This window comes from Mytilus californianus, unplaced genomic scaffold, assembly GCF_021869535.1.
Source record: "Mytilus californianus isolate M0D057914Y unplaced genomic scaffold, xbMytCali1.0.p SCAF_4, whole genome shotgun sequence".
NCBI classification, from domain to species: Eukaryota; Metazoa; Mollusca; class Bivalvia; order Mytilida; family Mytilidae; genus Mytilus; species Mytilus californianus.
Window position 1 is genome coordinate 31,204,456 of NW_026262690.1, and position 72,089 is coordinate 31,276,544.

The window sequence follows — 72,089 nt, forward strand, 5'->3', positions numbered from 1 at the left end:
ATAAAGTTACATTTCTATTGACGGATGAAAATATGTACTTTTATACTGTCAAAATCTGCAATTTTATTGAAAAGAAGATGTATTTTATATTGCTAATTTTAGTGTAAATAATATAATATATGCATTTTAGACAGTCTCTGATGCATGATTTTTTATTATTAATTGTTTTTGGCTTTTAACTAGCTTTCAGTAACTGCGAGTACTCTCAAATCGTACTTTCGTGTTAATTTGACCTGTTGGTACAATTTGTAATGCATTTTTGTTATTTAATGTTTACTAATTCAGTGTTATATCTAGTCTCACTATTTTTAATATATACCACCTTTGTTAAGTGTTTAGTATGACGATAAATTTTCACTTTTGTTCTCGTACTAGGAACAACAAAATTATTTATTTTGTAAAAATTATTTCCGTACTCAATGTATACCTTACAACAAAATTATTTTTATTTACCTGTGTACGTTATATTATTTGACTGCATTTTGTCCAAAGTTATGGTTGTCTTTATGATATTGTTAAACATCTAACCCCCTTGTTTTATTAATTTTGTATTTACATTGTGTCATAGATCAAATTTATTCGTTCAGTGTATGTTCACTTGTTTTTGTTAATATGTCTTTTGATTGAGTTAAGCTATTTCAATTGATATTTTATAGTGTGTCTTTCTATGTTGTGATGTTACACAATTGTTTCAGGTAGGGTGAAGGTTGGCGCCTATCAAAACGTTTAAACCCGCTGCATACACCTTATCGCTATTTGTCCGCCATTACTGGACTTCACAAAAGTTCCCGTAAAATTTTGACGTCATAATAGAAAATATCTGACGCCACAATGGAAAAGTGATTGTTGTATGACGTCAAAAGTTCAAGCGGGACAGATTCTCGGGTCAAGCGGGAATAGCGATAAAGTGTATTTGTTTGCACCTGTCCTAAGTCAGGAACCTGATGTTCAGTGGTTGTCGTTTGTTGATGTTGTTCATAAGTGTTTCTCGTTTCTCGTTTTTTTTTTTATATAGATTAGACCGTTGGATTTCCTGTTTGATTGGTTTTACACTAGTCATTTTTGGGGCCCTTTACAGTGGGAAAGCCACACGTCAGTTCTGCGCCACCTTCCATATGACGTAACGGACAAAAATTCTAGGACGACAATCGCGATTTTTACATAGACGGCGACAGTATTGCACCATCTCGGTAATTTGTTTACATCGTGTACGTTTGATTTTTCAAGAAATTTTTTATTAAAGACAATTAAACTTGCACCATTTCATTATCAATTAGTTATATAGGTAAGTTTAACAGGTGACCATGCTATTTTTTCTTCTTAGGAGATTTTATTTTACAAGAAACAAACTTCTGAAAATGGTATGTGGCGTTGTTGTTTTGGAAGATAAAAATATGGCGGGTGTTTTCCCCTTCTGAAAATAACTGACACATTTGGATCCTAATTGATATTTAAATATAAAATGACCAAAAATAGTATCAATGATGATGGGAGTCCCTAAATATTTGCATAACTACCCATCACTCCGTGTCAAATTGCAACTGAGGCTGCGAAAAGGAAGCGCATAAATCGACGCCATTTTTCAACAGATCCACATTAATAGTAGGTTTCTGAGCTCACAAAATCCTATTTTTATTACTTTTTAATGGTTATTTCAATTGTAGAACGATCTGAACAATATCCATTACATAATTTTAATTGATCAGATCGGTATATAGTTATTTATTGGTCCCTTTTGAGGCTGAAATCCAGTATTCCACAGACCACATGTAAATAACGCCCCTTTCCCAGCGTGAGACTTCAATTTAAAACAAAACTTTAACTTTGGCCTGTCAATGTTAGCATCTATATTTTGATTTAATTATTACGGTTGTGTATTTTAATATATATATAGGCCCCACCCCTTTCGTGGAAAAAATTTGGTTGATTATATAGGGTATCACTGAAACATGACAGTAGCTGGACCCCTCTTATGGCAGTCAGTGGGCCCCCTTATAAAAAGTTCTGGATCCGCCACTGCTTTTCTTATTAGACAAATTATTAATCGACACCCAAAGTCTATTTTTTATTTTTATTGAAGCTTAATAAAAAATATATACATACTTTTGATTAAAATAAGAATAATTTCAATTTAAAAAAAAATGATAACAAATATCATAAAATAATCTTAAGTATATACATTGTGGGATTTTCTCATGGTTGAAGACTCGGACTTCTCTTGAACTGAATTTTAATGTGCGTATTGTTATGCGTTTACTTTTCTACATTGGCTAGAGGTATAGGGGGAGGGTTGAGATCTCATAAACATGTTTAACCCCGCCGCATTTTTGCGCCTGTCCCAAGTCAGGAGCCTCTAGCCTTTGTTAGTCTTGTATTATTTTTAATTTTAGTTTCTTGTGTACAATTTGGAGTTTAGTATGGCGTTCATTATCACTGAACTAGTATATATATTTGTTTAGGGGCCAGCTGAAGGACGCCTGCGGGTGCGGGAATTTCTCGCTGCATTGAAGACCTGAGGTGACCTTCTGCTGTTGTCTGTCCTATGGTCGGGTTGTTGTCTCTTTGACACATTCCCCATTTCCATTCTCAATTTTATTTAAGGTTGCCTAAAATTGCTTATATCCACTTCATTTGAATTTTTGTGGATAGTTGTCTCATTGGCAATTATACCACATCTGATTAGTTTTAAATTAGTGAAATTTATAGAAACATTCAAATTAAAATGTGAACCTTCTCATTCTTGGACAACATAAGAATCAGTAGACAATTAAAATATAACTATAACTTTATAACTACAACTCTTTGAATGAATCGTTGGAAATTATTTTCATTTACTAATATCATAACATAAATTATTTATTTACAGATAACAATAGGAATAAGGAATAAAGAAGAGCAGGAAACATTTCCGTTTTGAGGATTTATGGAACAGAGAACTATTTGACTTTTGTTTTACATGGACTTTTTAACAATAATGCTTCTTAAATTTTAAACTTTATTATCATGCAGTTTTTTTTTTAATTACTTCCAAAGTATTAAGTCGTTTTGTTTATTTTATTGAAGCTTATTCAATTATAATTATTTAAAATTTGAACCCACAAAATACAGATGATCTCAGGTGCTCTGGAAGAGTAAGCATTAAGAATGAGATGCCCAGGTGCCCTTTTCCTATATGTAATCACATGATTTTGCAAATTATTGTGTTCTTTTATTATTGCAAATTTGAAGAATGGAAAAAAACGTGTGAAAAAGTATTGCTTTTGCAGAAAAATCAGCACACAGATATAGGAATGGTATAAATCTGATTAAAATGTAGATCATGTGTCATGTGTGTCCAAGCTTTGTTTTCTTGTAATTAAAGCTTGGTCACAGGATTTGCATTTTCATCAGTTTAAAGGTATTATAATACAATTTATTATTTACATTTGTAGATACTCACCCATTCACATTATTGCATTAATAAAAATCTTGCTATCCTTTCTGAATTTACAGTACCTAAAATCATGATAGACCTGGACAAAGATTAGTGTGAAATAAAAGTTGTGGGTCGAACATTAATATCAATGCAATAAAACAGGATCACCGAAATCAGAGTGAGACATTCATATGCCATCTTCAAAATAGACCTTAGAAGCGATATAGCTTTTTTTGTAATGCTCTTATAGCTCTAACGTGTATTAAGACTTGTATGTACTAGGCATTGAGCATTCCTGGATGCATTCAATTTGAAAAGTTTTTTTTTTTTATCTTCAACGAAGGAATAGACAATGATAGAGTAAATAATGAATGCTAAAAATACCATTGTTAATGTTAGTTTCTTCAGCAGCAGCATATCTGGGTTGAACTATTTTTTTCAACTTTAGTTTTCCTTGGGAAAAGTTGTTTTAAAAGAAATCCATATTGACAATTGAAAGAGGATAATTACAGGTTACTGTTTCAGCATTCAACAATTAGCAAACCAATATGTCAAGTATAAAGGACCTGGTAAAGCAGCATGTGATAAAAATTCTAAATCCAGAACTATAAATGGTAAAATAATTACAACTATTGAAGAAAAACAAATTTGATGAATGGCCACAAGAGTTTAACATGCCCCAGGGCCCAGACACACTTAAAAATGAATGGTTTAATAGTGTACAACAGGCAGGCACATTCACATGATTGAGTGTTTGCTTTCTACTAGCTTATAGCTTAGTACAGTGTTGTTTATACAACAAGAACAAAGACTAAAAATCAAGTGAAAATAATTGACTCATCAGATTTTCAGGTCACAGTGGCAGGCAGGCAATATTTGTTAATTGATACTTTTAATATTTTTAATTTGACAAGTTGACACATTTCAGGTAAATATTTACAGAAACAAAGAATGACTGTGATTATGTGGCTAAAAATGGCTTTAAACAGAGATAAGCTGAGTGTTTACACTTTGCATTTGTGCAAGACTTTCATTCAGACAATATTTTATTGCCCAACGGAAGTTTTTTGAAAGTGGGAAAAAGGGGGGACACTTCCAGTCAACTGAAGTCATTTTTATGAACAAATTCATTCATAGACTAAACAAGTTTCAATGTACTACATAAATCTGTTATACATGTACACTGCAGTATAATAATTATATAACTGCAGAAAATTATTGATACGAGGAGTGTGAGCAACAAATGACGGAGTAAAGCCTTCAATCTGTCAACATTTTTATATAAAATATATTTAAAATCCAGAAAACATCGCCACACTTCATTGTCTGAATTAATTTCGTGGTTAAAAACTGGAAAATTTGTCATCATATGCTCCATTTTTTGCAATGAAATAAGGGAGCTACCATTTGATTTTTATGGGAGGGCTAGGATGAAAAATTTTGTCCTTCCTTTTTATTTTTCCCTCTATTCGGTCCTGCCTTTTTATTTTTCACTCTATTCGGTCCTGCCTTTTTTTCAGTGTATCCTGACTTTTTTTTTTACATAAAATGTCATCCTGCCTTTTTTTTTGGCAAATAATCTCATCCTGCCTTTTTTTTTTTACTCAAAACTCCTGTCCTGCCTATTTTTTTTCAAATTTCATCCTAGCCCCCCCCCCCCCCCTCTAAAAATCAAATGGTAGCTCCCTAACTCCAAAAACGACAAAAAATGTTGAATTTTGACCTCCGGTTGAAGTGTTTATTATGTAAACGAGACAAGGAGTCAGTGACGGGAAATTTTTAACATACTAGTCATGTGCCCATATGTTTCTGGGTCACATTTATTTATATTTCAACCAATGAAAAGCTTTAGGATGCAATTGTGTCAGTTATTTTGAGACGGGGGTATTACCCGCGGTTTTTTGGAAGTCAACGGAGATCGTCTTTTGATTTATCATATTTCAAAAACTAAGCAATTATTTTAATATATTTTTGGCAGTCGTGTGACAAAATCTATTCTTATGAAAATTAAACCTCAAATACTGTTGAATAATAAAGTGTTTTGATAGATTTATCGTCTCAAGCACAAGCTACGTTAACTTTTTGTTTACACGCTGATTGCAGCGCCACCACGAAATTTTTCGCCCGGATTAAGTCCCCTTTCCCGCGTGACCGATGAAAGAAACTCTTCAATGTCACTGGCTTTCCCACTGTTATAGCTTGCTGTTCGGTGTGAGCCAAGGCTCCGTGTTGAAGGCCGTACTTTCAGTTTGACCTATAATGGTTTACTTTTACAAATTGTGACTTTGATGGAGAGTTGTCTCATTGGCACTCATACCACATTTTCTTATATCTTTCCGTCATAACTCATTTTAGAGTGGCTCTTGTATGTTTTATGATATTGTTTTATTAACTATTTGCATATTTTATAAAATGAAGAGGTGAGACTTAAATAAAAATATTGTCTTGACTTGTCTTGTCTTGTCTGTATTTGTAACTTGATTGATATGCTTGTAATGAGTCCTATGATTAGGCGCTATATCTTTGTGATTTGGTTTGTGAGAATAAAGATATATATAGATACAGTAGCATGACACTATTATACAATAATTTGCCACCCGCCATTTTATCTGATAGACACTCGGACTATGACAGCCCGAAGTAGTACCAACTCTCCATGTGCCAAATCAATTTATAGATTCCCAATTGACATACAGTGTTTTTATAAGCCTACGCAGAAAAACCCGAGAGTAAAATTTCCAAAAAATCTTTCTACTTTCGTTTTTATAATGAACTGTAATTGACAACAGGTACGTCAACGATTGTGATAAAGGAAAATCATATTTGATTATGATAGTTATTTTAACATATTGGATCGTGTTAAATCGTTGTAGGTGATTGTTTACTTTTAAATTTGAAAAACTTTCCTCACGACAGTTTTATTAAGACTGGATGACTGTCTATACCATGTTCTATGACAATCCGGAGGCAAAAGACAGAGAAATGTCAACACATCTATAGGTATGTTTATTATCTATAAATATATAACAAATAAAAAACAGAAACACATATATCGTACATATTGGTCAGTTACTTATAACTGACAGAAAGGGTGGGGAATGACCCTTCCCCTTTTCATCTCAGTCTTGAAAAAATCTGTCGAATCCCCATAAATAATGTGTTTGCATAGTGAAATAGTTTGAAACACGGCGTGGGAGGATCCAAAAATATGTTTTAGGATATTTTTCCGATTTTTTTTTTACTTCCGTTTTCCCTTATTATTCTATCAACCCTACCCACACCACATTTAAAAGATGCAGATAGGACTGTTCTGCTAAAATAAAAATATCAATACATAAAAAATGTTTAAAACAAAATTACCAAACTCCAAGATAAATTCAAAAGGGGGAAGTCAAACCAAGGACTCAGTAATTAAGATGTGAACAATAACTGGTCACTGAACGACCATAAACAGCTTGATGAACATTACCCATATTATACAGTATAGTAAGCTTTAAAAGGACCCGGAATGTAAAACTACAAAAAGAGAAAACAAAATTCCTGATTTATGCTGAAACAAGAATAAGAAACAATTTCGACAGAAAGCGACCAGCCTGACTTAAGCTAGCCCCCACTATCCACTTGGGTTTGTAAGTAATGCAAGTAACGCAATTGGAATGTGTGGCTGACTTTAGTCAGACTGGAAAGCAACCACATACAATCACTTAATTTCAAGTTTCTGGTTTGAGACAGACACAAAAGATGTGGAGGCATTAAACGTGTAAAAATCGGATACGAGTTGGCAAAGGTTCGAGTTGATATGGATTCAAACTTATTTCCTGCGTTATCAATCGGCATAACTCTGGAAAGACAGAAGTTAAATTTTTGAAGTTCGGAAAACAAATCTGAATTAATTGGCCAGTTAACATATTTCCAAATTTCAATTGATTTGATAGAGGCTTACTAATTAAATGATACCGCGCGAAAATCAACAATCTGGTTAGTTTATTTCCCGCCTTATCAAGGGCATAACTCCGAAAAGACAAAAAATGAAATCGGTCAAATTTAAATTGGACCAGTGTTTATTTTGTCCGTAACAACATTTGAATTTTTCAAAGGAATTTGGTAGGGGCTAACGCTCACTTTTTAAGGCTTGGAAATTGACCAGTTTTATTTCTAGTTTAAAAGGTCAGGATCACTACATTTCCTGACGTTAGTATATATTTGTATAGTAATTTCCCAAAATAGAAGGTAAAAATGGCCTTGAAAAAAACTAACCAATGAACTACAATGCATTGTGGGCTACTACGAGTTTACTACCACTTAAAACACTTGGAATTAGTGGGATAACTTTCAACTTATATAGTGTCTGGGACTCTCATAATAAATATTTTTGTTCAGCCAATGTATTAAATGTAAAATATATAACATAATCTTTAATTTGCATGCTCAGATTAAAAAAAAAATTATTTACTGGCTACACGATTCGACTTTCTTTGTATACGACCGCAAATTTATTTGCGCCCGTACTATGTTATGGTGTTGTCTGCGTCTGCGTCTGAAAACATTTTGGTTCGCAGACAATAACTTGAGTATAATTTCTTGCATCTCTATGAAATTTTATCATAAGGTTCCATACCACTAAAAGATGGTTTGGAATGTTTTTTGGGGCTATTGTCCTAGCGGTTTTGTAATAAGGGCCAAAAAAGGTCAGTTTTACTGGTTCACAGAAAATAACTTGGTTCGCAGACAATAAATTTGGTATAAGTGTATGGATGTGTTAGAAATTTTAGCACAAGGTTCCATACCACAATAGGAGGGTTTGGATTGATTTTGGGGGTTATTGTTATAACTGTTTTGTAATTAAGGGCCAGAAAGTGTATATATCTCTGTTAAATTTTAGTACGAGGTTCCGTACCACAATAGGAAGGTTGGGATTTATTTTGGGGGTTATTGTCGTAGCTGTATAGTAATTAGGGGCCAAAAACAAGCATTTTTCATGTTTCAGGACAATAATTTGTGTAAAAGAGTATAGATTTCCATGACATTTTACCACAAGGTTCCATACGTCAAAAAGAAAGTTTTCACTGAATTTTTGGGGGTCATGGCCCAAACCGTTTAATAATTAGGGGTAGAAAAGGGGCCAAAAAACAACTATTTGTCTGGTTTGCAGGCAATAACTTGAGTATAAGTGTATGGATCTCTATTAAATTTTAGGACAAGGTTCCTTATCACAATAGAAAAGTTGGGATTTATTTAGGGGGTTATTATACTGTAGCTGTTTAGGAATAAGGGGCCAAAAAGGGCCTAGCAAAAACAATTATTTGTCTCGTTCACAGACAATAACTTTAGTATAAGTGAATGGATCTCCATTAAATTTTAGCACAAGGTTCCTTACCTCAATAGGAAGGTTGGGATTAATTTTGAGGGTTATTGTCTTAGCTGTTTAGTAATTAGGGGCCAAAAAACAATTATTTGTCTGGTTCACAGACAATAACTTTAGTATAAATGAATGGATCTCTATTAAATTTTAGCAAAAGATTCCTTACCACAATAGGAAAGTTGGGATTTATTTTGGGGGTTATTGTCGTAGCTGTTTAGTAATTAGGGGCAAAGAACGGGCCAAAGACAAGCATTTTTCATGTTTCAGGACAATAATTTGTGTATAAGAGTAAGGATATCTATGAAATTTTACTACAAGGTTTCATACTTCAAAGGAAAGTTGGGATTGATTTTGGTGGTCATGGTCCAAACCCTTTAGGGGCCGAAAAGGGGCAAAAACTAGGATTTTCTGGTTTCTGGTCAATAACTTAATTATAAGTCCATTTATTGCTATTTAATTGTACCACAAGGTGTTATATCACAAAATAAAGTTTGGAATTGATTTTAGGGGTTATGACCGTAATGGTTTAGTTAAAAGGGATCAAAAATAATTCTTTTGTAATACTTTGTATAAATTGCTTATTTCTTTAGCAATTTCAATGGGATTTAATTCAAAGTCTTGAATTCTTGCATTAGGGTTCTTTAATATGCTGAATCTAATTGGGTGTTTATTATTTGGATTTTCGGTCTGTTTTTGAATTGATCCATATAAAGGTTCAAAGGGTCCAAAATTAAACTTTATTTGATTTGGAAATAAAAATGAATGGTTGGGGATCTTTAATATACTATATCTAAACGTGCATTTAGATTTTTGATTTTGGGCACAGTATTCAAGTTGGTCCAAATTTGGGTCAAAAATTGAACTTTGTTTGATTTCATCAAAATTTGAATTATTGGTGTTATTTGATATGCCCAATGCAACAGTGTTTGTTAAATTTTTGATTTTGGGCTAGGTTTTAAAAGTTGGTCCAAATTGGGGTCCAAAATTAAACTTTGTTTGATTTCATCAAAATTAGATTATAATTGGTGTTCTCTAATGTGTGCAATCTAACAGTATTTTTAATTTTTTATGTTTGGCCCGTTTTACAAATTGGTCCACATTAAGGTCCAAAGTAACCAGAATTAAACTTAGTTTGTTTTTTACAAAAATAAGTCTTGCCAATGGGATTCTGTGATATGCTGAATCTAAGCATATAATTAAATGTTTGATTTTGGGCACAGTTTTTAAGTTGGTCCAAATCGGGGTCCAAAATTAAACTTTGTTTGATTTTACCAATATTGAATATATGGGGTTGTTTGATATGCTGAATTTAAGTGTGTATTTAGATTTTGGATTTTGAGTCCTGTTTTCAAATTGGATCACATTGAGGTCCAAAGTATCCCAAATTAAACTTTGTTGGATTTCTTCAAAAATTGAATTCTTGGAGTTCTTTGATATGCTGATTCCAAACATATATTTAGATTTTGGATATTGGACCATAATTGGTCATGTTGGTAAATGTATAATTGTAAATTATTTTAAGTACTTAGACCACATTCATTCTGTGTCAGAAACTATGCTATATCAAATACTTAATCAGAATCTAAATTTAGAAATGTATTGCGCAATTAATTTAAATTTTAAGTTAAGTCATAGTTGAAAATAGATACAGCATCATATCTAATTTTAGAGAAGAAATTATCTATAGATATAGTTTGAAATTTATTGTTCATTATTTGATATTTTGAATAATATTTATCATCTTAATAACCTAATCATAGAAGTTAAATATAAAAAAGAATGAAGGAAAGTGTATAATCTAATTCCCCTATTGAAAATTTAATTTTTCTTCCTATAAAACTACACACATTTTGTATAATAGATTTTTACAATTAACTAAATATTCACATTTGTACATATGGATTAGTACAATGTATTTAATACTAATAATTTATTCATGTTATAATTTTCATCTATTATCAAGATAACAAAACATGTGGTAATTATCAATAATAAAATTATAATTGGAATGACAGATTTATTTGAAAATTTTGTGTTTCCTAAGTGTTGTTGATGATAAGCTCTGTCGGAAAATAAATATAGTTTGAAATTTACTGTTCATTATTAAATATTTTGAAGATAATTACAGATAAGTTTTATGTATTTTTAAAGACATTGTATTAATGATAAATTATATTTTGGAAATAGTTTTTGTCCCCCGCGCAACACGTTGGAGAGGGGGGGGGATAGAAATACCGTTCGTCCATCCGTTCGTCCGTTCATCCGTGCGTCCTTCATTCTGGTCTTGTTAGCACTCTCACGTGTACAATTCTTGCCAGATTTTTGTGAAACTTATATCATAGGTTTTATATATGAGCAATGTCATGGACGAGTTTGAAAATCAGTGCTGATCAATTATTTGTAAAAGAGTTATGTCCCTTTGAAACATTAATTTTATGGAAAATTGCATCGTTAGCGCTCTCATTTGTTGAATTCTTGCCAGAATTTTATGAAACATATATCATAGGTTTATATTAGCAATGTCTTGGACGAGTTCAACAATTAGTGCCGATCAATTATTTTTAAAAGAGTTATGCCCCTTGGAACATTAATTATTTTCAATATTTAAGCTTGATACAGGTCTGAATTTGGGTTGTAATTCAATATTTGACATATTATAGGTTTCTAAATAAATGTAGTCAAAGAACTTGAAATTGGTTATATGATTTAAATTTATATTCAATTAAAGATTTCTTGCTGTTGTGCAATACACTGTGCTGTTGCGCAATACTTAGTAAATCTGTTGTCAGACTATAGACAAATAAAGTTCAATTTCTTCTCAATGTCATATTTGAAATTTATGAAAATCAATAGGGAGATTACATCAATAGCTATAAATAATTCACCAAAGTTTCATGAGAACTGCTGAAAGCATTTTTTAGTTATTATCCGAAAACTGGAAAATCCCCCTTTTTATGCCCCCGCCGTATCGGAGGGGACATTAATTTTTACCCTTGTCCGTCTTTTCGAACGTACGTCCGTCCGTACGTCCCAAAATTGATTTCCATTCTCTAACTTGAGTTTGCTTCAACCAAATGTTATGAAACTTGTACACAATGCTTATTACCACAAAACACAGATCAAGTTTGAATTTTGGTGGTGTCACTTTAACCGTTCTAGAGTAATCCCCCTTTATGAATGGAAAAATTGCAAAATTTTTAGTTTCCGTTCTCTAACGTACGTTTGCCTCAACCAAATGTTATGAAACTTATACACAATACTTATTACCACAAAATACAGATCAAGTTTGAATTTTGGTGGTGTCACTTTTACCGTTCTAGAGTTATGCCCCTTTATGAATGGAAAAATTGAAAAATTTTTAGTTTCCGTTCTCTAACGTACGTTTGCCTCAACCAAATGTTATGAAACTTATACACAATACTTATTACCACAAAATACAGATCAAGTTTGAATTTTGGTGGGGTCACTTTAACCATTCACGAGTTATGCCTCTTTATAAATGGAAAACAATGCAACATTTTTAGTTTCTGTTCTCTAACTTGAGTTGCCTCAACCAAATGTTATGAAACTTATACACAATGCTTTTTACCACAAAAACAGATCAAGTTGAATTTTGGTGGCGACACTTTAATCATAATCGAGTTATGCCCCTTTAAAAATCGACAAACTGCAAAATTTTTAGTTTCCGTTCTGCGACTTAAGTTTGTCCCGACCAAACATTATGAGACCTATACACAAAACTTATTACCACAAAACTCAGATCAAGTACAAATTTGGGTAGCGTCACTTTTATCGTCCTTGAGTTTTGTCCCTTTATAATGTTGTATGCAAGCGGGGGCATCATCTGTGTCCATGGGGACACATTCTCCATTTATTTTATGAATAAAACCCTGTAACTCGGAAACGTTAAATCTAAAATTTATATAAAAGTCCAAAAGGAAGCTCATGTCAATAGATATAAACAATTCACCAAATTTTTTTGCAAGTTGGTGAAAGCATTCTTGAGTTATTGTCGGAAAACTGGAAAATACCCCCTTTTTTAATGAATAAAACCCCAAAACTCGGAAACGGTAAAAACGGTAAATCTGAAATTTATAAAAAACGAAAGGGAGCTCACGTCAATAGATATAAACAATTCACCAAAGTTTCATGCATATTGGTTACAGTTTTTTTTGAGTTAAATGTCCGACATGTTGACGACGAACAGACGGACAGACGGACAGACAGACGGACGGACAGACGGTCAACGGTATACCATAATACGTCCCGTAAACGGGCGTATAAAAAGGGGGGATTTTCCACTTTTCTAACAATAACTCAAGAATGCTTTCACCAACTTGCAAGGAGTTTTGGTGAATTGTTTATATCTATTGACATGAGCTCCCTTTCGATTTTTATAAATTTTAGATTTTACGTTTCCGAGTTACAGGGTTTTATTCATAAAAAAGGGTGATTTTCCAGTTTTCGGACACTAACTAAAAAATGCTTTCAGCAGTTCTCATGAAACTTTGGTGAATTGTTTATATCTGTTGATGTAAGCTCCCTTTAGAATTTTATAAATTTTAGATTTTACATTTCCGAGTTATGGGGTTTTATTCATTAAAAAAGGGGGGATTTTCCAGTTTTTGGACAATAACTCAAAAATGCTTTCAGCAGTTCTCATGAAAATTTGGTGAATTATTTATAGCTATTGATGTAATCTCCCTATTGATTTTCATAAATTTCAAATATGACATTGAGAAGAAATTGATCTTTATTTGTTTATAGTCTGACAACAGAATTACTAAGTATTGCACAACAGCAAGAAATCTTTAATTGAATATAAATTCAATTCATATTACCAATTTCAAGTTCTTTGACTACATTTATTCAGAAACCTATAATATGTCAAATATTTAATTACAATCCAAATTCAGACCTGTATCAAGCTTGAATATTGTGTCCATTTTTGACCCAACTGTTCAGGGTTGGACCTCTGCGGGCGTATCCAGCTGTGCTCAGCGAAACAGTTTATTTAGTTATTGCCTTTTGTACCTAGGATAGATAAAATATGTGCAACGCGGGGAACATTGGAACTCTGTTCTATTATTTTTTTATTTTTGTTTTGGTAAATTGTTTGAAGAATTGTGTGGTAGGTTTGTTTGTTATTCTGTATAAACTAATTTTCTGAATGCTATATATAAATATATTTTTTTTTATGAAGCGAATTCCTTTAAAAACTAAGCTTATATTGTGTATTATAATAAACATGTATTTAGATTTTTGATTTTGGGCCCAGTTTTCAAGTTGGTCAAAATCGGGGTCCAAAATTAAACTTTGTTTGATTTCAACAAAAGTTGAACATATAGGGTTCTTTGAAATGCTGAATCTAACCGTGTTATTAGATTTTAGGTTTTGGGCTCCGTTATTAAATTGGTCCACCATGATGTCCAAAGGTCCCTAAAATAAACTTTGTTTGATTTCATCAAAACTTTTCATTACTTTGACCACATTCATTTTGTGTCACAAACCTATGCTGTGTCAAATATTCAATCACAATCCAAATTCAGAGCTGTTTTAACCTTAAATGTTGTGTCCAGGCAATGTTCGAGTCTTTGGTTTTGCACGTCCGAGGATCGAACCAACGACCCCCCCCCCCCCCCCCCCCCCCCCTTTCCCCCGGACTAGGGGCGTAGGAGCTACCACGAGACCACCGAGGCAGTTGCGACAGTAGAGAGATTTAGCGAAAGACTTAATAAATCTTCTTCAATCTTATACTTTAAAAAAGCAATGGAGCAATTAAAATTAAAAGTATGATAATTGTTTTATGAAGATGTATATAACGTATGTATTACAGTTTCAGACTAGAAACCGAAGTTGGCTACAGAATAGAAGAAGTAATATGGCTGAAGCCGCAAGGTATTTTAGCCAGATGTTTATATTTAATACACTTTTGAAAGAAAATACTAGCTTTGAAATCCTGCTGCTCTCTTTATTCTTTTCTGAGGACACTCTTTCTAGTATGATTTTTATAAATGTTTATCATATTATATTTATATAGTTGCATTTAAGGTGTACCGTCATAGTACAATAACATAGGTATTGCATAAACTTACACAAAACACAGTCGATTAATATGTACATATGTTTTAATCTCTGGTTAGTTAATTCATAAAAATATTGGTTGTCATGTTCGATTCTGGTAAAAAGACGGGTATTATCCCATCCATTTATAAAACTTATATTCAGAGAAACTCCAAGATAGGTGCTTAGTTTGTATTAGAATGTAGACTTTAAGCACACAATTAAGACACTTTTTTTTTTTAGATATTCACCATTTCGGTCTATCTATACAAATTAATTTTTATAAATTAATAGTTATATTTACATACCCAATGAATTTATGCTTTATCACCACTGCATGTATGGTATCCTGTTTTGGTTCAAGAAAGTCTCTGGATTTTTTTGGATCTTTGTTTACATTGAATTGATTACAAATAATGTGTCGAGCATTTATAACTTTATCATATCTTCTTTTAAATATTTCAAATTGAACTGAATTATCATAATCTTTAATGACCTTTCCAAGTGTTTAAAATATCCTGGCTTTTCCTATACTTTCTTGCATGTTGTTTCACCACAATACTGGATGAATAATAATTGTCGGAATTTTGGAGATTTCGTTGACTCTATGACAGAAAGTGAAAGTGAATTGAGATACTTTAATAAAAGTTAATAAGATGATGTATCAATTTACACATAGTATCGATTGAACTATCTATCAATTATTGTGAAGGTAATAGGGTTATCCCGACCTTGACCTCATTTTCAGGTTGATTAATCAGTATCAAGTTTCATGATACATGTAGTACAACCTTTTCTAATATCTGCAATCTTCAGGGGACCCAACACAGTTTCAAGGGAGTTTAAAACGGGATATCGAATCCTTATTTTTACGGTGATGTAGTTTATAAAGCCCGTAAATGTAGGCACGATCCATGTTAACTTATTGGTCCTTTGTATACATTTATTCTTAAAGGTTATCAATTTAATATAGTAGTAATATTGTTTTTTATCGGTACCACACATTGATTTTGATTTTGAAAAATTAAAACATAACTAAATATGTATTGCCGCAGTATATATGTACAGTTATGCGAACTCGTGATCCTACATCTTGTCGGTACTGTTTACTTATATTTTGACATTGCACAAGATCATGCCTTTCTCAGACTGTTAATGACGTCTTTAACTAAATCCGTTGGATGTTTACTGATTGATACTTAAGTCTGGGAGACTATGATTTATTTGTTAACGGTTTTGATTGGCTTTGAAGAAGCAGTAACTGCGAGAACTCTTGTTTCGGTGCTTTTTTCTATTGTTTTATGTTATCGGTTTTTGTGATCTTTTGAGTTACAAACATGTTTAACCCCGCCACATTCTTTAAGGTACCGTCCTAAGTCTTAAGTTAGCAAGTAAAATTAGTAAATGTAAAAAAAAAAAGAACGAATGATACAATAAATGCAGGAAGACAGGAAAAGAATATAAAAACACTAGTACAAGCCTATAATAGTGCTATAAATATTCTCTACGCCTTCTATAAAAGGAATGATAATGTATAGTTAGATAAAAAAAGAGAATTTGAATTTGTATTTCCCTCTTCAAGAAAATATAAATATAGTGCTTATAATTATTATCGTGAAAAAACCCAAACCAAAGCGGAATAGTTTGTAAGACAATAATTCATTAATCTTGTTTGAATGATCTTTGTTCGTTTTAACTACTGATAAATGTATTAACACATTTACTTCTCGTGTTGTTTCTTATTTTCTTTAAAAAATATCAATGCTAATTCTAGAATAGTACAGTTTGTAGTTTAGAATAATCATGAAACGACAAGGTAAGTTGGAAAGTACAAGCAGAAATGTGAATCCATAACCTTGCAAGGAAAATTGGCGGGAGACGTCGAAATTGTCAACCAGCGACTTCGTGCATTTTCGCGCTTACGTCGAGGTTTCCAAGTGGGACCTTTTTTTTTTAAATTACTGCAACTATTTCTGAATCCAGCACGGTGACAAATATGTTTTATTTGCTTTTTTTGAGAAAGCATAACAAAAGGCAGTTCATATAGAAAAATGACATTGTAAGAACCGCACGATTTTCGCATTTCAAAGTTAAAGAAAAAAATGCTCGTTGAGCATCTTATTCGTGATTTCAAGCATGTCTTGAATAATAAACTAAGCACTCTCATTTGAATTTGTTCCCTTATTTTCACTTATTACAGCTTCAAAATGGATCCAATCTTATTTATTTATGACGAAGAATTTCCCGAAAACTAGCACGGTAACGAATGCTTTATTTGGTATTATAGACCTACAACATATTTCAAAATAATAAAAATGACAATATAACGTGAAACTGTAATTTCAGTGCACTACTTGCATTTTTCAAAGGTTTACTGTAATATTTTATTACTGAAACAAAATACGGTTTAAGTATACATCTATGAGACAGGAACCAAACTACATCAAAACAAAAGTAAAATTTTTAAAATATCCCCCTCTTTTTTTGTAATTAAGATTTAGATACAGAATGGGTTAAAATTTTATACATAAATAGCTTTGTTAAGTTCCATAGACTCCGAAAAAAGCCTTAAAAATATCTAAAACAAAATTTTTAAAATACATTGTTTGTCTTTTTTCGTATTATCATGACTTAATTTTTTGGCAGTTTAAAATTACATGCAGTCTCGGGTTATTTTTAAGACATCGGTAAACTTAGTCAATCCTCCACAGAATGGTATACAATTTAGATAGAAGCTTCTTCATGCTCAAGAAATAGCATCTGAAGATATTTTTTTTTATTTTTCCGATTTTTTTCTCTAGTAAATGGACTTGATATTTTTGTATTCAACATTAACTTTTTCCACTGAAGGCAGAAATCGCAAATGAGACACAGGGTTCCGTGAAACCCATCGTCTTTTTTTCTATCGATCTTGCATAAGGCTGAACAAAATGTATGCCTGAATTGTTTGCTCCTCAATTTTTTAAAGGGAGAATATCGTTTATGCTTTGTCCGTCCGTCCGCCCGTTCTGTTCTTGGGTCCGAACAAATGCTTTCGGATGAAATCTTGACTTACAGCTTAATAAAAAAAAAACTTTATACCATTGAAAAATATGGTGAATTGGAAGACGTTCATGGTCGCAATTAGAAAAAATATAAACTTTGAAACATGCTTTCCGGATGAAATCTTAAGTTCCCTTGAACGAAACTTATACCTGTGAATGATATAGGGAAATTGAAGGTGCCTATTATTTTGAGGTCATTGAGCCACTTGTTGGATTTTAATCAAACGGTAAATAGTAGGAATGGACAAAGCTTTTTGAATTAACATATTTAACTTAGTTAATTACGACGATCGTTTTTTTATTATCATGACAAACAAAAGGAGATGCGGGTATAACTAGTGAGACTGCAACCCAAGAGACTGTTGTGTGTAAGAAATAAAAAAACAAAAAACAAATCGGATATAGTCCTAATAAGGACAAATGTAAAATACAGGTTTTATTAAATTTCGTCTTTAGAATTTCAAAACTTTAATATAACAACCAAACTTTAATATGGCATATATAAAGTATGTTTTTGTGCAAACTGTTCTTTCATAAAACAAAATTTCCGTATGGATATGTTATTGTTGTCATCCTTTCTTTTGTTAAAATCATTGCTCCCTTTACGCTAACTTTTTTAAAAGTTTTAACAAATTTGATTAACTATTGTACGAAGTTTATTTGTATATATGGATGTGTCTTTGTTGTCATCTGTCTGTAGGTACAATCGTTGAATCTGGATGACCCAGTAGATAATAAACAATCTGTAAGAAAAAAAAACCAATTATTTCTGGTACGCGCGTTTTGAGACAAAAGCTTTGTTGATGAAAATGCAAGTTCCTTTTTTCCATCTTTCCATATTATTTAGGCGCAGCTATAAGAAGTTTGTTAAATATATTTGAAATATCTATTACAAACTATAAAATGTAAACCCAGTATCACAACCTGTTGCTTATCCTTGAAGTCTGATTTAGAAAAAAAAAGAAAACAAAAACAAACTTAAAATGTGTTTGTCATTGTTATATCTAAAAATAGGAAGATGTGGTATGATTGCCAATGAGACAACTCTCCACAAGAGACCAAATGACACAGAAATTAACAACTATAGGTCACCGTACGGCCTTCAACAATGAATAAAACCCATAACGCATAACCAGCTATAAAAGGCCCCGAAATGACAAATGTAAAATAATTCAATCGAGAAAACTAACGGCCTGATTCATGTGCAAAATAGTGAACGAAAAACAAATATGATATACAGCAACAAACGACAACCACTGAACTACAGGCTCCTGACTTGGGACAGGCACATATAGAATGTGGCGGGGTTAAACTAGTTTGAAGGCGCGTCAACCCTCCCCTAACCTGGGACAGTGGTTTTACAGTACAACATAAGAACAAACGATAAGAATCAGATGAAAAGGGCTTAACTCATCAGATCGATACAAAGCAGAAAAACACAGAGTGGGCGTGGCAGGGTAATATGTTTGTATTGTTTATTGTTTTTTTTTTGTTTTTAGTAGCAATTCTATTGTGAGAATTTTACTCTTATCGAATATCATTTCTGATCTTATTGTAGGGACCGTGGAAGAGGAAGAGGGGGTGGACGTGGTCGTGGAGTACCTAAGCATCAACATGAAACACTGGAAGATGTGCCATGGAAACGTCTGCTTGGATTCAGAAAACTAGAGGAATTACAGGGAAGGGACGCAAATGCAATATTGTTAACTTTTGATAGATACAAAAATGCACTTAAGAAAGCACTAGAGCAAACGACCGTTAAAGGAAATAAGGAAATGTTTATGCTGCTGGTACGATGTCTCGCTAAGTGCTGCGAATGTGAATCTTTACCGCAACAAGTTATAGACATTTTCACGGTTGTAGAAAGCTCAAGTTTTCTATATGAGTTCATGAAGTTTGTTAAAGGATTAGTTGTGAACACAACTCCAAGAGCACAAATTGAAAGTAGGGAAATTTTACGTGATATCTTTACAATTCTCACAAAGTTGAATTCATTATTGCCCAAATCTCGCATTATAATTCAAGGAATTTTAGCTTTCATTGACACCCCGATCAATGTAATTAAATCCGATACAACCATTATAGATGATGATATGTGGAGTATGTATGAAGAACTCATGAACAGAGAAGACACAACACGACACAAAAGATCACGTCTCAAAGACCAAGGTGACGACGAAAGCGAAGAAGAACCAGATGATGATTTTCGTGATTATCCTGTTTTTCCGACTACAGAAGAAGTGCAATCAGAAACTCTTTCGAAGTTACGTCACAACAAAACATTCGGAGGTTATGACAATCTAGATCATTATTTAGACATTCAGTACCGTCTTTTGCGTGAGGATTTTATTGCACCGTTACGTGATGGTATCAGAGAATATATGGCTGCTGTGCACGACATGAGACCAGACAAGAAATTACACGAATTAAGAATTTATCGTGACGTTCAAATTATAAGTCCAATATGTAATAATCATGGTTTATGTCGGCGTATAAGCTTTAATTATCCAGGAATGAACAGAATACGCTGGGAACAAAGTAAACACCTGATCTATGGGTCATTGGTTTGTTTATCTTCTGACACCTTCAAAACTGTCTGGTTTGCAACAGTTGCCAATAGAGATTTGAAGAATGTCCGCAAAGGAATAATTGATATTAAATTTGAAAAAGATTATGAAGACGTGTCAACTATTCCACCAGATACAGTCTTCGTTATGGCAGAAACCACAGCATATTTCGAAGCTTACAGACACGTACTCATTGGTTTACAAAATGTACACGAAGGAGATTTGCCATTTGAGAAATATATTGTCAAATGTCTGCCTAATGTTGAAAAACCAGCATACTTACGGCGTAGCCCCGATGCCAAATTCGACTTACGTCCGTTAGTAGACGACGACATTATGTTGGATGATAGGAAACATGATGAACCGACCAAAGCATATTCTTTCAGTGAAAAATCCGAAGATGCACGAAATATAAAGGTTACAGATCAAACATCATGGCCTCCTCCTGAACTACTACATCTAGATATATCTCAACTTAGAGCATTAGAAACGGCTCTATCTAAAGAGCTGGCTATAATACAGGGACCCCCTGGAACTGGAAAAACATATATTGGACACAAAATTATAAAAAGTCTACTACATAATCGACATATTTGGAATACGGATCCAGATACGGGAGCAGAAGATAACCGTCCAATCCTCGTTGTCTGTTATACTAACCACGCCCTAGACCAGTTTCTTGAAGGTATAGTACAATGCTACAGTGGTGAAGTTTTACGACTAGGCAGCAGAAGTTCAAGCGAAATAATGAAGCCCTTAAGTATAAATAGTAAAAGAATGACAATGCGATTAAATAGGGAGGTACCTCTTGAAATTCACTCCAGTAAAATGGAAATTAAACACAACATGAGCTCTCTACAAGAAGAGGTCAACAACATTGCTGATCGAATTGAAAAAGCAAAAAGAGAAATTTTACACGAGGACGCAATTAAACATGTAATGGGGGATTTTTATGAAAAACTCGTATCTAGGTATGAGGCAATCATGCGCGATATGTATGGCTACGATTTTCAGTGGGAGAAACCAAAGAAAGCCTCGGCATTACTGGAATGGCTTGGTTATGGGGAATTTTTAGGATTCGAACCTAAATTTGAAGATGAGGCGAAAGCTAGTGAAGAAAAAAAACACCAAGCTGGTGCTGTTCAAGAAACAGAGGATGATAGAGAAAACGAAAGAGCAGAAAACCGTAATGAAAATGAAAATAGACCAAATGATTTCATCAACGTACTTGACGAAAGGGATGTTGAAATAGCCCAAAGACAGATTGCTATGGAAGAATCCGACGAGGAAGATGAATCATTTGAAGATAGATTCAATAAAATATTGAGAGAAAATATCCCATTGGTTGCCTTAGATGTATCAGAGTTAGATCTTTATTTTAGAAGACCCGAAGGAGAGGGATTTCGTTGGCAGAAACCAAAAAAGAAAAATAAACAACTAAAGAGTAAAATTAGGAAGTCTCTGTCATCAACCGATCGTATGATAGATATCGAAATTGAAGGATTTGTTGATGATATGTGGGCTCTACTGCCTGAAGAAAGATGGCGTATGTATCGATATTGGTTGAAAGTCTATTGTGACAATGTGCAAGAAAAAATTGGCGATAAAGAAATTGAATTCGAGCGAACATGTAGAAAGTATCATGAAATACTGATGCAAGAGGATAAAGCTATTATGAAAAATTCAACAATTATTGGTATGACCACGACTTGTGCAGCCAGATATAATTCTGTATTGCAGGAAATAGGACCACGAATCATTATTGTGGAAGAGGCAGCAGAGGTGCTCGAAGGACACGTGATTACAACCCTCAGTAGACGATGTGAACATTTGATTTTGATTGGTGATCACCAACAACTTAAACCAAAACCAACAGTTTACAAATTGGCTCGTGAATACAAACTTGATTTGTCGCTTTTTGAAAGATTAGCCAACAATAAACTTGATGTGCAGTGTCTTGCTCTTCAACATAGAATGCGTCCAAAAATATCTAAAATGATGAAGATCATATATCCTAACCTGAAAGATCATGAGGTCGTTGAAACCTATGACAGAATTCGTGGCATAGCTGAAGACGTATATTTTATCGATCATATGGAAACGGAATCTCCTGAAAAGGATCTCAGAAGCCATTCAAATAAACATGAAGCGGAGTATTTGGTTGAGCTATGCAGATATCTCCTTTTACAGGGTTATTCACCATCACAAATTACAGTATTAACAACATATTCAGGCCAACTTTTTGAGCTGAAATATAGAATGCCCAAAGCAGAGTTTGAAGGAGTTCGTGTAACAGTAGTTGACAATTACCAGGGAGAAGAAAATAACATAATTTTGCTTTCTCTTGTACGTAGCAATGAAGATGGAACAATTGGGTTTCTGAAGGAAGACAATCGAGTTTGCGTAGCAATGTCACGTGCAAAGAAAGGTCTTTACGTTATTGGTAATTTTGAAATGCTGTCAAGCAAGAGCACTTTATGGAGAAAATTTGTTGATCATGCGAGGAAAAACAGATTCTTTGGAAAAAAACTTCGTCTATATTGCGAAAATCACCAGGATGCCGACGACTCTATAGTAAATGCAGAATTTCCTTCAGATTTCAAGCGATCGCCTGGCGGCGGATGTAGACGTCCGTGCGAATATCGTCTTACATGTGGGCACACGTGTCCAAGTGTTTGTCACATCAAAGATCGTGAACACAAGGACATCCTATGTAAAAAATCGTGTACTAAAACGTGTAGTAGGGGGCACAGGTGTCCACTGAAATGTAATCAGGATTGTGCAACATGTGAGGTCAGTGTACCAAAGCGTTTGCCGAAATGTGGACATACACAGAATGTTCCGTGTTATCTAGAACCAGTAAACTTTAAATGCGAGGCAAGATGTGTTAAAAGCCTTCCGTGTGGTCATGATTGTCAAAATCTGTGTGGAGATATACATACCGACAAGTGTGCCATGTTAGTAGAGAAACTTGGCCAGTGTAACCATTCAACAAGAATCCCTTGTCACTTACTGAAGACAAAACAAGCATTTTGCCCAGAGCCTTGTGTGGAAATTTTACAATGTGAACATAAATGTAAGGGATCATGCGGTGAGTGCCAGAATGGACGTCTTCACAAAACTTGTGAAGAAGTATGCAACAGAATATTGATATGCGAGCATATATGCAATGAAAAATGCAATAACTGTCCTCCTTGTAAAGAAAAGTGCAAAAATCGATGCAAACACAACTATTGCGGTAAGCAATGTGGAGAGGAGTGTAGCCCATGCGCCGAAAATTGCGAATGGCAATGTGAACATCACAGATGTGATCAGATTTGTAGTTCTCCTTGCGAAAGACCGAGATGCAACCAACCGTGCAAGAAACGTATTCCTGTATGTCAACATCATTGTTTGGGATTATGCGGTGAACCATGCCCAAAAGTATGTCGGATCTGTGAACCTGAGAATGAAGCATTTATAAGTTTTTTCGGAACAGAAGATGAAACCGATGCAAAATTTGTGCAGCTTGAAGACTGTGGACATGTTATTGAAGCAACTGGTTTGGATAAATGGATGGATGAAATAAAAGACGAGCAAATCAAATTGAAAGAGTGTCCAAAATGTAAAACTCCCATTCGACGAAATCTCAGATACGGAAATATCATAAAAGAAACTTTGCACAATATTGAAGTAGTAAAACAACGTATTCTAGGAAGTAAATCGGAAATGGAAGCCACAGAAAAGACGATACGACAGGAATTGTCAGAATTTGAGAAAACAGATGCTAGGAAAATGAAACAGATTCATAATGAACTAACAACAGGAGCCGTAGACGAGAACACACTGAAAACAATTGTTGAACAAATAAAGATTTTGAAATATGTGAATGAGTTGAAAGAGAAGTTTGAAACAAATGAAGGGAGGTCAGATCAATATGAGGCAATGTATCAAAAAGCATTGGGTCAGCTGAATGCATTACATGAATTTATTCTGATTCGTCGAAGATTTTTCACGCAACAAGAATCCCTTGACATCGAAAGTGAACTTGATCGTCTTAAACTACTATACCAATTAATGCGGTTCAAAGAAAGGAAGGCCATTATTGGAACAACCTTGACAAGAGCGTTAAGTGTTGATCTAAGGGTAGCTGAACAACATTTGACTGACGGGAGAAGGCTGACGATACAGAGGCGACGTGAGGTGGAGACGATTTTGTCAGCTTTAAAAGATGTGATACCTCTGACTGTGATCGGTATATCAGAAGAGGAAAGGGTTCAAATTGTTACCGCTATGGGGTTGACGAAAGGTCATTGGTTCAAATGTAAAATGGGTAAGTCATTTTCACATGTTTATTAAGATAAACGCACACAGCTTCACTTACATTTGTAACACACAAGGGAGTACCATTTAATAGAACTGTAAATGTTATTCCTCAAACACTAAAACATGGTCGAATGTGAAAATGTGAAATAAAAATATAGGTTTTTTTTTCAGAACAAAGGATATTCAAGACCTTTACCAATAGAAACAATAACAAGACAAAAAAAAACATTCAAAATGAACAAAAAAACATTAATACTATAATTTATATAAGTAAATTCAAAATCACCAATTGCCTCAGATTAACGTATTTTTCGCCGGATAAGAACGAATAGAAATATTTTTCCACAACTCTCTATTTATGCTTCTAGGAAGTTTGGTGAAGAGTTCCAATTTAGTTTCAGGTTTAACAAATCGAAATTTTAATAACCATAGGGTTCAATGGCACCTACAGTCCATCGTTACCGCCATTATACATAGTAAACGTGAAACATAACGAATGTTTTTGATATACATTTTTGTTATTTAATATACCATTCGATTATTGCTCACTTATGAAATTTCTTCTTCTACTGATTGATGTATTTCAGGGCATGTTTATGCAATTGGCGATTGTGGCGGAGCAACAGAAGAATCAAGATGTCCCGAATGTAAATCTGGAATAGGAGGAACACAGCACAGAGTTAGAGATGACAATGCTTTAGCTCCTGAAATGGACGGAGCGGCACATGCAGCATGGTCGACTCAAGCAGATCTGGGAAATAATGACCCATTTGAAGTTCGATTTCATTAATAACTATGGACATACATTTTTTTTTAAATTAAATATATGCATGCAATGCAAGTATTTTTAGTTATAGACAATTTCTGAGGAAACAATAATATTTGCATGATAGTTTTGTTATTAACTGCTAAGTGATACACAATATATATATATGTATTATATTTTCCTTCGAGTTTATATGATCCGTTCATCCTATTTTGACTCCTCAAAATTCAAGAGTCTATCCTAAATTGAGGTAAATTGTATGGCTTTCCAAATACCGTTTCGATTCCTAACATTACTGAAGAGACATTAATTGTCGAAATCCGGATATGGTGTACAAAAACCTTTGCACCATTTGTTTGCGGTATACCGTCTTTTCCGCAAGTTTATTGTTTTCTGTTTAGTATTAAATTTATAATTAAGATCCATTTATTACATCGGTGATCCGTTTATTTGGCAATCGCCAAAGGCAGTCAGCAGGGTTTAAGAACATTTGTTGATCGACCTGTTAGTCAAATGCGTTTTGTTAAAATATACTTTTTCACTTTTTTGGTCTTTTTGGAAAATGTTGTTTGTGCTGTATTTAGACCCCTCTAACAAGAAATTTGTTTTGCATGCAGACGTATAAAAATTGCGGTTTTTATCCAACGCAACAAGTCTAAATTTAAAGTCTAAATTGAAAACTACGTTCAAACCTATGATTGCGTTGGATAAAAACCGCAATTTTTATACGTGTGCATGCAAAACAAATTTCTTGTTAGAGGGGTCTAAATACAGCACATACATACAAATAAAATTGCGATAGGTCATTTGATTATGAAAAAAACCATCAGATCTTTAGGGCGTGCATTAAACCCAAATATACGGTTTACATGCCGTCAAACTACATTATATTCAATTCGATATATAATTATCATTAAATGTGTTCTTCCAATTTGGTTGGCAAGTCTATGTTGTAAATTGTTCTTAGTTAGGCTTTTAACACACTGTTAATAATCATTCTGAACTTTTGTATGGGATTTCAATATATATTTGATAAGTATACAGAAATCAATTCGAAGAAAAAAAAGAAAGGCACAAAAAAAATCATAAACATACTTTATATGAAATACTTATTTTCTATGTAGTCATTGTATAAAAATATGCCTCTATTTTAAGATTTCATTCAATTTAAACTTGCCGAATTTTTCAGAATTGTAGTGTTGAGCTATCTTTAAGCATTTATAGTTAAATGAAATAATGTTCAATTGTGATGTAATGTTACAACATGCAAACTCTCCTTGTTCATGGAGGAATAAAGATTAATTTATTCTTCCACACACTGAGATGACTAAGGAATATACTGCGCTTAAATGTCTTTCTTCAACAGAAAATGTCACAATATCACGGTAGGTATAGTGTCCGGCTAGGATCGTGGTTTTTCGAGTGAATCTGTCCATTTTTTTCGAGTGTAGATCGGGCTTTTTCGAGTGACAAAACATGCGATCAGGTCAATTAACTACTAATTCGTAATTATAATAATTTTTTACGTGACTACCCATCTAATTTTGAATACTATACATGTTTTGAGTAACAAAGAAGTACAATTTCCTTGTATTTAACCATTAAATTCAGTGTTTGTTATTGTCCGGGCTTTTTCGAGAGGAACTGTGAAACCGTCCGGGTTTTTAAACAAATGGTCCGGGTTTTTAAACGAAAATTTTAATAAGAAAAAAGTTATTTCTGACTTTAAAAAATGACTTTCCTAGTATATAAATGTAATTTGATGAATGAAAATATCATTATATTCTCAATAAATCACCAAAACATATTACTACGTTGATCAAAATTAACCTTTTTCAATTTAATGCAAGTTTTCTGTTCGGAAAACGTTCTACCACAACTTTCCAGTATTAAATTAGAAATTATTGGACCCTTTATAAAAAGGTCTTAAGGACATAGTGCAGGAGACTCATAATCTTTTTAACTTCATTTTATGGTATTTTTGTTGTCACAGTTAATAATATTTTTCGTGGTGAACCCCGGAGCTTTTATACGGTACGTATTATGGTATACCGTTGTCCGTCCGTTGTCAGCATGTCGGAAAAAACTCAAAAACGCTGTAACCAATTTACATGAAAATTCGTTGAATTTTTATTATCTATTGAGAGATCCTCCCTTTCGAATTTTATAAATTTTAGATTTTACGTTTTCGAGTTATAGGATTTTATTAAACAAACTAGAGGCTCTAAAGAGCCTGTGTCGCTCACCTTGGTCTATGTGCTGCAGTGCATATTAAACAATGGACACTCTTCTACATTAAAGACAAGAATATAATTTGTGACAAAATTCTCTGTTTTGGTGATGGTGACTTGTTTGTAGATCTTACTTTACTGAACTTTCTTGCTGTTTACAGTTATCTCTATCTATAATGAACTTGTTCTATAAGTATCAGAGGAGAATATTTCTGTAAAAAAATGTTTGCGTTGCACATGATCCGCTATCCTTAACATTAACATACAGTTATTAAGCTGCTCAGACTGTGATCTGTTCAACAGCAATTAAAACTCTAGACGTATATATCTGAGCATCACGGGACGACACAATGTAAAAGTTATCGGACGGTGACGAACAACGACGGACGCCAAGTGATGAAAAAGTTCACTTGACCCTTTAGGGCCAGGTGAGCTAAAAAGGGGTGATTTTACAGTTTTCGGACAATATTTTTAAAGTGCTTTGAGGAGTTTTCATGAAACTTTAGTGACTGCTTTATATAGATTAAGATTACCTCCCTTTTAGTTTTTTTTTTATAAATTTTTGATATGACATTGAGAAATTATTTATAGGTTTCATAACGAGTGATAATGGATATCGCTTGATATCAACTCGAGTTATTTAATTTCAATATAATATCAAACGATGCTCTGGCGAGTTTATTATTACTATTTGAATTAAATAACGAGAGGAAATTACTTACTTACTTACTCACTTGAATCATAGATATAATAGCCTGGCTGTTGTACTGTTACACCACTGTCCCAGGTTAGGGGGAGGGTTGTGATCCCGCTAACATGTTAAACCCGCCACGTTCTGTATGTATGTGCCTGTCCCAAGTCAGGAGCCTGTTATTAAGTGGTTGTCGTTTGTTTTTGTACATATTTGTTTTTCGTTTATTTTTTTTACATAAATTAGGCCGTTAGCTTTCTCGTTTGAATTGTTTTACATTTGTCATTTCGAGGCCTTTTATAGCTGACTATTCGGTATGGGCTTTGCTCATTGTTGAAGGCCGTACGGTGAGCTATAGTTGTTAATTTTTGTGTCATTTGGTCTCTTGTGGAGAGTTGTCTCATTAACTTCTTTTTTTATATGTAATTAAAAATATTCTACTAAAAGACATTTAATCCGACCAGTTTTTATTCCCGTTGACAATAACATCTGAATTAAATTTCATATATAGTTAACAATGAAATGAATTATTCATCAGCTTAATTCACTCTTTGTACGAACGTCTCAATCCAAATTGTCTATGCTTACATTAGATTGTTGACATCATGAATATATACTGTACATGTAATTTATTAGATGTGACAAACAACAATATATACAGATGGCTGATACTTGTTTATAAAGTCTAAGTGTTAGTACACCTTTATTAAACTGATGAATGCATTGGTTTCGTGCCTTAAAAAGTACATAATTTGAACCCTTTTTTTATTGTTTTAAACGTAAATACACTGACACACAACATTCTAAGCTATAGGAAATTTGTATAATCACTCGATAAAACACGGACGCACTCGAAAAAGCCCGGACTGCTCACGAAAAAACCCGAACACATAGAAATGAATTTAGTCTCAAAATATCGTTTTCCAATGCAACAACATCAATTTTTGTAAAGTGTCTGTATATCTAAGGATATATGGATTCCATGTATGCATTTCCATCGACGTTTGCATTGGTATGTGTATAAAAATTGTTTTTTTCTGTTTTTTGGAATAAAAGCATTGTTAGGCTAAATTCAACTTTTTGAACGAAAAATTAATGTCGGATTGATAATATCTTTTTATCTCAAATACTAACACACCTTGTATATCCTTGTATATTAAACTCAAGCTTCTATATCACGTCTTTTCAGAAAGTAAGTCTGTTTGTTTACATTTTTTATCATATTCACTCGAAAAAAAGTGGTCACACTCGAAAAAACCCGATCAAATCACTCGAAAAACCACGATCCTAGCCGGACACTATACCTACCGTGAATATATAGAACTTAGACCCCGTTCACACTTGAACATATAGATCAATTTAAACTAGATCGGTTGACTTTTAATTTAGATCGATTTAACTCAAATGTGAACGCTTTGAATCAATCTTGAATCGGTATAATCTAAAACACCAAAAAGAGGTAGTATAGTTTGAATAATACTATTGAATCGAAAATAATTTGTGCGCATATATGGCGGCAAAACTACTCGTGCAATTAATTACAAAATGGACTAACATAAAAGGGCTGATATATGGACCCATGACGAAACATTCCTGTTGATCGAATTATGGGGAGATGAAAACTCGGTGTCTTCTTTTCTTCTGTTTTTTTTTAGGAACCGCAGCACTGCACGATGTTGTAACTTACTTGCTAAATTTTTTTGTTTGAAAATTAATGAAAACTATAAAAGTAGCAGTTTCAACATTTGAACTTGTTATTCAAGTGAAACAATAACCCCATCCATTATTTTTTTGCAAGCGTGTGTATCAACACATTAGTTGGATTAAAATTTTCTATTTATACATGTAGTGTTTACAGTTTCACTGTTAATTCGGTCAGATCGATTGCATGTTTACTTGTAGTGTGAACACAGTGGTTAAGATTACATCAATAAAGATCGCTAGGATTAGCGATAATGTGAACGATAACTGGTTTTATTTAGATCGATTCAAAAAAATGCTAACTTGTAAACGGGGTCTAATTTGAAACCATTGTTAAATCCGAAAATTATGGGGAAAGTACATTGTAAAAATCTTCCAGTCAGTAAAAGTCATTTGGCATATAAAAAGGAAAAAAAAGGACGGCTCTACGCTGAATAAGTATTTATGATTTTAAATTAGCTATGTTGAACAAATGTCGTTGTTTATGTTTATGAGTTTATGCATTGTGATATTTGTTTTATTGCTATGTCACCAACGCTTTGGATATAAGTTTGCATTGAAGAAAAAAATACAAATATGAATTAAGTATTTTACGTACAGAGAGTGACATTCACAGCACAAGGGGTATCATCCTCTGTAAGACTGTACATGACTGTGTTTTATACACACAGACCATTCAAAACAACATTCTACAAATTCTACATAGAATCTAAAAACTGATAAACAAGAACCTACAAAAATAGGGGAGGATATAAGGGTTCCAGAAAGGAACGCAGATTCTGTACCACATGACCTGTCGTATTGCAACTTTTTAATTAACGGCAAGTAGTCATTAAACTCTTTGTTAGGATACAATCATTTTCGACGTTAAAGAAACATATTCATAATTTCCATTGAAAAACGTTAACGGAAACATAAAATATTGATATAAATGTTATAGAGGCATATATTTTCATCTCTGTCCTCGGTAAGAGTAGTCTGGAGAAAAAATAGGATGATGTAGTTTTTTTTACATTCAAGCGTGTTTGAGTCAACTGGTTTGTAGGAAGTAGGAAAGTGACCGCCAGTAACAGTAAAACCTCATCTGACCCACTAAACGAGCCCCTGTGAACTATCTAAATCACTGAATTGTATTGCAAAAAAAGAAATCGTATTCTAGTATGCTCTCTCACGAAATATTTTTGGTGAACCTTCGAAACTGCCTTTCAATAATGAATAATAATAAATACAATATTTATAAAGCGCATTATATAATAACAACAACTCTAAGCGCTTCACATTTAAAAATAAATTAAATACAGAAAAAAAACATAAAACATAAAACATAAAATACAAAGCTCCAACTATTATGAATCAAACAAGCAGATAAAAAAATGCATGTACCCTAAAATATGCAAAACAGTCTAAAATTAATGTAGTCAGTTAAAAGCATATAAAATCTACAAGAAATCCTTAAAAGCAGTTCGAAAGAAGTGAGTCTTGAGTTGTTTTTTTAAAAACGTCTAAAGAATCCGAGGACGATATTAAACTGTTCCATAGTGTAGGCGCGGTTTTGTCAACGCCTCTCGCCGTAGCTTTTTGTTCGGACGTCATTTGGAGGATGTAAAAGCATAATATTTTACGACCTGAGGGATCTGTTGGGTTTGTATGACGTAATTACTTCTTGAAGATAGCTAGGATCCTTGCCATTCTGTGTTTTGTACACATATACAATAAGTTTGTATTGGCAACGGTAATGAATGGGTAGCCAGTGGAAAGAGACAAGAACTGGAGTGATTGAGTTAAATTTCCTTTTTCGGGAAATCAAACGTGCTGCTGTGCTTTGGACACGTTGTATCTTACTATTACTAATGATGTTGATGTTAGTACCGTACAACAATGCGTTGCTATAGTCTAGCCTTGATGTAAGTAGGGAGCACACTAGTGTTTTGCAGGCTTCAACCGAAATAAGAGATCGAATTCGACCAATATTCCGAATCTGGTAAAAACAAGCCTTAGTGATAGCACTGGCTTGATGTTCCATACTGATGGTTTTATCGAAGTACATTCCCAGATTTTTCACACAAGAAACTTCGCTTAACACAGTTCCATCAAATGTCAGACGGAAATCGGATAGATTCTTCACATGATGTTTAGGTGCAAAGATAATTAATTCTGTTTTGTCTTCATTAAGTTTAAGCATATTGGCACTCATCCAATCACCATTTCAACCATTTTGACAATATTTGTAAGAAATACTAATGCGTAAATGTGCATTCAATTTGATCATTTGGCAGAGGAAATATTTGTCTTTTAAACTACAGCTTTCAGTAAGCGATCTGTTTTTATGAAATGCGAATAAAAAAACAGATTCTCAAGAGCGCTAATAGGTGTCTCCCTTACCATGTCTACTATTTTCCTTGGTTAAAATAAAACGAATGCGTTTGACGGGTAGACCATTCTAGCGAAATATACATCTGTCTGACAGGAGATTCCGCATAAACGTATGATATGATTTTATAAAGTACGACTCGTGTTTCTGGAATAATATTGATCAGGTGCGCTCGTGTCCACCAGATAAATAAAAATCAAAGAGCACCAATACCAATACCATTAACGGCGTAAACAGAGCAATTTGATTGAGGAAGTTGAAATTTGAATACAACTAACTAAATTTACAATCAAAATGAATCATTGAAAAAAAAAAATCGCTTATTTGCATAGATTATTGTTCTGCAAATGTTTAAAATGATATTGTTTTATGTTTTATGCCCTCCTGGGGCTTGATTTGGTGAATAAAACTATTCTGTTCTGTTCTGTTTCGTTTCGTTTCGTTTCGTTTCGTTCCGTTCCAATCCATTCAATTACTCTCCACTGCACTCCACTCCACTACATTCCGTTCCGTTCCATTTTATCTATTCTATTCCATTCTATTCTATCATATTCTATTCTTTTCCATTACATTGCATTCCACTCCACTCCACTTCACTCTGTTCAATTCCTTTCAATTTCATTCAGTCCCACTTCACTCCATTATATTTCATTCTATTCTACTTTATCATATTCTATTCCGTTCAATTTAATTTCATTCCATTCAACTCAACTCCACTCAACTCTGTTAACGTTCCATTCCATTCCACTCAATTCCATGCCATTTCACTCCACTTCATTCTGATCCGTTCCATTCCATTCCATTCTATTCTATCATTTTATATTCTGTTTCATTTCATTCCATTCCAATCCCTTCTACTCAACTCTGTTCCATATCATTTTACTCCATTCCATTGCACTACACTCCACTCTGTCCCATTCCATTCCATTCAATTTCATTCCATTCCATTCCATTTCATTCCATTCCGTTCTATTTATCGTATTTTATTCCGTTCCATTCATTATATTCCATTACATTCCACTCCACTCCACTCTGTTCCACTCAACTCTACTCCCCTCCCCTCCACTCCAATCCAATCCAGTCCAATTCGTGTCTTGTCCCACTCCTATTTTCTTAATTCTTTAAAATCTCATTTTCATTTTGTTTCCATTAGTTCAGGTTTATATTCTCAATATAGCCTTTTTTGGCTAATGTATTGAGTATCATAACAACCACCAACAATTAATCAATAAACAGTGAAAAACATGAGAGTAGTACGGCCAAATGCGTCATCAGACATTGCACTTAGGTAACGCAAAACCTTGAAAAGGATATTTAAATTCATTCGATAAGGGAAACATTATGTTAACTTCGCTACCATTCAACTGATTTTCTGAAAACTACTAAATAGGGAAGTTGGCTACCTTCCAACTTCGCAATTGTATGTTACAGGTAAGACACAATAGTACGATATGCTAAGGTTTTCAAAAAGTCAATATCTTCGTTCCAGTATAATGGTTATTGATATTTCAGAGTTGATACCACAGTCATATTGAGAATTAATGACATGCAGGTAAATAAGACATTTTGCATATTTTATTTTATTCATTTGCTTTTCTTACCAATGGAAAGAAGGTGGAATGAAGGAACATTGTTATCCATTTTCACAACCAAAAAACTTTGTATATATATATATTTGTTATGAACATAAATGTAAAGATTCATCGGACATATGCAACATGCCCTTGATGTCATTCATCCCTGAAATGTCGGTTTTAAAGTCTCAAACATAACGTGTAATTATGGATATTAATGTTGTTATAATAGAGCGTAAATGACCAAGTTTCCTGTTAATATCATGAGATCTTGGTGTTTGAACCAATGGTTTTTAATAATAAAACTGAAGTTATCATTTAAAAGTTTTATGAACATCGTCATGATTGTTTGGTTTACCATTTTGGAATATCTATGTTATAGATGACCACATTATTACGTGTATAAGTTCCACTTAGCCACAGTCCCGTTTATTTCTCCTCGACTGTGACTTATACTGCCACTCTTAACCTTATTTGTGCCTGATGTGGAGCAGCATGACGGGAGCCACTGGTGTTACAGGAACAGCTTACCCTTCCGAAGTACATAAGTTCTATCCGGTTTTTGGTGTGGTTCGTATTTCTCTGTCTTTAACAGGTGCGGATACAGGATGATACGTTAGGAGAGCGCACATTCGAATTAGGAATTAGAGGACCTTATTTTAAAGCAACATTTGCTGTAAATTTACCTTTATTACATTTTGTTTCTTTTTTAGGGGGGGGGGGGTGCTTGCTTAATTTCTGTTTAGTTTTTATTGGACTGTTGTTGGTCATTTTGACGGTTTTGTTTTGGCCATGGTGTCGTCTTTTTTTTTCGACAAATAATTGGTATCTCCTCCCCTTTCCATACTATTGCAGCCTCGTTTTTGTAGTTTCTTATATTTGTTAATGCGCATCTCATCGAGTAACTGTTTAGGTAAAGTTTCCAACAGACGTTAAAGGTGGCACCTCGTGTTTCCCTTTTAACTCTTATGACTCAAAGATTAGCTTCTCGATCGACGTATTATATGTTTTTTTATAGAAAATAATCTTTTCTTCTGAAAACACTTGAAAAAATGTTCAGTAATCTATTTGAACAAAATCTTCAATAACAAATGTAGGAATGAAGCTTCCTATTTTATCTAGATGGTGACAAGCATCTAAGAAAACAACCATTCGTTGGTACAATAGTGGTCAAAGGAACAGTAAGGTTGCATCTATTTTCTTTTTTCTCTCGTCTGACTAAAATGACATGTTATCACCACCAAAAGTGTCATCCTTTTACATTAAACAAATATTCTTCTCTGAAACTAATTAGCAAAAAAACTGAGCCAGACTCCCCATTCAGCATTTACGGAAATATTTTATTTTTTTTAACAGTTTTAGTTTGAAGAAAAGTGAGATATTGGGAAAATACATACCAGTCAAATGTATATAGCATACATTCAATTTGGTTACATGTGTAAATAATTGGAAAAATTTTACATTACAGATTTGAAAAACACTTTTCCAAGATTCAAACTTATATCTTTTTTTTTATGTTTTAAATCCCCTAACCTGATTATTTCATAGATGTCTTTTTTTTTAATTTTCAGATGGTCGACAAGCCATTTTCCTAAATGGCGCAAAGGTAAAAAAAAATAATACTGCACTTTTTTTTATATTATTGAAATAACACAAGCTGGTTATGCGGAATTAGACTTTGGCAAGAGTATTTTCTTTTGGTCAAGACATTATGGTTTTCTTGAAATGTTAACGTGTGTCTTAATTTGAAATAATACTTTTTGTAGTAAAAACTCACCAAAGATACTAGACTTATAATAAGGTAAGCCAGACGAGTATTTCGTATACATAAGAATCATCAGTGGCATTTGAATCAAAACAGTTGTAAGGCCAAATCATATACGAAGCTGTAAAATGCAAGGTAGCTTAGATTAGCTTGCATTTTACAATAATGCATAGTTATTGAACAGTGCGAATCGAGAAATAGTTTATTTTTGTATGACTAAATGTAGCCAATGGGTAGATATCATTTAGTAAGTATATAAAAATTAGAGTGAAAAAATGAGAAAAACTAGTACCGTATAGTCGGCTATAAAAGACACCAACATAAAAATGTGTAGCAATTCAAACGAGAACGCTAACGGCTTAATTTATAACAATACAATTTACGAAAAACAAATATAACAGATATGAACCAACGGCAACCATTGAATTACATGCTCCTGACTTGGGACAGGCACACAAAGAATATGACGGGCTTTAACATATTTTATGCATTTAACGGAAATTTTAATTTTTAAGTTGAAAGGAATAAAAAGGTCTGTTTGGTTGATTGGATATCGATTAATTTCGGTATGCAAATTAAAAAATAATTCAGACCCATTTTGTCTATTTCCATCACATTGCATCAGTCATTTGCCGTCCGTAATTAAACAAAATGTTTTCTTTGAAAATATAAATAAAACTTTGCAGGAATGATGCATGGGAGTTATTATATAAAATAGTCATCGGTAAAGTCCGTCTGGCTATCGTTGATTCTGACTGGCAAGCTTTCAAAAATCTACTCGTAAAATACAAGCCTTACAAAATGTTTTGAAATGTCCAGGGGATTTAAAATGATTTGAAGACCCCCTTAAAAGCATATTTTTTAAAAGTTGAATGGATGACTCTCGGTGAAGTGTATGACTACAAACAGTTTAAATAAACCATTGATAGTGCATTATCTGATGAAGTCCTCTGCAAACAACAATGTACTTTTTGTAGTCCGTTTATATAATACGAATGTACGAGTTTCTGTTCTTCAAATTTCATTGACAGAATTTTATAATACTAATTGGATGGCCAGAAATATTTACATTTTTATTTTGCATCTCATTCTTATTTCAATCTCACCATGGAGTAAAATGGTACTACCGATATATAAGTAGATAAAACCAATCTGAATACATGTATTTTATCATAAAAAGAAAACCATAAAAACCATCACGGTAACATACATTTTATTTCGTGATCGTTCGGAGAACTCATCTCATGCTACCATTATTAGAATCCTTAAAAAAAAAAAACATTAAGAAAGTGAAACCATATCGACATTCTGAACCAATATTTGCGGCTTTCTAATTGTTTAATTATGTTTTAGTTTAGACTCATCGTCTAGAGGACAAAGACGAGGAAGAGGTTATGGAAGAGGTAGAGGTTATGGAAGAGGTAGAGGATATCAATCACGAAGCGAATCAGATTGCCGGTGAGTGTCCATGACAAAATATTTAAAATGTTTAGATTATAAATCAAGTAAAATAAATCCTTTGTTTTTCTATTAAGTTGCTTACATGCATCTACGTCATTTGGTCTCTGGTGGATAGTGGTCTCACTGACAATCATGCCACATTTTCTAAGTTTTATATTGATAAGATTCCAAATTCCTAAACCTTAGTCAAAACAGTTTTAAATCCATATGCTTAATTTTCTTGTAATGTTTTGTAATTTTGTAATTTCTCACACCCATAACACTGAGTATGCATTAAACTGTAACATCGTACATTTGTCTGATGTGACAAAAAGTTTTACATCAAGAAATGCGCATGTTGACAGGAGTTTGATTTACTACAATTTTTCACAAAATTACCAACAGTCGAACAGTCATTTTTGCATGGGAAATATCCAACGAAAGGTAAAAAGGTATACATTTTTATTCTGAAGAACACTTGCTGATATTCTAATTGAAATCCTCGTTACAGTGTTCGTCTAACTTACCAAACAACTCTTTTGCACAACTTCAAGCACTCGTCTAACACATTTTTGCATCGGCCTACAAGATTGTACCATATTCAGTATTTTACATGTCGAACTATGTTTGCGACAAGAAATTACATATGTGTTTCATTAAATCAACTCTTTCTGACCCAATTATGCTGTTAATTTCAGCGTCAACTTATCAGGAGTCATCACTTGATATACACAAGGTTTTTATCAGAAACTGGTTATCGGTGTTAATAACAAAAAAAATTAAAGCAAAAAAAAAAATGTTGAACGAAAAAATCCACTGAAACACATGTTTCAAAAACATTTATAATCAAAATATATTGAGATAAATAGTAAGCACATACGACATGCTTTTCCATACAGTTTACTATTTATCTTCAAGTAAATACTTCGATTATATGTTCAAACTAGTCAAATTTTATTTACTTTAAGCTTAGGTGAACCATTTCAACAAATGCACAGTTCAGAGGTAAACAGTAATTTACAATGCTTTTTTTCGACACACATGGACTGCTGTCCCATTTTCTATGATAGATATTAACTGAGAAACGTATTTAATTAAAAAAACAAAATGATGAAGTGCAAATCAACATTTCTATGTTGTTTTCAACTATTTAAGAGAAGATACTCCGCTAACATTTAACCCATATTTTGCAGAGAAACACGGTATAACATTCAGTAAAATAAGCTAATGGGGACTATATTAGTTTTAGAAGAATTAATTAACCGTGTTCGAATTTTCACACGAAACAGAATCTTTCGTGTGTTTTGTTTGGTGTACTCTTTTTTACAGGACAATAGATGTGATACCAGAGATAGAAGCGCCCCTTTTTAGACTTGGTTATACACACTATTTATACCTATTATTTAGCATCCCACATAATAAAAAGTTATTAAAACCCACAACATTGTACATACAAAACAAGGTAAAATCGAATATCATTTAAAACCATACAGCAAACAATGTTTGTTCTCCATATGTTACGATTGCAAACTTTTTCAGGCGATCTAATAGCAGTTCTATCAGAGCAGGAAGGAAACCTTGGCGGCTATTGTTTGGATTCAGGAGGCTCACAGAGTTGAAAGATAAAGAATCAAATGAAATTCTTCTACACTGCACTTCAAACAAGGACTGTCTGGAAGATGCCCTTAACGATACGGACCACGACGAAGAGATGTTTTGTCTTATTTTGAAATGCTGTGCTAAAGCATGTCAGTGTGAATCATTATCACAAAAGCTGTTGGAGTTTCTTGTAACATTAGAAGATTCCAAATTCCTAAAAGAAACGCTTACTGACTATATTATTGATCTTAAACATTTACCTTCGTCAGAAATTGAGTTACACGAAGACAGGCTAGTAGACATAATGATGATTTTCGCCCAATTGAAAATGAAAGTTCCTCATGCAATGTTGCTTTCTTTAGGAGTATTAGCTATGTTAGAGGAAGTTCTCCAAGCAGTCGAATATGAATGTGGTGTGGTCAGTCATAAACTTGCTGCTGCCTACAAAGAATGGAAGGAAGCAAAACAAATTACTGTCAAGCAGAAACCATCGAAACAAAATAAGCGATATCTGTCTAACGCTGAAGATGAATGGCTGCCACCAGAAAACTTTAGAGAAATTCCTGTCTTTCCCGAATCAATTGACATTAATGTACAAGATTTGCCGTTCTTACGCCGCAACAAAGTTGAAGGTCGTTATCATGACCTGAATCACTATTTAGATGTGCAGTTCCGTTTATTAAGGGAGGATTTCATTGCTCCACTCAGGGAAGGTGTCAAAGAATATATAGAAGCTATTAGTACTAATGGAAAAACGACGAGACTGCAAGATGTAAGAATATACACAGATGTCCAAATAATTAGTCCAATTTGTAGCAACTTAGGATTATGCCAACGTGTCACATTCACGTGTCCTGGTTTTAATCGTATACGGTGGGAATCAACAAAGAGACTCATTTTTGGTTCATTGGTTGTTTTATCCGCAGATAAATTTGACACGTTCCTTTTTGCTACTGTTGCAAACCGTGATTTAAAAGATGTAAGAAAGGGACTTGTTGATCTTCAGTTTGAAAGTGATTCTCAGAAACTAACATCTGTTCGTCCAGGAACCAACTTCGTCATGGCAGAGACAAGTGCATATTTTGAAGCATATCGGCACGTACTGCTTGGCCTACAGAACATGAAAGAGGGAGACTTGCCTTTTGAGAAGTATATTGTACATTGTGAAGTGAATGTTAAGCCACCAGCCTATCTTTGTCGACAGCCATCTGCTCGAATGGATCTTCGTCCTTTGGTCGATGAAGATATTTGGTTGAGAGATGAGAGTCACCAACCTGGCCGACGCGTACAAGATGCTTCAAAGCCTGTCTATACATTCAGTGCCAGGGCAAACATGGCGAATAATATCAAAGTTACAGATGAAACATACTGGCCAGATCCAGGGCTATTGCACCTGGACAATTCTCAGTTCGATGCCGTTCGCACGGCTCTTTCAAAGGAATTTGTGATCATTCAAGGACCCCCAGGTACAGGGAAGACGTATATTGGACTAAAGATAGTAAGAGCATTGCTCCACAACAAGTCATTGTGGACTACAGATTCCATTACAAGAGAACATAACAACAAGCCACTTTTAGTCGTGTGTTATACAAATCATGCTCTTGATCAGTTTTTAGAAGGCATTATAAACTTTTACAAAGGGGATGTCTTGCGTTTAGGTGGGCGAAGCTCTAGTGAGGTAATGAAAAATTATAGCATTGCCAACAAGCGTGAAGCACTGAGAAGAAACCGGAGTATACCTAGAGCCATCTATGTAGAAAGAACTAAAACAAGAATTAGAGTAAAAGCTCTTAGAACTAGTATCAATTTTCTAGCAGCGAGAATAGAAAGTGCAAAAATTAATATATTACACGAGGAATGTCTTCAAGCAATTATTAGCCAAAAACATTTTAGGAATTTGATAAGTGGATATGAACTTATTAAGTTTCAAGAGAACACCAGATACTTTCGGAATGCTAGAAAGCAAAAGGAATCTGCTTTAATTGAATGGCTAGGATACGGACAATTTTTACAACAAAACACTAAAGAAAAGATACCAAACACCATAAGTAAAGACAGAGAAACAACAACCGAAGACGATTTAGTAGACGTTATAAATGAAATTGATGCAGAAACTCAGCAAAGGCAAACAGATGGTTACAACGACGGTGAAAATGTCAATGAAAACGAAACTATTGCAGAGGTTACTGATATCCTTTCCCGCTTAGGGATCGGTGAGAATACTGTTGCTATTAATGTATCTGAAATGGATGACGATGAAGCAATAACTCCTGAAATGTCTTTCCGATCAAAGAACAATTCAAATGAATGGGAAATTCAAGGTAGACATTGGAAACTCATGAAGAAAAAGCTTAAACAACAACTTCGTTCTAATGAATCTATGAATGATACAGAAGTTTCACAAATCCGTGATATTTGGAATTTGTCTTCCGAAAATAAATGGCGGCTTTATCGATACTGGATTCTTCAGTACTGTAACATTATTCAAAGAAAAATCGATCAAAATGAAGAGGAATTTAAGAATGCATGCAAAGCACATATAGAAATACAGATGCAAGAAGATAAAGATATAATGAAACACGCCACTGTTATCGGCATGACAACTACATGCGCGGCAAAATATCAACCAGTACTTAAAGAACTTGGACCAAGAATAATTGTAGTAGAGGAGGCGGCAGAGGTTCTTGAGGCTCATGTGATTACCACTTTGAGCAAACAATGTGAGCATCTGATTCTAATTGGCGACCATCAACAGCTTAAGCCTAACCCAACAGTGTATAAACTTGCACTGAATTTTAACCTTGATTTGTCTTTATTTGAAAGAATGATAAAGAACAAACTCGAATATAATTGTCTTGAGCAACAGCATCGCATGCGTCCAGAAATCGCAAAAATCATGAAAATTATATATCCACGTTTGTTGAATCACGAAATTGTTCACACATATGAGGATATAAAGGGCGTATCAAAAAATGTATTTTTCGTCAACCATTCTGAAAAAGAGTCTTCAGATGAAGAATCCAGAAGCCGCTCTAACCAACACGAGGCAGAATATATCGCCGGACTATGTAAATACTTACTATTACAAGGTTATTCTCCCTATCAAATAACAGTTTTAACATTGTATTCTGGACAACTTTTCTGTCTTAAACAAAAAATGCCAAAGTCAACTTTTAATGGTGTCAAGATAACAGTTGTCGATAATTTCCAAGGAGAGGAAAACGATATCATAATATTGTCCTTAGTCCGGAGCAATGAGGCAGATAACATTGGTTTTCTTAGTATCGAAAACAGGGTGTGCGTAGCATTATCTCGTGCAAAAAAAGGATTTTATGTAATTGGAAATTTTGAAATGCTAGCACGAACAAATCAATTATGGAAGTCAATCATAAGCCTTGCTAAAGATGATGACTTTTTAAGTGAAGGCCTGACGTTATACTGCCAAAATCATCCTAATGATAAAGGAATCTACGCAAAGATAGGGAGCGACTTTAAGAAAGCACCAGAAGGTGGCTGCTTAAAACCCTGCGATGTACGCCTCAGCTGCGGGCATACTTGTACAAGGGCGTGTCATGTAAGCGACAGGAAACATGAACAATTCAAATGCATGAAACCTTGCGTAAAAAAAGCATGTAATTTAGGACACCGATGCCAGGGACGATGTAGTCACAAATGCCCTCCATGCATGTTTCTTATCGCTAAAACGTTACCCTTATGTGGACATATTCAAAATGTTCCATGTTCTATGGATCCCTTAAAATGGAGTTGCACAGATAAATGTCAGAAAATGTTAAAATGCAATCACTTATGTGGAAACCTTTGTGGAGAAAGTCATACAGATAAATGTCAAGATTTAGTAGAAAAGGACTGGTCATGTGGACATTCTGCAACAATAGAGTGTTACAGGTCAAACATGCAATGTCCGTCAGTTTGCAAAAGTGAACTTGGCTGTGGTCATTTATGCAAAGGAACTTGTGGCCAGTGTTTTCAAGGAAGACTTCATAAAGCATGCAAACAGAGATGTAATCGTACACTTCTTTGTGATCATCCTTGCAAAAACTTTTGTTCAAATTGCCCTCCGTGTACACTTAAGTGTGAAAACCGTTGTATTCATAGTAATTGTCAGAAAACTTGCGGCGAACTGTGTATACAGTGTATCGAGAAATGTGAATGGCAATGTCAACACTTTCGTTGTACCAAATTATGCAGCCAGCCATGCGATAGACCAAGATGTAATCAACGATGTAGAAATCCATTAAAATGCGGTCATCGATGCATTGGAGTATGTGGCGAGCCCTGTCTAACTTTATGCAAGATATGCAACAAAGATAAGGTTACTGAAATATGTTCCGAATTACACGACAAGCCTAATGCGCTTTTTGTTCAGTTGGAAGACTGTTCTCATGTTTTTGAAGTAGATTGGCTTGATAGATGGATGGACAATGATAGCCAAACACGCGAAAAAACACCAGTTAAGTTGAAAGAGTGTCCAAAATGCATGAAGCCAATTAGACGAAATGTTAGATACGGTAACCTGATAAAGCAAACTTTGAACGATATTGAAACTGTAAAAAAAAAGTTAGAGCAAAGAAAATCCGAGCTGGAGTATTCCTCACTACGAAAATCTAGATCATTAGTTTCAGCTGACCGCAGGATATTCAACGAACAATACTCGAGAAATCAGATATCATCCCAAAATAATTTTGCAGCTGTAGAAAATCAGATAAGATGTTTAATAACTTTGTCAGAAATTAAAGAGAAATACCAAAACGAAGTTGTTCGATCAAGAACAGAAGGGATATTAAATGCATTGCAACAAATAGACGAAGTACACGATTTCATCATCAAAGATCGAAGCTACTTCACTCTCCAGGAAACAGATGATATATTGAGAGAAATGGAAAGATTCAATCTTTTACTGAAATTTTCACATCTTAAAGAATGGAAATTGAAATCTGACATTAAAATGGACGCGTCCTTTGATGTAAATCTAGGAAGAGTGAAGAGATACCTGACAGATGGAAATCAATTTATCGATCGAAGAAAGGTCTTTGTTACTAAATTTCTCAAGGTCGTTGAAGACCTCATACCTCGATCGGGTCTTGATATATCGGACAGGGAGAGAACAGTATTGGTCAACGCAAAGCAGCTGTTCAAAGGTTATTGGTACAAATGTAAAAATGGTATGTAACAGTATTCTACGAACATATACTTTTGTTCACTATTTTAGTATAGTGCATATTTTTTTCTGTTATTGATTAAGATTTCACAAGCTGATTTTTGGTATATTTTCGTTTACTTCTGCTTTTTCAACGCGATTATCAACCTTTAAGTTAGAAAATTTCGCATAACTGACATTGCATTACTCTGTTTATGTTGGGAAAGGGTAATGCGCTTATTTTGCTTCGTGTTGTGGTTGAATGCGAAGTTAAAAAAGATCAACTTCAGTTGCAGTTTGCATTTATATTTGAAAGAATTATGGCCATTGGAAATTTAGAAAGTCCGTGAAAGTAAATATTTCCCGTTTTTTCCAATACCATGAATAATGATATCCATATTGCATATACCATAGAAAAAGACGAAACAATATGAACACTGATTGAATTTCGATATGAGGAGATACGGGGTATTATGTCAATGAAAGCCATCAATCGACAAAAACCTAATTAACTTCTAGAGGTCACATACAGACATGTCGGGTGTTGTCTGCTCTATGGTCGGGTTGTTGTCTCTTTGACACATTCCCCATTTCCATTCTCAATTTTATGTGTATATACAATATATCAAGCTCTATATCGTTCACTTTGAGAAAGGAAAGTAACGTTTGAATTGATGTGTTTTTACTCCAATAATTCTATTATGAGGGATTGTAGCCATTCCTATTTTCTTGTGATTGATAGTTAAAAGCAAAAGACAACAAATGAGAAATAGAAAACCATAGATCAAAGTTTATAAAAGCTAATATTTCAACAAGAAACATAAAATAAAGCAAATACGTTTGTACACTAAACATTTCTTTTACAAACAAAATTCAGTATATATCATAATAGTGAACATATATGTGAAAGAATAGATAAGCAATTTATCTTTCCTTCATGGATTCACATATATTACAGAAACATCTAAAACTTGACTGAAATATAATAAAAACATATTTTACACTTTTCGGAAACTATTAAGCCATCGCAATAAATATCAAGATAGAGCACAGTTAGTATTAAATATGGTGAAAAAGTTCAAATAAAGTGAAATTTTGTTTTCTGACTTACAGGTATTTTGTTATAAAATAACCGAATGTTACTTATCTTATTTGTTTTACTACCAAGAACAACACAACGGGTGCCACTATAGAGAACCACTAGCTCTAACCTTTCTGAAGTACCAGAGTTTCCCCCGTTAACTATACTTTGGGTTATGTTCATATTTCTCAATCTTTAGTTTCTGCTTTATGATCTCATCTTCGCTAGCCAAGGGTTACGATCCACTTCCCTCCTCTCCACCCTTGGCAGATTGAGATAGAATTTCGGAGACACAAGGTAATGATTTTCATTGGTTGCAGTCGAAACTCGCTGCATCCAATCAAAAAGCGCCTATAACATGATCACGTGTAAATGTAGAAAGTGTATGTAAACAATTGCCACGTGCTTATTGTGCAACAGGTCTTTACATCCCTAAACATACGACTATATTTAGTTACAATTTGAATGTTTTTAATCAACTAATAGAAGTTCCTCTGCATGTTTCTTGCACAAATGCATGAATGTCAACGTATATTTTCGTTTCCTGCTTTACCAAGTGTGTAGAATCTAGACGCTACCGTGTTTTTACCTCCAAATTGAAGAGTTCAAGTGCTACCATTGGTCAAGAATAATGTATCCGGAATGGGCGTGACTTTAATCTACCGATAGATGGCGCAACATTGTTATTACAAATGTTGGCTTAATCTGCCAAGGGCGGAGAGGAGGGAAGTGGATCGTAACCTTTGGCTAGTGAAGATGTATGATATGGACTGTTCTTTGTATATTTGTGTTTTCGTTTGTCCATGGTATTATTTTTTTTTTTGCTAACTTATCATTTTTATTTTGCCATCTAAGAGTATATAGCTATTAACATCTTCAACGTTGTACAATATTTAATTAGCCGACCAAGTTAAATGCCGTTTTTTTTCTGGAATCCAAGTTGTGCTTATTTTTAATCCTTCTTATCAGGGCATATAGGTTTATCCCTGTCTCAATCTAATTAAAATATCGAACAATCGTAACTTGTGTCATATGAGTATAACGAAATCATAGATCTATATTTTAATTAGATTGATCCCTGTCTGTCCATTCGTTCGTCGTAATATATATATATTTACAACTATATTTCATATAAATCATAAACTTTTACTCGAATGCGATTATGATACACAGTTAAGAACATGAAAAAATGTAGGACCTATTTGGTTTTCTCTTATAATAATATCGGTTCCGTATGGAAAACATTAAAGAAGCAGATATTAATTTTGATAAACAAAAAAATTAAACCGTTTATAGTCGTTATATGTATGAATAGTATAGCAAACGCATTTTATTCCTTATAAGGTCATGTGTATGCATTCAGTGCCTGTGGAGGTGAAACTGAAGGAAGCATTTGCCCAGAATGCAGGACGACAATTGTTGGAAGGAGCCATCGATTGAGAGAAAGAGCGGAAACGATGTTGTAAGAATAGATGGTGCCAGACATCTTTCCTAGTCGGAATAATAAGGAAAATTATGACCCGTTTCAAATCGGAAATTGAAGTAGAGTCGAAATGGAATTCTAATGTATATATACTAAACAAATGATAATGATATAGGAGTAGATTCCAATGAAAGGGATATCAAATATTCAAATAATCCTATAACCAGAAATGTTTTATTTTATTCGCTTGTTTCTATGTCAATAAATGTGCCTTTGCTACTCTCCTTTATGATTCGATTCATGCTGAAATATATCATAGAAATTAGACGTTGTATTGCCTGAAAAGGGGAATTTATCTTTTCACTTGTCGATATCATTTCGTAAAACAACAGATTTCTGTGGCAATCTCGTTTGAATTTTAATCGTTCTTCAACGTAGTTTGCTATCAAAGGACAATAATCATAAATATTTTATCAAATCGCAAATGATTCATTCTCAGTCTTTTGCATTTACAATATGTCAGTGATCGCACATGGTTGTTTGATAAATATAAGTATAGTTATTCAAATATTTAAAACTCAACCCATACTGCATGAAAAATCTAAATCTGAAAGAACACTAGTGCATTTGTTTGTTTTTTTGTTAGTTTTGCTATGTTTATTTTTTTAAATTTTGGTATGAACTATGTATTTGAATAATACCTCATAGATGGATCCAGTTAGATGTTTACAGACATTCAAGCCGTTCAATGAATTATTTGTAATGTCTCCAAATATACATTGAATAGGTATTTCTAAATTGTGCAACATACACCGTACAAACGACAGTGTATTTTTTTAATTCAAAACTTACCAAAGTGATTTTTAAAGAAAATACTATATAGATTAAAGATTGTTAGGTTAAACGGCAGTGTAAATAGTTTTTACTAAGTAATTAATTTGGCAATAGATAATTCGTTTTGAATTTCTGTTTCAATAAAATTTGCTATTATATATATATATATATATATATATATATATATATATATATATATAAGTCTAGAGATTTGCACAACGATACTAATATAAGATGGTATTATACGAAGATGTTGTTAATAAATCGTGTTGACAAATATTTCGGCTTAACAAATAGCCTTCTTCGGTGTCAATTATTTTAACAATACTGTATTGTTAAAATAATTGACACCGAAGAAGGCTATTTGTTAAGCCGAAATATTTGTCAACACGATTTATTAACAACATCTTCGTATAATACCATCTTATATTAGTATCGTTGTGCAAATCTCTAGACTTATATAATTTTTTCCTTATCTGCACAGTATCGTCTATTCTAGACGATCCGGTACATAGTAAATTTGCTGGTTGGTCCTTTTTATAGACTTCTATATATATATATATATATATATACAAGTCTAAATTGAAAACAACGTTCAAACCTATGATTGCGTTGGATAAAAACCGCAATTTTTATACGCGTGCATGCAAAACAAATTTCTTTGTAGAGGGGTCTAAATACAGCACAAACAACATTTTCCAAAAGACCAAAAAAGTGAAAAAGTATATTTTAACAAAACTCATTTGACTAGCAGGTCGAACAACAGATGTTCTTAAACCCTGCTGACTGCCATGGCGATTGCCAAATAAACGGATCACAGATGTAACACAATGGATCTTAATTATATTAATTTAAGGTATAGAACCACTAATTCAGGCTCGGTCGGAAAGAACATACAAGAAAGTAGAACATATTTTAAACAAAATAGTTCCTACGCATAGCTGTATCTTTGTCAATAGGTGGAATATTTGGGTAGTTTTGGTATCAAATGAAAGCTTGGGGACTTGGGATCACTGTAGAACCCTTGTTGAAAGTTTTTTTTGAATAATAAAGAAGTATATACAATTTTAATAGGAGGGTACATTTGCCCTGTTGTTCAGATCAGAAGCACCAGTTTTTGTACTATCAAACTTCCGGGAACCAGTATGCTCTAATATGCAATTAAAGGTATGTTGAATTTTTCAGCACAAGTCAGGATAAGGTATAGTTTTGACATGAAATAACTGCTACTTTATTTGAACTTAAGACAAAGTAGCCATTAATGCTTGAAATTGCAGAATTTAACATAGAAAGCAATGGGGCTATGAATTAGTGGTTTTATACCTTAATACCAAACAGAAAACAATAAACTTGCGGAAAAGATGGTATACCGCAAACATGAGGTGCAAATATTTGTACACCATATCCGGATTTCGACAATTAATGTCTCTTCAGTGATGTTAGGAATCGAAATGGTATTTGGAAGGCCATATAATTTACCTCAATTTGGGATTGACTCTTGAATTTTGAAGAGTCGAAATAGGATGAACGGATCATATAAACCCGAAGGCAAATATAATACAAGCCCAAACGAAAAAATATAAACAAGTCTAAATTGAAAACAACGTTCAAACCTATGATTGCGTTGGATAAAAACCGCAATTTTTATATATATATATATATAACGTCAGTTGTTCGACCTGTTAGTCAAATGCGTTTTGTTTAAATATACTTTTTCACTTTTTTGGTCTTTTGGAAAATATTGTTTGTACTGTATTTAGACCCCTCTATCAAGAAATTTGTTTTGCATGCACACGTATAAAAATTGCGGTTTTTATCCAACGCAATCATACGTTTGAACGTTGTTTTCAATTTAGACTTATTTATATTTTTTCGCTTGGGCTTGTATTATTTTTGCCTTCGGGTTTATATGATCCGTTCATCCTATTTCGACTCTTTAAAATTTAAGAGTCTTTCCTAAGTTGAGGTAAATTATATGGCCTTCCAAATACCGTTTCGATTCCTAACATCACTGAAGAGACATTAATTGTCGAAATCCGGATATGGTGTACAAATTTTTGCACCTCATGTTTGCGGTTTACCATCTTTTCCGCAAGTTTATTGTTTTCTATTTGGTATTAAAGTAATAAATTAAATAAAGATCCATTTTGTTACATCTTGTGATCCGTTTATTTGGCAATCGCCAATGGCAGTCAGCAGGGTTTAAGAACATCAGTTGTTCGACCTGTTAGTCAAATGCGTTTTGTTTAAATATACTTTTTCACTTTTTGGTCTTTTGGAAAATCTTGTTTGTGCTGTATTGATACCCCTCTACCAAGAAATTTGTTTTGCATGCACACGTATAAAAATTGCGGTTTTTATCCAACGCAATCATAGGTTTGAACGTTGTTTTCAATTTAGACTTATTTATATTTTTTTTCGCGCTTGACTTGTATTATATTTGCCTTCGGGTTTATATGATCCGTTCATCCTATTTCGACTCTTTCAAATTCAAGAGTCTATCCTAAATTGAGGTAAATTATATGGCCTTCCAAATACCGTTTCGATTCCTAACATTACTGAAGAGACATTAATTGTCGAAATCCGGATATTGTGTACAAATGTTTGCAACTTATGTTTGCGGTATACCATATTTTCCGCAAGTTTATTGTTTTCTATTTGGTATTAAATTAATAAATTAAATAAAGATCCATTTTGTTACATCTTGTGATCCGTTTATTTGGCAATCGCCAATGGCAGTCAGCAGGGTTTAAGAACATCAGTTGTTCGACCTGTTAGTCAAATGCGTTTTGATTAAATATACTTTTTCACTTTTTGTCTTTTGGAAAATGTTGTTTGTGCTGTATTTAGACCCCTCTACCAAGAAATTTGTTTTGCATGCACACGTATAAAAATTACGCTTTTTATCCAACGCAATCATCTATTTGAATGTTGTTTTCAATTTAGACTTATTTATATTTTTTCGCTTGGGCTTGTATTATATTTGCCTTCGGGTTTATATGATCCGTTCATCCTATTTCGACTCTTTAAAATTCAAGAGTCTATCCTAAATTGAGGTAAATTATATGGCCTTCCAAATACCGTTTCGATTCCTAACATCACTGATGAGACATTAATTGTCGAAATCCGGATATGGTGTACAAATTTTTGCAACTTATGTTTGCGGTATACCATCTTTTCTGCAAGTTTATTGTTTTCTATTTGGTATTAAATTAAAAAATTAAATAAAAATCCATTTTGTTCCATCTTGTGATCCGTTTATTTGGCAATCGCCAATGGCAGTCAGCAGGGTTTAAGAACATCAGTTGTTCGACCTGTTAGTCAAATGCGTTTTGTTTGAATATACTTTTTTGACTTTTTTGGTCTTTTGGAAAAATGTTTTTGCTGTATTTAGATCCCTCTACCAAGAAATTTGTTTAAGCATGCACACGTATAAAAATTGCGGTTTTTATCCAACGCAATCATAGGTTTGAACGTTGTTTTCAATTTAGACTTCTTTACATTTTTCGCTTGGGCTTGTATTATATTTGCCTTCGGGTTTATATGATCCGTTCATCCTATTTCGACTCTTTAAAATTCAAGAGTCTATCCTAAATTGAGGTAAATTATATGGCCTTCCAAATACCGTTTCGATTCCTCACATCACTGAGGAGACATTAATTGTCGAAATCCGGATATAGTGTACAAAAACCTTTGCACCTTTTGTTTGCGGTATACCATCTTTTCCGCAAGTTTATTGTTGTCTATTTGGTATTAAATTAATAAATTGAATAAAGATCCATTTTGTTACATCTTGTGATCCGTTTATTTGGCAATCGCCAATGGCAGTCAGCAGGGTTTAAGAACATCAGTTGTTCGACATCTTAGTCAAATGCGTTTTGTTTAAATATACTTTTTCACTTTTTTGGTCTTTTGGAAAATCTTGTTTGTGCTGTATTTAGACCCCTCTACCAAGAAATTTGTTTTGCATGCACACGTATAAAAATTGCGGTTTTTATCCAACGCAATCATAGGTTTGAACGTTGTTTTCAATTTAGACTTGTTTATATTTTTTCGCTTGGGCTTGTATTATATTTGCCTTCGGGTTTATATGATCCGTTCATCCTATTTCGACTCTTCAAAATTCAAGAGTCTATCCTAAATTGAGGTAAATTATATAGCCTTCCAAATACCGTTTCGATTCCTAACATCACTGAAGAGACATTAATTGTCGAAATCCGGATATGGTGTACAAAGTTTTGCACCTTATGTTTGCAGTATACCATCTTTTCCGCAAGTTTATTGTTTTCTATTTGGTATAAAATTAATAAATTAAATAAAGATCCATTTTGTTCCATCTTGTGATCCGTTTATTTGGCAATCGCCAATGACAGTCAGCAGGGTTTAAGAACATCAGTTGTTCGACCTGTTAGTCAAATGCGTTTTGTTTAAATATACTTTTTCACTTTTTTGGTCTTTAGGAAAATGTTGTTTGTGCTGTATTCAGACCCCTCTACCAAGAAATTTGTTTTGCATGCACACGTATAAAAATTGCGGTTTTTATCCAACGCAATCATAGGTTTGAACGTTGTTTTCAATTTAGACTTATTTATATTTTTTTTCGCGTTTGGGCTTGTATTATATTTGCCTTCGGGTTTATATGATCCGTTCATCTTATTTCGACTCTTTAAAATTCAAGAGTCTATCCTAAATTGAGGTAAATTATATGGCCTTCCAAATACCGTTTCAATTCCTAATATTACTGAAGAGACATTAATTGTCGAAATCCGGATATGGTGTACAAATTTTTGCAACTTATGTTTGCGGTATACCATATTTTCCGCAAGTTTATTGTTTTCTATTTGGTATTAAATTAATAAATTAAATAAAGATCCATTTTGTTACATCTTGTGATCCGTTTATTTGGCAATCGCCAATGGCAGTCAGCAGGGTTTAAGAACATCAGTTGTTCGACCTGTTAGTCAAATGCGTTTTGATTAAATATACTTTTTCACTTTTTGGTCTTTTGGAAAATGTTGTTTGTGCTGTATTTAGACCCCCCTACCAAGAAATTTGTTTTGCATGCACACGTATAAAAATTGAGGTTTTTATCCAACGCAATCATATATTTGAATGTTGTTTTCAATTTAGACTTATTTATATTTTTTTCGCTTGGGCTTGTATTATATTTGCCTTCGGGTTTATATGATCCGTTCATCCTATTTCGACTCTCTAAAATTCAAGAGTCTATCCTAAATTGAGGTAAATTGTATTGCTTTCCAAATACCGTTTCGATTCCTAACATCACTGAAGAGACATTAATTGTCGAAATCCAGATATGGTGTACAAAAACCTTTGCACCTTTTGTTTGCGGTATACCATCCTTTCCGCAAGTTTATTGTTTTCTGTTTAGTATTAAATTTATAATTAAGATCCATTTATTACATCGGTGATCCGTTTATTTGGCAATCGCCAATGGCAGTCAACAGGGTTTAAGAACATTTGTTGTTCGACCTGTTAGTCAAATGCGTTTTGTTAAAATATACTTTTTCACTTTTTTTGGTCTTTTGGAAAATGTTGTTTGTGCTGTATTTAGACCCCTCTAACAAGAAATTTGTTTTGCATGCACACGTATAAAAATTGCGGTTTTTATCCAACGCAATCATAGGTTTGAACGTTGTTTTCAATTTAGACTTGTTTATATTTTTTTGTTTGGGCTTGTATTATATTTGCCTTCGGGTTTATATGATCCGTTCATCCTATTTTGACTCCTCAAAATTCAAGAGTCTATACTAAATTGAGGTAAATTGTATGGCTTTCCAAATACCGTTTCGAATCCTAACATCACTGAAGAGACATTATTTGTCGAAACATGGATATGGTGTACAAACCTTTGCACCTTTTGTTTGCGGTATACCATCTTTTCCGCAAGTTTATTGTTTTCTATTTGGTATTAAATTAATCAATTAAATAAAGATCCATTTTGTTACATCTTGTGATCCGTTTATTTGGCAATCGCCAATGGCAGTCAGCAGGGTTTAAGAACATCAGTTGTTCGACCTGTTAGTCAAATGCGTTTTGTTTGAATATACTTTTTCACTTTTTTGGTCTTTTGGAAAATGTTGTTTGTGCTGTATTTAGACGCCTCTAACAAGAAATTTGTTTTGCATGCACACGTATAACAATTGCGGTTTTTATCCAAAGCAATCATACGTTTGAACGTTGTTTTCAATTTAGACTTGTTTATATTTTTTCGTTTGGGCTTGTATTATATTTGCCTTCAGGTTTATATGATCCGTTCATCCTATTTTGACTCCTCAAAATTCAAGAGTCTATCCTAAATTGAGGTAAATTGTATGGCTTTCCAAATACCGTTTCGATTCCTAACATCACTGAACAGACATTAATTGTCGAAATCCGGATATGGCGTACAAAAACCTTTGCACCTTTTGTTTGCGGTATACCATCCTTTCTGCAAGTTTATTGTTTTCTGTTTAGTATTAAATTTATAATTAAGATCCATTTATTACATCTTGTGATCCGTTTATTTGGCAATCGCCAATGGCAGTCAACAGGGTTTAAGAACAACAGTTGTTCGACCTGTTAGTCAAATGCGTTTTGTTTAAATATACTTTTTCACTTTTTTGGTCTTTTGGAAAATGTTTTTGCTGTATTTAGACCCCTCTACCAAGAAATTTGTTTTGCATGCACACGTAAAAAAATTGCGGTTTTTATCCAACGCAATCATAGGTTTGAACGTTGTTTTCAATTAAGACTTATTTATATTTTTTTCGCTAGGGCTTGTATTATATTTGCCTTCGGGTTTATATGATCCGTTCATCCTATTTCGACTCTCTAAAATTCAAGAGTCTATCCTAAATTGAGGTAAATTATATGGCCTTCCAAATACCGTTTCGATTCCTAATATCACTGAAGAGACATTATGAAATCCGGATATGGTGTACAAATGTTTGCACCTCATGTTTGCGGTATACCATCTTTTCCGCAAGTTTATTGTTTTCTATTTGGTATTAAATTAATAAATTAAATAAAGATCCATTTTGTTACATCTTGTGATCCGTTTATTTGGCAATCGCCAATGGCAGTCAGCAGGGTTTAAGAACATCAGTTGTTCGACCTGTTAGTCAAATGCGTTTTGTTTGAAAATACTTTTTCACTTTTTTGGTCTTTTGGAAAATGTTGTTTGTGCTGTATTTAGACGCCTCTAACAAGAAATTTGTTTTGCATGCACACGTATAAAAATTGCGGTTTTTATCCAAAGCAAATATAGGTTTGAACGTTGTTTTCAATTTAGACTTGTTTATATTTTTTCGTTTGGGCTTGTATTATATTTGCCTTCGGGTTTATATGATCCGTTCATCCTATTTTGGCTCCTCAAAATTCAAGAGTCTATCCTAAATTGAGGTAAATTGTATGGCTTTCCAAATACCGTTTCGATTCCTAACATCACTGAACAGACATTAATTGTCGAAATCCGGATAAAGTGTACAAAAACCTTTGCACCTTTTGTTTGCGGTATACCATCCTTTCCGCAAGTTTATTGTTTTCTGTTTAGTATTAAATTTATAATTAAGATCCATTTATTACATCGGTGATCCGTTTATTTGGCAATCGCCAATGGCAGTCAACAGGGTTTAAGAACATTTGTTGTTCGACCTGTTAGTCAAATGCGTTTTATTAAAATATACTTTTTCACTTTTTTTGGTCTTTTGGAAAATGTTGTTTGTGCTGTATTTAGACCCCTCTAACAAGAAATTTGTTTTGCATGCACACGTATAAAAATTGCGGTTTTTATCCAACGCAATCATAGGTTTGAACGTTGTTTTCAATTTAGACTTGTTTATATTTTTTCGTTTGGGCTTGTATTATATTTGCCTTCGGGTTTATATGATCCGTTCATCCTATTTTGACTCCTCAAAATTCAAGAGTCTATCCCAAATTGAGGTAAATTGTATGGCTTTCCAAATACCGTTTCGATTCCTAACATCACTGAAGAGACATTAATTGTCGAAATCCGGATATGGTGTACAAATTTTTGCACCTCATGTTTGCGGTATACCATCTTTTCCGCAAGTTTATTGTTTTCTATTTGGTATTAAATTAATAAATTAAATAAAGATCCATTTTGTTACATCTTGTGATCCGTTTATTTGGCAATCGCCAATGGCAGTCAGCAGGGTTTAAGAACATCAGTTGTTCGACTTATTAGTCAAATGCGTTTTGTTTGAATATACTTTTTCACTTTTTTGGTCTTTTGGAAAATGTTTTTGCTGGATTTAGACCCCTCTACCAAGAAATTTGTTTTGCATGCACACGTGTAAAAATTGCGGTTTTATCCAACGCAATCATATGTTTGAACGTTGTATTCAATTTAGACTTATTTATAATTTTTTCGCTAGGGCTTGTATTATATTTGCCTTCGGGTTTATATGATCCGTTCATCCTATTTCGACTCTCTAAAATTCAAGAGTCTATCCTAAATTGAAGTAAATTATATGGCCTTCCAAATACCGTTTCGATTCCTAACATCACTGAAGAGACATTAATTGTCGAAATCCAGATATAGTGTACAAATTTTTGCACCTCATGTTTGCGGTATACCATCTTTTCCGCAAGTTTATTGTTTTCTATTTGGTATTAAATAAATAAATTAAATAAAGATCCATTTTGTTACATCTTGTGATCCGTTTATTTGGCAATCGCCAATGGCAGTCAACAGGGTTTAAGAACATCAGTTGTTCGACCTGTAAGTCAAATGCGTTTTGTTTGAATATACTTTTTCACTTTTTTGGTCTTTTGGAAATTGTTGTTTGTGCTGTATTTAGACGCCTCTAACAAGAAATTTGTTTTGCATGCACACGTATAAAAATTGCGGTTTTTATCCAAAGCAATCATAGGTTTGAACGTTGTTTTCAATTTAGACTTGTTTATATTTTTTCGTTTGGGCTTGTATTATATTTGCCTTCGGGTTTATATGATCCGTTCATCCTATTTTGACTCCTCAAAATTCAAGAGTCTATCCTAAATTGAGGTAAATTGTATGGCTTTCCAAATACCGTTTCGATTCCTAACATCACTGAAGAGACATTATTGTCGAAATCCGGATATGGTGTACAAAAACCTTTGCACCTTTTGTTTGCGGTATACCATCCTTTCAGCAAGTTTATTGTTTTCTGTTTAGTATTAAATTTATAATTAAGATCCATTTATTACATCGGTGATCCGTTTATTTGGCAATCGCCAATGGCAGTCAACAGGGTTTAAGAACATTTGTTGATCGACCTGTTAGTCAAATGCATTTGTTAAAATATACTTTTTCAGTTTTTTTGGTCTTTTGGAAAATGTTGTTTGTGCTGTATTTAGACCCCTCTAACAAGAAATTTGTTTTGCATGCACACGTATAAAAATTGCGGTTTTTATCCAACGCAATCATAGGTTTGAACGTTGTTTTCAATTTAGACTTGTTTATATTTTTTCGTTTGGGCTTGTATTATATTTGCCTTCGGGTTTATATGATCCGTTCATCCTATTTTGACTCCTCAAAATTCAAGAGTCTATCTTAAATTGAGGTAAATTATATGGCCTTCCAAATACCGTTTCGATTCCTAACATCACTGAAGAGACATTAATTGTCGAAATCCGGATATGGTGTACAAATTTTTGCACCTCATGTTTGCGGTATACCATCTTTTCCGCAAGTTTATTGTTTTCTATTTGGTATTGAATTAATAAATTAAATAAAGATCCATTTTGTTACATCTTGTGATCCGTTTATTTGGCAATTGTCAATGGCTGTCAGCAGGGTTTAAGAACATCAGTTGTTCGAACTGTTAGTCAAATGCGTTTTGTTTAAATATACTTTTTCACCTTTTTGGTCTTTTGGAAAATGTTGTTTGTGCTGTATTTAGACGCCTCTAACAAGAAATTTGTTTTGCATGCACACGTATAAAAATTGCGGTTTTTATCCAAAGCAATCATAGGTTTGAACGTTGTTTTCAATTTAGACTTGTTTATATTTTTTCGTTTGGGCTTGTATTATATTTGCCTTCGGGTTTATATGATCCGTTCATCCTATTTTGACTCCTCAAAATTCAAGAGTCTATCCTAAATTGAGGTAAATTGTATGGCTTTCCAAATACCGTTTCGATTCCTAACATCACTGAAGAGACATTAATTGTCGAAATCCGGATATGGTGTACAAAAACCTTTGCACCTTTTGTTTGCGGTATACCATCCTTTCCGCAAGTTTATTGTTTTCTGTTTAGTATCAAATTTATAATTAAGATCCATTTATTACATCGGTGATCCGTTTATTTGGCAATCGCCAATGGCAGTCAACAGGGTTTAAGAACATTTGTTGTTCGACCTGTTAGTCAAATGCGTTTTGTTAAAATATACTTTTTCACTTTTTTTGGTCTTTTGGAAAATGTTGTTTGTGCTGTATTTAGACCCCTCTACCAAGAAATTTGTTTTGCATGCACACGTATAAAAATTGCGATTTTTATCCAACGCAATCATAGGTTTGAACGTTGTTTTCAATTTAGACTTGTTTATATTCTTTCGTTTGGGCTTGTATTATATTTGCCTTCGGGTTTATATGATCCGTTCATCCTATTTTGACTCCTCAAAATTCAAGAGTCTATCCTAAATTGAGGTAAATTGTATGGCTTTCCAAATACCGTTTCGATTCCTAACATCACTGAAGAGACATTAATTGTCGAAATCCAGATATGGTGTGCAAAAACCTTTGCACCTTTTGTTTGCGGTATACCATCCTTTCCGCAAGTTTATTGTTTTCTGTTTAGTATTAAATTTATAATTAAGATCCATTTATTACATCGGTGATCCGTTTATTTGGCAATCGCCAATGGCAGTCAACAGGGTTTAAGAACATTTGTTGTTCGACCTGTTAGTCAAATGCGTTTTGTTAAAATATACCTTTTCACTTTTTTTGGTCTTTTGGAAAATGTTGTTTGTGCTGTATTTAGACCCCTCTAACAAGAAATTTGTTTTGCATGCACACGTATAAAAATTGCGATTTTTATCCAACGCAATCATAGGTTTGAACGTGGTTTTCAATTTAGACTTGTTTATATTTTTTCGTTTGGGCTTGTATTATATTTGCCTTCGGGTTTATATGATCTGTTCATCCTATTTCGACTCTTTAAAATTCAAGAGTCTATCTTAAATTGAGGTAAATTATATGGCCTTCCAAATACCGTTTCGATTCCTAACATCACTGAAGAGACATTAATTGTCGAAATCCGGATATGGTGTACAAATTTTTGCACCTCATGTTTGCGGTATACCATCTTTTCCGCAAGTTTATTGTTTTCTATTTGGTATTAAATTAATAAATTAAATTAAGATCCATTTTGTTACATCTTGTGATCCGTTTATTTGGCAATTGTCAATGGCTGTCAGCAGGGTTTAAGAACATCAGTTGTTCGAACTGTTAGTCAAATGCGTTTTGTTTAAATATACTTTTTCACCTTTTTGGTCTTTTGGAAAATGTTGTTTGTGCTGTATTTAGACGCCTCTAACAAGAAATTTGTTTTGCATGCACACGTATAAAAATTGCGGTTTTTATCCAAAGCAATCATAGGTTTGAACGTTGTTTTCAATTTAGACTTGTTTATATTTTTTCGTTTGGGCTTGTATTATATTTGCCTTCGGGTTTATATGATCCGTTCATCCTATTTTGACTCCTCAAAATTCAAGAGTCTATCCTAAATTGAGGTAAATTGTATGGCTTTCCAAATACCGTTTCGATTCCTAACATCACTGAAGAGACATTAATTGTCGAAATCCGGATATGGTGTACAAAAACCTTTGCACCTTTTGTTTGCGGTATACCATCCTTTCCGCAAGTTTATTGTTTTCTGTTTAGTATCAAATTTATAATTAAGATCCATTTATTACATCGGTGATCCGTTTATTTGGCAATCGCCAATGGCAGTCAACAGGGTTTAAGAACATTTGTTGTTCGACCTGTTAGTCAAATGCGTTTTGTTAAAATATACTTTTTCAGTTTTTTTGGTCTTTTGGAAAATGTTGTTTGTGCTGTATTTAGACCCCTCTACCAAGAAATTTGTTTTGCATGCACACGTATAAAAATTGCGATTTTTATCCAACGCAATCATAGGTTTGAACGTTGTTTTCAATTTAGACTTGTTTATATTCTTTCGTTTGGGCTTGTATTATATTTGCCTTAGGGTTTATATGATCCGTTCATCCTATTTTGACTCCTCAAAATTCAAGAGTCTATCCTAAATTGAGGTAAATTGTATGGCTTTCCAAATACCGTTTCGATTCCTAACATCACTGAAGAGACATTAATTGTCGAAATCCAGATATGGTGTACAAAAACCTTTGCACCTTTTGTTTGCGGTATACCATCCTTTCCGCAAGTTTATTGTTTTCTGTTTAGTATTAAATTTATAATTAAGATCCATTTATTACATCGGTGATCCGTTTATTTGGCAATCGCCAATGGCAGTCAACAGGGTTTAAGAACATTTGTTGTTCGACCTGTTAGTCAAATGCGTTTTGTTAAAATATACTTTTTCACTTTTTTTGGTCTTTTGGAAAATGTTGTTTGTGCTGTATTTAGACCCCTCTAACAAGAAATTTGTTTTGTATGCACACGTATAAAAATTGCGGTTTTTATCCAAAGCAATCATAGGTTTGAACGTTGTTTTCAATTTAGACTTGTTTATATTTTTTCGTTTGGGCTTGTATTATATTTGCCTTCGGGTTTATATGATCCGTTCATCCTATTTTGACTCCTCAAAATTCAAGAGTCTATCCTAAATTGAGGTAAATTGTATGGCTTTCCAAATACCGTTTCGATTCCTAACATCACTGAAGAGACATTAATTGTCGAAATCCGGATATGGTGTACAAAAACCTTTGCACCTTTTGTTTGCGGTATACCATCCTTTCCGCAAGTTTATTGTTTTCTGTTAAGTATCAAATTTATAATTAAGATCCATTTATTACATCGGTGATCCGTTTATTTGGCAATCGCCAATGGCAGTCAACAGGGTTTAAGAACATTTGTTGTTCGACCTGTTAGTCAAATGCGTTTTGTTAAAATATACTTTTTCAGTTTTTTTGGTCTTTTGGAAAATGTTGTTTGTGCTGTATTTAGACCCCTCTACCAAGAAATTTGTTTTGCATGCACACGTATAAAAATTGCGATTTTTATCCAACGCAATCATAGGTTTGAACGTTGTTTTCAATTTAGACTTGTTTATATTCTTTCGTTTGGGCTTGTATTATATTTGCCTTAGGGTTTATATGATCCGTTCATCCTATTTTGACTCCTCAAAATTCAAGAGTCTATCCTAAATTGAGGTAAATTGTATGGCTTTCCAAATACCGTTTCGATTCCTAACATCACTGAAGAGACATTAATTGTCGAAATCCAGATATGGTGTACAAAAACCTTTGCACCTTTTGTTTGCGGTATACCATCCTTTCCGCAAGTTTATTGTTTTCTGTTTAGTATTAAATTTATAATTAAGATCCATTTATTACATCGGTGATCCGTTTATTTGGCAATCGCCAATGGCAGTCAACAGGGTTTAAGAACATTTGTTGTTCGACCTGTTAGTCAAATGCGTTTTGTTAAAATATACTTTTTCACTTTTTTTGGTCTTTTGGAAAATGTTGTTTGTGCTGTATTTAGACCCCTCTAACAAGAAATTTGTTTTGTATGCACACGTATAAAAATTGCGGTTTTTATCCAACGCAATCATAGGTTTGAACGTTGTTTTCAATTTAGACTTGTTTTTATTTTTTCGTTTAGGCTTGTATTATATTTGCCTTCGGGTTTATATGATCCGTTCATCCTATTTTGACTCCTCAAAATTCAAGAGTCTATCCTAAATTGAGGTTAATTGTATGGCTTTCCAAATACCGTTTCGATTCCTAACATCACTGAAGAGACATTAATTGTCGAAATCCAGATATGGTGTACAAAAACCTTTGCACCTTTTGTTTGCGGTATACCATCCTTTCCGCAAGTTTATTGTTTTCTGTTTAGTATTAAATTTATAATTAAGATCCATTTATTACATCGGTGATCCGTTTATTTGGCAATCGCCAATGGCAGTCAACAGGGTTTAAGAACATTTGTTGTTCGACCTGTTAGTCAAATGCGTTTTGTTAAAATATACTTTTTCACTTTTTTTTGGTCTTTTGGAAAATGTTGTTTGTGCTGTATTTAGACCCCTCTAACAAGAAATTTGTTTTGCATGCACACGTATAAAAATTGCGGTTTTTATCCAACGCAATCATAGGTTTGAACGTTGTTTTCAATTTAGACTTGTTTATATATATATATGTATATATATATATAAATATATACCAACGTTAAATCAAATTATGATCGCGTCAATAACACTTTCGAACAGGGGCCGGTTGTTCAACTTGTCGTTAACTTCTACTTTACCATAGGTAATACTTACACTGAAAACAGCAACTTTCTAAATTTTGGAATTTAAAAAATGCCCTGTTATACATATCAACTGGGAAATATGTACTCCATATGTCGATATTGCAAGAAATTTGCTTTAAAAAACGGAAGTCATCTCTTTTGTCAGAGTTCCAAACCGATCATTACTATACCTTTTAGTCTAGATATAAAAATACAGTGGCAAAACAGATGACACGAGAACAAAAGAAAATTGTCTCTTCTAAGAAAAGTCGACAAAATTAATAGTAAAACAATGTTGGTGACGATACAGATAAAGAGTTAGTTCTTAGTGACAATTTTACATTTTAAAGAACATAATTGTTAAACTCTGTTATTAAAATATACATGCAAATACGTAATGTTTTATTTTCATTATTTATCGAGATAATTGCATTAGAAGCTTGTGAAACTGAAATTTAAAAATGTTAATCTTTACTGAAGATTGATTAAAAAAATTGGAACAAAACAAAAATTATGAACATACAATATCAAAAGCTCTTTCGAGTTACCAATTTTCGGAGTTTCCACAAAGACCTTAGCATTTTACAATTTAAAAAATGTACATGCATTTGCGCTCGTCTCGAAATGTTCGCATTCAATGTTTACATCGGGATAAGGTCCGTTTGGATTTTCTTACTAACTTAATTTCAAAGTGTTAATCTTTGCTGCATATCAATCGATGCCTTTAGTATTTTTTCCTCAACTTCTCAGATCTAGCTGCATACATATACGGAAAACTGGCATGTTCCAGAGAGGTATATAACCAGTAGAATAATGAATTTAAGTTGGTACTGCAGGAATTTATTCGCAAAGCAACATTTCAAACCAATTGTACACAAAGCTCATGTAGAAAAATACGGATATGTGGTATGATAACTGTCCACCAAAGTTCAAAGGAAGTAGATGTAAGCAATTCTCAACAATGAGAAAACCCATACCGTATAGTTGGCTATAAAAATATGAAATAATTCAATTGAGAAAACTAACGGCCTAAATTATAACAAAACAATCTTTGAAAAACAAATATGACAGACATGAACTAACGACAACCACTGAACTACAGATTTCTGACTTAGGACATGCACATATAGAATGTGGCGGTGTAGCCTACTGTTCTCGTCATTTGCTATTTTAGGAGGGAAAAGATAACATTATATGAACATTTTGGTTTATATAGATATATTTTTATTGTTACAATTTACCAGAACGTTTTTTTTTATGAATTTATAATTAATAGAGTCCTTGCAATGCTAAAACGGGACAAACATTGTAAAGATCATGTTTTCGGTGTTCACAGGGGGTAATATTTTGACACTAGATTTCCTCCCGGATATGAAGCCGACCTAACTGTGTCAATATTTTCCTTTATTTTAAGCTATATGGGATAACACATCGATTGTTGTCAATATCAAGAAGAAAATAACATACTATCATTTAAAAGGAGTATTAAAGTTGGAAAAGGATTAGTTGAGCAATTAAACATATGTTTTACGAAGTCAAAGTTATTTACCTTTTGAAGTCATGTTGACATGCCAGCATGACCTCGACCTTACTCCTGTGTAGATATCAATGAACCAGATATATATTGCTGCTACTATTTTGGTTTGTTTTGAAAAGTGTTAAGACCTGATAAGAAGTATAATAGTGTTAAATATTCGAATGAATAGGTTCAATACTCGAATGATTATTGTTTGCTTCGTGAGCTTTTAAATCTCAATTCCATTTAATTGTGTAGGTAGGAACTTCATTAGTGTAGTTTTATTAATATGACTGAAAATTAATATTATAAAAGATCGAATACTTTTCATGAGCACATGATATCGACCTCTATCGTAGATCTACCATCAAAATCAGATTCTACAAAACACACATTTAGATAAAAACAAAAGATGTAAAAAAAGACAACAAACCACTTACGAGGTTCCTGATTGATAAGAAGCATGTCAAACGGGGGTATATAGCATTGTGAGATCTCAATACCGCCTTTTGATACATATCAGTGTACCAGCAAACGGTACAGAAAAGGTTATAAAATAAAACACATTACAGAAAACACTTTAATTATGTGATATAATGACCACAGATACACTCGCTGGCAAAAAATATCTGTAACGGTATAAGCCAAAACCAAAATTCAAATTGAATGCGAAATGTATTTATGTTTCATAACAATGTGTTAAAATCTAAAAAAAAAAATAATCAAATGGTACTTTCCTTATCACCTGGAATAAATGTTACGGTGACTATGGGGAATAACGCTTAGACGGCAAATGTCAAAATCGTCAAAATCGAAGTTGCCACACCATCAATGACCTGGATTTTATGATCCATGACATTGTGTTCAAAATAAAAAAAGATTCGGTTGAGTGATACTTTGATAATAATCGGGGAGTTAAAAAAAATATCTGATTTTGTTATACTATATAGTATAGTAAGGGCCTTGAACGATACATGTCAAAATCAACAATATCTAACTTGACCTGTATTTTATGATCCATGACATTGTGTTAAAATTTCAAAAGATTTGGTCAAGTGATACTTTAATACCCATTCGGGAACCAAATTTGTGACGGGCGGTTTAACTAATGGACGGACGGACGTGTGCATCTTTAAAAACAATTTACTCTGAAATAACGGTATGATAAATTACAAAAATAAAATTACAACTTGTCAAGCATCTGGCTCGACTTCATTTTATCTTTACCTTCAAATATATTTACCTATAAAAGGCCAAATCTTATCTGTTTTTGTCATTGTTTGTACACGTTGTTTTTCCTTATGGAATGTAGCATTTGTCTGTTTAGATCGCTGTTCTTTTTACACTTGTAGAGAAAAAAGGAAAGTATCGGGAACAAAAAATATGTTAGCCCTAACAATCGAGGACAACCATGTCTGTCCCAAGGCAAAACCTTAACCAATAATTGTATTGGTATGTTCGGTTTTCGGTTAAAATTGTTCTTTTAGAGTGAATTTTTTATGTAAAGAATTGTATATTTCAAATTCTTTCAAGGTTAATCTTAGACTCAACAAGCTTAAACAAAATGTTTATCTTATTTCTCTTCAATATTGAATACAGATATAAATTTAAGATACATCTAATTATTAAAATAAAAACATATTTGTTTTAAAAATAAAATTATTACTTATGTTGATAACAAGACAGAATGCCTGTATAGAAAATTAGAAGGGTACATACAGGTATAATATCAATGGAAAATATTCATTTAAATCAATCATTTTCAAAAGTGTATCTACCAAAATTCTGTGACCAAATATGATAAGATAAACATCATTATAAACAATAATGCGTTGTCAGTAACATACAGAACGTTATTTTTTAATATACAAACAATAAAATTTCTCGTAATCTTTTAGTTTCTGAAACGATGATTGTCATTTTCGTTATTTTAGCAGAATAATTGCAACGGATTAACTTTTTTTCAAATTCTAAATTTTTCATTGTTTTTTTATTGCTGTTGTTGATTTTTGTGTACTCATTTGCGTAGTTTCGATGTTTTCCTTGAAAGAAAATACATGAATACACGACAGTTATTATCTGCTACAACTAACTTTTATGTGTTCATTCGTATTTACAACACTAACTGTGTTAACAGGAAAATATTTTTCTACATTGTCTCTTAAAATCGGGTCGCTTCCAGCCATAAATAAAAGGATTCACAACGCTGTTGAAAATGCCAAGAAAAACCAACCAGTTACCTATCTCTCTCAAAAGTGGTGATCTTTCTTCGCTCGATACTGCATCTCTCAGTTGTATTGCTTTATAAGGCAGCCAGCACAGGGAAAACACCAAGGCTACAATACCTGTCAACTTTGCACTACGAATATCCTTTTCCATGGCCTTTGTTTTCATCTGATTTTGTAGATCAGTTTGCTGTGGTTTAATCTTATTATGATATCGCCATGCTGTTCTTAATATGGATAAGTACATCAAAAATGTCATAGAACTAATTGTATAAATAATGACACATGTTGTTCCATACCATAATTTTGAAAACAATAATCCGTAAACGCATGACATCCCCGGAAGCCAATTGTTCCACCCCAAAAATGGTGTAAGATCAAAAATAGCCAGTAACCATGGTAGTATGCACATGACGTTTGATGTCGTTTTGGTGATGAACTTTGAGTATTTATGCGGATGACAAATAGCTACGTATCTATCTAGAGTTGCCAGCATGACGGTGAGTTGTGATGTTAATGTCATATAGCTGATTATATTATAGCGTAAAAAACACACATATTTATCGGCGGCTATGTTTGGATACAAGAAGTAAAAGACTTGAATCCCAGACGCAATGCCTGTAAAGGAATCAGCGACAGAAAGGCTGACGATAAATTTATTAGTATTTGACTTGAATTTCAAGTATTTTGTAAATACAAAGATGACTAATCCGTTGCCAATACAAGCTGAGATAAGTACGGTCTGCTGGAGAGAAATGAAAAACATCAACATTGGTGGGAATCCACCAGCGGATGATGGAGCAGGAGTTGTTACATTTGTCATGTTCATTTGATTTGTTGTTTCTTAGAATCTGTAAAAAAAACGCTTCAATAAATTATCATATATATTTAAAACAGTAAAAAGAGGTACCAAGTGGGCAATACTAATTGATGTCGGAAAAGTAGACAGCACCATGGGCAAAAAAAAAAACGACAAAAAAAAATAAATCTACAAAACATTGCACAGTTGGTAACAAGGTCGCATTCGATAAATTCAAAATCAAAATTGGACATAATTTTGGTTAAGACAACAGGAACATATCATTGAATCTGGGAACAAAACTGTGGGATCTTGAAAATGCAAAAACATAAATTCCAATGAAAAAATATCAATTAAAAGAAAAAAGATCTTTCAAAAGCATTAAAACCCCTGGCAACATTATTATGGGAAAAACCTTGAAAACTGGGCAATAATTAGCACACCTTTTTACGTTCAGGCGTGTTTAATTTGACTGTTTTGTTCTTAATACGTGTAAAACAAAAATAAATGACATCGCTTCAGATGAAACAAAAAGCTTCGTGCTACTCCAAAAAGTTAAAATTTTAAGTGTATTTCTTACTCTTATTTTTTTTAATTTTGATTTCATTTACTCATTTTCAAAGTGAAATTTAAAAGTTTTACTTGTTTTACTCATTAAATGTACTAGAAAAAGAAAAGTCAGACAGACCGTTCACTGACACCCCTTACATTTTTGCGACAGACGTTACTTTTGGATCTTAGAAATGCATTTAACTTTTTAAAAAAATCATTGTTTCGTGTGCACATGTTGTCTAGGGTTATTTCTAGTCTGCCCTTCTATAGAATTAACTATATTTTTTGGTGTTTTAGTGAACCTCTCGAAAATTTTCCGTGACAACCAAACCTACAATAATTGAATCCTGACATACAGTTGCCTAATAGTACATTGATTGATGTTAATTAGCGAATAGCCTCAAAATTGTTTCTCTTTAAAAATACAACTTTCAAGTAAGGGTCGTAATAATGCAATGTGATTTTTTTTTATTGTTTTTGGTTTTGAAGAACTGATTTGACAGCGCGTCATCCTTATAGTCCGTTTGACTTCTATAAATCTTCAGAAAATAATTCTTAAAAATTCATTTTTGCAAATAAACATTTTTTTTCTTGATGTATGTTAATGTATGATATATATGATTATAATTTTGGGCCAATAATCAAAAAAGTTACCAATTAGGTCTCTATGTTACTTCTATTTTTGTTTATATAAAATACTTGATGGAGTAAGTATGAATAGTGTAACAGCCTTCCATTCAAAACAAAAACATTATATATGTGTTTTAAACCTGTTTCATTGTACCATGTGACTCATTTAAATATCAAAAGACACTATACATGTCATGAAAAATGACCATCATGTAAGTTTTTTTATTACTGGTTTTATATGATTTTATAAATGAACTGGCATGTATCTACAAAGATGTTATTTGTGGGAAAAAATATTATAATGAGATGTTTTATTTTGTTTTTATTCCTTACCAAATCTTAATTTTTGTTACCTTAATTTGATTATATATTTATATATATTTTATAAAAGAATATAAGCAAGCTTTTCATGCTTAAAGCATGATGACAGTATTAACAAAATGGAGATCCTCTAAAAAGTTTCACCAACACATTTAATATTTACTTTTTTCTTGAAAAAACACAGCTTATGACTTTCAAAATATGAAAATAAAATTAGATAAAATATAACCATAAAGACCTTTACTGATGAAAAGGGGAACTTTTCAATAAAATTTCTAAACTGAATTTTGCATAAAACTACTTTGTAGTTTTTAAAAATGTTATACTAGTAATTTCCAGTGGAAAATATTACTAAGGTTACTCATAGAAATTGAACAATGAAAAATACAAAATCATGTATACAATAAGTTCAGTAATCACATGACATAAAACTTAAATGAAGTCCAAGTTTCTTTGCTGGTTAGCGTTATTTAAATGAGAAAAGTCACATGGTATAATGAAACAGGTTTAAAGCACATGTCTTAAGTTTTTGTTTTGAATGGAAGGCTGTTACACTATTCATACTTACTCCATCAAGTATTATATATAAAAAAAAATAGGAGTAACATAGAGACCTAATGGGTAACTCTTTTTTATTATTGGCCTAAAATTATGATATTCATAGTCAAAGTTCGTATATATCATACATTAACATACATCAAGAAAAAAAATGTTTATTTGTAAAAATGAATTTTTAAGAATTATTTTCTGAAGATTTATAGAAGTCAAACGGACTATACAACAGTGGGAAATCTAGTGACAAAATATTACCTCCCCTGTAAACACTGAAAACTAAGGGCGTGTTTTTTTGGTTCTTCGGTAGTGAGCCAGAAGAGGTCCATTTCTGTTTTTATGCATTGGGAAGATCTTTTGGCTCTCTTCTACCTCTTCCTATTTAAAAATAGGTAGTTTAGACGGCAGAGGCACATAACAAACATGGCGTCGCTTATTCTAAATGACTTTAATAAATTTATGAATGCACTGATATAATAGAATGTGAGCTGTGTGATAAACGTTTTTATGGTTAGCCAGCCTTAGTAGGACATTCTTGTAGGGACGATAAGCTGGATAAATATAAGAAGCACACGGATAATAACAGTTAGGGGACGACTATTTGATAGTCTGGGGAGGGGGAGGGGGCAGGAGGATATTTTGTGGATTTATTCATGATTCATTTTAATCTGTCGCTAATCATGCCTTTTTTTTAGCTCTTACCTGGCCACATTTTTCATATTCAAAATCCTCTTGTCCCCCCCCCCCCCCCAAAAAAAAAATCAAATTATTTAACACAAGTTTAAATTGATTGATTGTTGGTTGTTTATTTTTAACGTCCAGTGACAAATATTTCAAGCATGTTCAGGAAAACAAGAGTTTAAAAGTCAGGTATATATTATGAAAATAAGGAGATGTAACTTATGATTGCCAATGAGGAAACTATCCACCCAAGTTCAAATGAAGTGGATGTAAGCAATTATAGGCAACCGAACGGCCTTCAACAATGACAAAAACCCATACCCGTTAGTCGGCTATAAAAGGCCCCGATATGAAAAATGTAATCCAATTCATACAAGAAAACTAACGGCCTAATTATATATTACAAAACCATTTACAAAAAATCAAATATGAGTTGACAGACAACCACTGAACTACAGGTTCATGACTTAAGACAGGCACATGAAGAATATGGCAGGGTTAAACATGTTTGTGACCGCTCAACCCGCCCATAAACTGAGCAGTGGTGTAACAGTACAACATAAGAACAAACTATAAAAATCAGTTGCAATTAGATTAACTCAAAAGATCGGTACGAGACACAAAAAACAACTAACATTAAGACAATAGACACAAAGCACCCAAAATAAGAGTATTTGCAGTTACTGATAGTTTGTTCAAAGCTAATTACAAGTAACACTGAAATAAATCTTGTTCTCCCGGACTAAAGTATCAATCAGTACACAACCAACGGATTTAGTCATAAACAGTCTGAGAAACGACGTGACCTTGTATACCTTGTGGTGGTCCGAAGGTTTTGACAATCAAAATTTTGCAATAGAAATAATTGTTAGAACCAGCAGATTTACCTCAAGGACCACCAGGGAAAAAAGATTTTGAGAACTTGGTGATATCTTTGCTATATACAAAAATAATCCAGTTTGGTTACTTTAAAACAATTTGATAGACAAGGTGTTCTTTTCGATCATATACCAGACATACATTGACAAATTCTTGGTACAGTTTAAGATTATTCCTGAAAATCAAATGGTCGGGGCTTTAAGCCGGATTTGTTTAGCAAAATTGAGTTAGGAAAGCATAAAGAAAAAATGTTACGAACACAGCGATTTCTTCCAACCAATTTTCTTTATTTTTATACTTATTGAATAATTACATCAATGCCAAAAACCGAGCACACCATTAGAGTCGTGTTTACCGAATCGGAACTGACGTATCTTAATTTTCTAATAAATCATCGTAAATTTCATTTTTGTCATCCAACATGTAAAAAAGATCTGCTATATTCGACGGCAAATTGAATTTTTGTTTTATTGCTTCTTCTACAGAATATCCCCAGAAGAGGTCCAGATTCATTTTGTACTCTTCACCAGAAGACATTCTTAAGATGTACAGAAGAGACCAATAAAACATGCTTTAGATCTTCTCAATGTTTGTCCCATTTTAGCAAGGACTATATCAATTATGGATTCACGGGAAGACGTTCTGGTAAATAGTAAAAATAGAAATAAGTTGAAATAAAAACAAATCTTCCATTTAATGTTATCATTTCCCTACTTAAGTAGAAAACGACGAGTACAGCAAGCTATAGAAGCTTGAAATAACATTGGTTTAAAATGTTGCTATGCAAATAAATTCCTGTAGTACCAACTTCAATTTATTTTTCTACTGGCTGTATACATCTCTGGAACATGCTAATTATCCGTATATATATATATATATAAAGCTAGATCAGAGAAAGTCAGGGAAAAAATTCCAAAATGAATCGATTGATATGAAGCAAAGATTGGCGCTTTTGAAATTAAGTTACTAAGCAAATTTAGTAAAAAAACATTGAATGTGAATTATAGATCGAGAAGACCGCAAATACATGTACAAAAATCGAGACGACCTTTTCTTAAAATTGTATAAAAAATAGAAGAAAGATACCTACTTTATAAGAATAGTTATTTTTAATTTCTTAACCTACACAGACAGACTTTTAAATTTTTATATTCACGAAAATACAATATTTCTCTATTGAATGTACATGTGACAAGAGCAGACCGTTGTGCTCGATAACTTAGGTGTGAAAAATAAGTAAACTTTGGGAAATTGTAACATGCTAAGGACTTTGTGGAACACTGAGAAAATTGGTGACCCGAAAGATCTTTAGTTTTCGTAGGTACATGATTTTTTCCAATTTTTTTTTATCAATATGCAGCAAAGATTGGCATTTTTTAAATTTCAGTTTCACAAGCTTCTAATGCAATTATCTCGATAAATGCTGAACATATAACATCGTGTATTTGCATGTATATTTCTAATAACACAATTTAACAAATAATTTCTTTAAAATGTACAATTATTATTTAGATAACTTTTGATTAGTATCGTCACAGGCATTGTTTTATTATTGACTTTCTCGACTCTATGATAAGAAGAGTGAATTTTCTTTTGTTTTCGTTCACTAGATTTCCCACTGACAAAAGGCTATGGAAGCATTTTTGCGTTATCACGATTGTAAAAATAGGTGACGTAACGGGGAGATAATTTTAACGATTCGTTTCTTTCGCGGGAAAGAAAATATAACTGTAAGTAATATTTTAAAATTAATTATGAAGTATAATATTTACACTTGTTAATGTAAATAGCATTAGAGAATAGATAAAACCATATATGATGATATTCTATTGTTACCTGGCACGTGTAAAAAAAGTTCATCGGTGCAATTGTTGCAACATTTTAATATGGGTATTTTGTAATTCTTTCTTTATACGGTGACGTACACTGAAATAGATCATAGTAAACACTTATTAAATATCAACCGCTTGGAAACAAAAAGAAGAAGAAAAAGAAAGAAATCACAAACAATCTTATACAACAAGGATGTCAATAATTCATTTTACTCAAAACTTGCTCAAAGTAATACCACAGATGCAAAACTTTGCCGGCTTAGAAAGTA

General features: G+C 33.2%; 2 protein-coding genes and 2 long non-coding RNA genes across 5 annotated transcripts; all 4 read left to right on the forward strand.

Annotated features, from left to right (window-relative positions):
• The first annotated feature begins 6,194 nt into the window (after positions 1–6,194).
• On the forward strand, positions 6,195–26,670 carry LOC127739431 (NFX1-type zinc finger-containing protein 1-like). Its single transcript, XM_052251181.1, has 4 exons — positions 6,195–6,415; positions 14,614–14,675; positions 19,443–24,763; positions 25,344–26,670. Exons 2-4 carry the CDS (start codon positions 14,659–14,661, stop codon positions 25,544–25,546), a joined length of 5,541 nt encoding a protein of 1,846 aa, XP_052107141.1. The 5' UTR covers positions 6,195–6,415; positions 14,614–14,658; the 3' UTR covers positions 25,547–26,670.
• Positions 26,671–33,946: 7,276 nt separating this feature from the next.
• LOC127737874 (NFX1-type zinc finger-containing protein 1-like) lies at positions 33,947–46,835 on the forward strand. The gene is made up of 5 exons (XM_052248822.1): positions 33,947–34,068; positions 35,662–35,696; positions 37,209–37,313; positions 38,835–44,077; positions 46,478–46,835. Exons 2-5 carry the CDS (start codon positions 35,686–35,688, stop codon positions 46,597–46,599), a joined length of 5,481 nt encoding a protein of 1,826 aa, XP_052104782.1. The 5' UTR covers positions 33,947–34,068; positions 35,662–35,685; the 3' UTR covers positions 46,600–46,835.
• A 4,424-nt stretch (positions 46,836–51,259) lies between these two features.
• On the forward strand, positions 51,260–58,754 carry LOC127737875 (uncharacterized). 2 transcript variants are annotated; one of them, XR_007999839.1, is made up of 3 exons: positions 51,260–52,631; positions 57,505–58,044; positions 58,585–58,754. It is a non-coding gene; the product is annotated as an uncharacterized LOC127737875 (long non-coding RNA). The 2 variants fall into 2 exon arrangements; XR_007999838.1 differs by lacking the exon at positions 57,505–58,044.
• On the forward strand, positions 54,179–55,521 carry LOC127737876 (uncharacterized). Its single transcript, XR_007999840.1, has 2 exons — positions 54,179–54,254; positions 55,335–55,521. It is a non-coding gene; the product is annotated as an uncharacterized LOC127737876 (long non-coding RNA).
• Positions 58,755–72,089: the final 13,335 nt, after the last annotated feature.

Excerpts from the sequence above, each read along its gene's own strand:
- LOC127739431 (XM_052251181.1), top strand. Across the intron at positions 24,764-25,343 it reads TTGGTTCAAATGTAAAATGG|GGCATGTTTATGCAATTGGC; the intron begins GTAAGTCATTTT and ends GATGTATTTCAG.
- LOC127737874 (XM_052248822.1), top strand. Across the intron at positions 37,314-38,834 it reads CGAAGCGAATCAGATTGCCG|GCGATCTAATAGCAGTTCTA; the intron begins GTGAGTGTCCAT and ends AAACTTTTTCAG. Across the intron at positions 44,078-46,477 it reads TTGGTACAAATGTAAAAATG|GTCATGTGTATGCATTCAGT; the intron begins GTATGTAACAGT and ends ATTCCTTATAAG.